Source organism: Pleurodeles waltl, chromosome 5, assembly GCF_031143425.1.
Source record: "Pleurodeles waltl isolate 20211129_DDA chromosome 5, aPleWal1.hap1.20221129, whole genome shotgun sequence".
NCBI lineage: Eukaryota > Metazoa > Chordata > Amphibia > Caudata > Salamandridae > Pleurodeles > Pleurodeles waltl.
The window spans coordinates 1,495,561,950-1,495,634,038 of NC_090444.1; positions in this window are offsets into that span (position 1 = coordinate 1,495,561,950).

Below are 72,089 nucleotides of genomic sequence, written 5' to 3' on the forward strand. Positions count from 1 at the left end.
GGGTTTCTTGAGGAGGGCATTGATCTCGGCATGTTTCCAGCTCTCTGGGAAGGTGCCAGTCTCGAAGGAACTGTTGATGATCTTCTGGATTTAGGGTGCAATGACGGAGCTTGCTTTGTTGAAGATGTGGTGAGGCAAGCTCTTACCTCCACCAAATTTGGACAGCTGGACCTTCGGGCAGTCTGGGTCATGTCAGTCCTCCACCTGTGTTTTCGAGGAAGCACGCTCATAGTTAGGAGAGGAGTCCCAGATTACCGCTTGTCGTCACAGAAGGGTGCCTGCAGAAGCAGGGAAGTGACCCCTCACTCCATGGGAGATTCCTTTGGTTCTTCTGGTGCAGGATGAAGACAGGCAGTCCTCAGAGCATGCACACCTTAGAAACTGTTGCAAATGCTGGCTGGAGCTAAAGATGTAGTTCACAGGAGTCGTCCTGGATACTTTGTTGCTTTTACAGTGGTTCCTGGAGCAGTCTGTGGTTGATCCGACAGTCAGAAGCTGAAGCAGAGGATGCAGAGGATTCCTGGCAGAGTCTTGCAAGCTGAATATGAGGAAACACCCAGAAGAGAGACCCTCAATAGCCCTGAGAGGGGGATTGGCTACCTATACAGGTATGCACCTATCAGGAGGGGTCTCTGATGTCACCTGCTGGCACTGGCCACTCAGAGGTCTCCAGTGTGTCCCCACACCTTGTAATACAAGATGGCTAATGCCAGGGACATACTGGAGGAGCTCTGGGTACCACACCTGGGGTGGTGATGGACAGGGGAGTGGTCACTCCCCTTTCCTTTGTTGAGTTTCGTACCAGAACAGGGACTGGGGGTCTCTGACCGGGTGTAGACTGGCTTATGCAAGGAGGGTACCATCTGTGCCCTTCAACACATTTCCAGAGGCTCTGGGAGGCTACCCCTCCCACGCCTGGAACACCTATTTCCAAAGTGGGAGGGAGTCACACCCTCCTCCCAAAGGAAATGCATTGTTCTGCCTTCCTGGGATTGAGCTGCTCAGTCCCCAAGAGGGTAGAAACCTGTCTGTGAGGTGGCAGCAGCGGGGCCTGCAGTGGAAACCTCAGAGAACTGATTTGGCAGTACTGGGGGTCCATGTTGGAGCCCCCAGGGTGCATGGGATTTCCCCCCATACCAGATTTTAGAAGGGGGGACAATTCCATGATCTTAGATACATCACATGGCCATATTCGGAGTTACCATTGTGAAGCTACATATATGTATTGACATATATGTAGTGCACGGGTGTGATGATATCCCCACACTCACGAATTCTGGGGAATTGACCCTGGACAACGTGGGGGCATCTTTGCTAGTGCAAGGGTGCCCTGACACATAGTAACTTTGCACCTAGCCTTCAGTAAATGAAGGTTAGACATACAGGTTATCTATAAGTTACTTAAGTGTAGTGAAAATGGCTGTGAGATAGTGTGGGCACTATTTCACTCAGGCTGCAGTGGCAGTCCTGAAGAAAGGTTTGTCTGAGCTCTGTATGGGTGGCAAAAGAAATGCTGCAGCCCATAAGGATCTACTGGAACCCCAATGCCCTGGGTACCTATGTACGCTATACTAGGGACTTATAAGGGAGATCCAGTGTGCCAATTGGAATTGGAATATGGTGTCCCTAAACTATAGGGACAAAGTTAGTAAGTAGAGAGAGCATAAGCACTGGAGTTCTGGTTAGCACAACTTCAGTGACACAGTTAAGCATACTGACAACACACTCATAGGCCACAAACTATGATCACTGGGGTCCTGGCTAGCAGGATCCCAGTGAGACAGGCAAAACACACTGAGAAATAGGGCTTTAACTATAAGCACTGGGGTCCTGGCTAGCAGGATCCCAGTGAGACAGTAAAAACACACTGACAAACACTCACAAACATGCCAAAAATGGGGGTAATCATGCTAGAAAGAGGCTACTTTCTCACACTCACCCGGTGGCTTTTCATTGTATCCATCCTCTGCGATACATGGGATGTTCTATTTAGGGCTATTTTGTGCAACAGACAGCAGTTCACAGTGATTTGGCACACCTTATAAGGTGAGTAGAGGAGGGATCCTCTGATCTTATCCAGACAGCAAAATCTGACCTTCAGGAGCCCACAATCCCAGTTCTCTGGCCGCTGTGTTCTTCCATGGGCCTCATTGAAGTGGACATCCCCTGGCGCTGTTGGATTCCTCAGTGGTGCTAACATCCATGGTTGGTTAGGATAAGCTGTGTCTGCTATATGAAAGCAAAAAATAATATTGAGCAATAATATCTCATCCCATTATATATTGCTAAACTATATATAAAGCAAATGATCCTATTGTCATAATGTACTTACCAACAAGCCTGGCCCTCTCATGTCCAGGTTGTGACATTAGCAGGGTATGCTGGTGTTCTGTAGTACAAAGGAATCATGTGTGACCCTGGGAAATGGGCACACATGCTTGAGATATACAAATCAGGTAAGCAGACAACTAACACATTGATTGAATGAAAGTTATTACGATTGCAGAAGACCTGTTACCTGTTGTGTGGTACCACCAAGGTAATATGGGTGTCTTCAATTGCTCCAACCACATACAGTATGCTACCAAAAGCATAAAAAACTCCCTCCTAATTTCATGGAAATTGGATGAGGCTATTATTGCATCTCATCACTGAAGAAAGGACATCTTGAAGCACACCACTGAACGTTGGTTGTGGCTTCCACCAGATACTGTCACAGTGTATTGGAAGGATACTGTGCCCACAAAATGTAGTACTGTCATGATTTTCACTATTGGTGATACTTCTGTGGGATTCCTATTGTGAGGCGGAAGATCTGGCTCCAGCTGATGACATAAATCCAGATTAGTTTGCCTATTTAATATGATTTTCTTTAATAAAGCCCCTTTCTTCCATGTTGACATGGTCTGGAAAAGGTCTGAACACTTGAGGCTGTCACTTTCCACCTCTCCCGGGGTTCATATGTCTGCACTTAAGAAAAATAAATTATCACTTAAAATGGTCAGACAATGCTTTGCTAATCAACACATGTCGCATGTCTTGATAAAATTACACATGTTTTTGTGACTTATATATACACATAATTTTTAGGTTGAGCGTAAGCTTTCGACCTAGTGCATACTTTTGTATTGATGCGCAACTTAAAATAACAATTTTTTACATGTTGAATATTTTTTCAAAAAGAATGTGTAAATAATACATTTAAAAATTATTATTTACACATTATTTTTTTTCCTAAATTCGGTCAATGGAAGTATAAAATACACTGCATCACTATTGATTTTAAAAGCTGTAACGTATTCCATTATAATGTGTCAATTTTATCAAAAAAACGTCTTGTTCATATGTTACATTGGTAAACAAACTAGCCCCCATTTAAAAAAAAAAAAAATGTAAATTAGCACTTGTATAGCGCACTACTTACCCGTTAGGGTCTCAAGGAACTGTACTCATACCGCTATGGAACCCCTCCTGGCTTTTCCCTGTGAGGTGCCCACTCCTGAGCACCCCCAGGGTGAAGCCAGGCATCCAAGCGCTGTTGGGGCCGTTGTGGAGATTAAGCAAGCTATTGCCCAGAGTTGCAGAGTGGGACCCATGAATTAGATTAGGCACGAGGCGAGAATTATCTGGTCAAAGGGAATTGAGCCCAAGACCTGCCGAAGCAGGACTTGAACCCTGGTCTTGAGCCAGATCTCTGCTTCAGGGTCTGCCGCTCTAACCATTGAGCCACACTTCTCCTTTGAGTGATGGTGATGCACTTAACACTTGAAATTACACTGGTTCACAAGCTAAGATGGTGGCTGCCTGGCCTTGTCATCAGGACATTTGCAATCTGACGGCACAAGTTGGCCACAAAGTGGGTGTAAAACTCCATGATGGACACAGCCGTAGGCTAACGTGTGATGGCAGCTCATGAAAGCCAATGGCTATGTCAATCTCTGTTGACTACCGCATATGTCGTGTACATGTTCATGTGTTAGCAAAAAGGCTCACTTACCTCTTGATTCTACAGCCAACAACCCTTTTGCAGCCAACAACCACTTTGCTGCTGTTATCGACCTCTGGGAGTCAGGATGCCAGGCTAAGCAAGTGACAGGGCCACTAACTTCTCTGCTGAGGAGTTGGAACTGCTCACCACAGAGGTCTGTATACAGCCAGATGTATGAGAACTCAGAGAAACAGTTACATGTTTGAATGGGAAATGTTTTTGTAGATAACTTTTTTTAATACACAGACTAATTTGTCCCTTTTAGTTCCTGAGTGATGTATTGTGATTGGAGTGTAGTCAACACAATAATGTGGCAGGGAAATAATTACATATTTTACAAATTGCATGCCTTTTACTCCCTGTGGCCAGTGAACACTGTATCACACGTATAAGTAAAAAACACAGCCATATGTCGAAATGAGAGAAATGTAAAGTGCAAGAAAAAACTTGAGAGTTACGGACTTGTCAGATTTTTTTTAGCAATTTAAATTTATTCCATTTTCTGATAAATTAATATCTGTATGTTTTGCTCATGTAATGGTTCCATACATGAGGAAAATAATATCCTGTGCTGTGAGTACATATGACACAGGCTTTCAATCACCCATACAAGTATGCCTCATTCCTATACATATTTGTTCATACATCACCAAAACCCATGCTCATACTAACACACATGGCAGCCCTTCCATACTGCCCTTAGTCATTGTATGTGGTTCAAACCACAGTATCAGGCTCTAACAACATTAGGCATCAAGTCAATATGGCTGTCTGTGGGTGTCTGTGCTAATAATGTACAAGTTGTTTAGCCTTCAGTGGCTCACAATGATCTGTACTGCTCAGAAGTAGCTGTCACTACAGAAAATGCTTCAGACCACTGGCCTAGATTGTGTTTGTGGCCTGAATTTGTAACATGAGGACATTGAAAGTATTAAGGGTACTCAACAGATCACTGCAAATTAGTATTTTTTAGGAAAATTAAAATGTTGGTAAATAATCTGTACTAACACTTGTAAAAGGTATTACAAAATTGTGTCACATCAATACAGACAAACAATACTTCACAAAACTTATTTTTCTTTACTTTTCTTATCCATATATGTCAACACCCATCAGAAGAAGACGATATGGAAGGCCATCGCCAAGATAATGAGGACCCTCGGGGTCTATAAGCAGTATAGCATTCATTGCTGCAAAAGGTGGAAGGACCTACGATGCCAGATCTGCAAGTCACCGGAAGTCTTGCCCGGCCTGTCCTCCCAACATGGGAAGTGCGTGTGCTACACCCTGGCCCCCCTAATGGCCCGTATTCTTGCGGTCGTCTATCGGACCTTGATGGGCAGTTGAGAACCCAACAGAAGCCTCAAGGGGGTAAGTTCTCTTTTGAGGGCTTATTGTTAGGTAACAATTGTTTGTTAACCCAATGATTTATGGCACCAACACTAAGGTTGACACACATCCAATACACAAGAGGATTTCTGGAAGGTGTCAGTTTTGCACAAGGTGTATGATGATGTATTTTGTGTATTGATTTGTGTTAAAGGTTGCCACTAGATTTCTTATCACAACCCAAGGACTGTTTTGAACAGACACTTGCATGCATAGGAAAATAAGAGGTACCTTGATTTTGTCTATGTTACGAGGGACAATTGTAATAAACAAGCCCCAATTGAGTATTTGGCCAGGTGTGTTGCTTCATCACAAATGTGATGATGTAATGTGGGCCATATCACAGGTGACATGGCATATAATACACTTATGATAAGGTGGATGTTTCTGAATTCACATTGGTGATTTGCTATAACAACCAGACAATATTGAACAACTGGTCCAAAATGACAGGTTGCATTAGTACAATGGCAACATTACCTAGCAAAAACATTTCATAAATAGGGTTTCACAGCAAGATTCCAGTCAGGGCCTATTGACAGTAGCAGATTGGCATGTAGACTTACTGTCAACACCAGAGCAGTACGTGCTCTATTGGAGACAAAAATGCAAAAACCCAGCACTCTCAAAACAAAGTAATTTATGCATTGTGCTGATATGTTGTGGTTTAACCTTTTGCATTGCAGAGTTCAATCCTGAAAACGATTTTTAATATGCTTACAAATACTGTTCCTTTGCAATGTATTGCTGCAGGTTTTCAGAGTGTGTTAGGGTGTGGCCCCTTTCCAGGGCCTTCCAGAGACTTTCCCTGCAACATGCCTGGGCGTGGTTCTGGGCTGGGCCAAGACTCTATAGAAGAGAGCCAGCCCAACTCCCTGTGATCACTATTCAGAGGTCCCAGTGCAGAGCAGCAGCTTCTTCCTGAGCTCCTGTTCCGGCGGATTTTCCAGTCTTCTGCCCTTCATCCTTCATTGGTGATCATTGTTCCAGGCGGTAAGACGGTGGTTGGACTGTCCCGACACCGTTATTGAGAATTTTCATATTCTTGGTTTAATTCTTAAATGAATAACAGATTACTTGCGCGCTACCATTTCTTGACATTTATATGGTAGTTTACAAATAGGCAAGACGCGCGATTGGTTTCATAAAGGTTTGACTTTGTTATTCATTGCGTGCTACCATTTCTTGACATTGGCATGGTGCCTTAAGAATCGGCAAGATGTGCGATTCGTTTTATGGTGTTTAAACATTGTTGTCCATTGCGCGCTACTATTTCTTGACATTTACATGATGTTTTACAAATTGACAAGACGCGCAACTCATTCATGAGGATTTAACTTTGTTGTTCATTGCGCGCTACCATTTCTTGACATTTACATGGTGGGTTAAGAATCGGCAAAAGAAGCGCGATTCGTTTCATTGTACTTTGATCTTGTTATTTATTGTGAGCTGTTATTTCTTGACATTTACATCGTGTTTTACGAATCGGCAAGACGCGCGGTTCGATTAATGATGATTTGACCTTGATATTCATTGCGTGTTACCATTTCTTGGTATTTTACATTGGTATTTTACATGGTGACACTCGAATCGGCAAGACGCACGATTCTCTCCTCAAGTTTATTTCATGTTGTTTATTGTATGCCACTATTCTAAGATATTTATTATGTAATATTCGAGTTGACAAGTTATGTGATTTGTTTCCTGAATCCATATTGTGTTATTCATGGTGCACAATCCTTTTATGGTGTTTACTATATATATATATATATATCTGCAATATGCGCAATTTGTGTTGAAACATTTTAAGAGTACACAGAAGGCCAGAGTTTCTAGATGCAATATTGTATGGTCCTAGCATACATTCTCAAAACAGGATTTATTTGACTGGTTTAAAATTTAGTTAGAATGTTTTTCTGATTCTCATGTAAAGGAACGTACTTGAATAAGAAAGTTTTCATTTAATTCGTCTTGATTCCCCTACAGGTATCCGTCCATCTTGAAACTTAATCATTTTAAACTTAACTCTTAGATTGTTCATGTTTTCAGAGTGACTAGGCTTAGAATCATAGTCTAGTATTGATTACAGGAGATATAATTTTCATATCGTGTGTTCTAACCTTTTTCTTACTACAGGTCTCCTTCCCAGCTGTTCCCTTCCTAATCCCCTCTTCCCCTCTTGAACTCTCTCAGTCTCTGTGATTTATCTAACAGAGTCTTGGAACTGTTCAGTGGTGGACGTGTTGGGAAAGTGCACAGACCCCGAGGATCTGGTGACTCTGACACTTACCTCTTCACAAATGTGCAGATAAGCCACTCTGTTTCACAAAATATGGATTTAGTAGTCAATCTTCATTAATTGATACAGACAGGGATCTGTACACATTGGTGACATAGTTACATGTAACCCAAACAGCATTTTTGTGTCCTTTGTTAGGTACAGATGATGTATCAATGTTGGAGCACAGGAGATTTAGAAAGAGACTTCTGCAACTGGACAATGTACATGTTACAAAGATTTTATACTAGATATTTTTTCATGTGACCTGAGTTCAGTACTTAAATCAACCAATCTGTAGCATTCAGAGGAGTCAAACAATTCCATGAGCAATTTGAAGTGTTTAAGTGAGATGATCTAAAAAAAAAATGGGTCTAATGTTGGTAATTTCCTAAACACTGTGCACATGGGCTCATAATATGTTGCCTACATGCATTGGGTAATGGTAATGTACACCTACATTTTCTGAACTCTAAGCAGGTGAAAAATTGAAATTAGGAAATATATTATTGAATAACCTTGTAACCATTTTGATTTGCACATATGTGATTAAAATGTTTTATGTGTCTTTTCACCATTTGCAGCACAGAAGTCCAGCTCCTAGTGATAGTGGGCCCAACAGGCCCTGTCACATCTGTATCCTTGTATGGCACCCAGATTCCCATCCATACCCTCTCTTGGCCTCCCCCCATTTGGCCAATCCTAACACCTAAAAGGGCTGGTTCCCCCCTTGTGTCACGGACCATGCTAAGATACTTAGATACTATTATTGGACAATATTTCCTTCTATGCTATGCTCTGTGGTTCATACGTCTGTGTGTTTCAAACCTTGTGCCACTGTTGCTATTGCTTACACACTTACATTTCATAAATAAAGAGTTATAGGTAGAATGCACTGTACATGTTTTTTGTTTCAGTAGCACATGTTTACAGAAATGTGCTTGATGACTCATTTAAAAAACACATCTTGCCACATGAGCCATGTGTAAAAAATATGGAATTACGACCGTGGTGGAAACCGCTAACATAGACAGCCACTTTAACACTCCGACCGCCACGGTGGTACAGACAAACACAGCGGCGGTCACTGCCAACAGACAGGCGAAACACGATGTACCGCCCACAGAATTACAACCTACCAATCCGCCACCTTTTCTGGGGCGGATTCACCGCGAACAAAAACACGGCGGAAACAGGACTTCGAAGGGAAAACGCTTACCTCTTCACACCCCACGAGGAACCAGGAGGCCATGGAACCAGAGCTCCACATTTTTCCAGCCATTATCTTCTTGCTCCTCTACCAGGAGCACGAACGCCGGCGGCGAAGACCACGGTGAGTACTGCACCTACGACACAGGGGAGGGGGGAGGGAAAAAACAGTGACACACACACGCAACATTCAACACCCCCACCCTCACCCACGACAACACACTCACTAATACAGCATGAGACATAACAGTTACACCCCCAACGCCCCCGGAAGAATGCAAAGACAAAAGGAAATGAGGTGAACGATTGTAATATATTAAAATTCAGTATTAAAAAAATATACATACACAATTTACAAATATATACACCAATAATATTAGTCCAAGGTATTCCACCATTAAAGTCCGTGGACCACTGGGCCCAAAATGCATGGGCGAGGCCCACACAAGATACCCGAACAAGACGGAGAGAACACTGCAGGGGCATCAGATAGAAATAAAACAGACACCTCAGGGGGGAGGGAAAGGGTGGGCACCTCAGCCGGTTGAGTGCATGACGCCAAATCCACGAGGGGGCCCCATGCCCACTGTTCAATCCTGAAGAGTGCAAATCCACAGTCTCTCAAGTCTCTACAGTGGGTGGTTTGCCCAGTGTTCAATCCTGGGGAGTGCAAAGCCACAGTCTCTTAAGTCTCTACAGTTGGTGGGTTGACCACTGATCAATCCTGGTGAGTGCAAAGCCACAGTCTCTCAAGTCCCTCCAGTGGGTGGTTTGCCCACTGCTATATCCTGGGGAGTGCAAAGTCACAGTCTCTCAAGTCTCTACAGTGGGTGGTTTGCCCACTGTTCAATCCTGGGGAGTGCAAAGCCACAGTCTCTCAAGTCTCTACAGTGGGTGGGTTGACCACTGTTCAATCCTGGTGAGTGCAAAGCCACAGTCTCTCAAGTCCCTCCAGTGGGTGGTTTGCCCACTGCTATATCCTGGGGAGTGCAAAGCCACAGTCTCTCAAGTCTCTACAGTGGGTGGTTTGCCCACTGTTCAATCCTGGGGAGTGTAAAGCCACAGTCTCTCAAGTCTCTACAGTGGGTGGTTTGCCCACTGTTCAATCCTGGGGAGTGCAAAGCCACAGTCTGTCAAGTGGATAACAGTCTCCACTGGTTCTGGAGGTGGCCTTGTGCCCACAGTGATTAATCCTGCCAAGGACTGAGGTAGTGGATGTGTCTCTCCACTGGTTCTGGAGGGGGCCTTGTGCCCAGAGTGATTCATCCTGCTCGTGGTGGCCTCAGTAGCGTCAGAGCTTTTGGCGCTCATCGGCCTGTGGTGCTTGTGGCGGCGGTGTCCTTGGCAGCGGTACTTGTGGCGGTGGTGTCCTTGGCAACGGTGCTTGTGGCGGCGGTGTCCTTGGCAGCGGTGCTTGTGGCGGAGGTGTCTTTGGCAGCGGTGCTTGTGGCTGCAGCGGTGCTTGTGGTGGCGGTGTCTTTGGCAGCGGTGCTTGTGGGGGCGGTGTCCTTGGCAGTGGTGTTTGTGGCTGCGGTGTCCTTGGCAGCAGTGCTTGTGGCGGCGGTGTCCTTGGCAGCGGTGCTTGTCGCTTCGGTGTCTTTGGCAGCGGTTCAGCTTCTGGCGGTCCTCTCTTGGGCAGTGGGCTGCTGTTGGCTGGCTCCTTGGCAGTGGGGCTGCTGCTGGCGGTCCTGTCTGCGGCAGCGTGGCTGCTGCTGGCATTCCTGTCTTGGTCAGGGGGGCTGCTGCTGACGGTCCTGTCTTGGGCAGCGGGGCTGCTGCTGGCAGTCCTGTCTGGGGCAGTGGGGCTGCTGGCGGTTGGCTCCTTGGCAGCGGGGCTGATGGTGGTCTTCTCCGCCGTGCTGATCTTCCTAGACTTGCCGGTTTTCTTGTGCCCCTTCCCCACCTTGGAAGGTGTCGCAGCTGACTCAACACTCCCACCTGTACCCCTGGTAGCGGCTTTGCTGGCTGGTGTCTTCCCCATCTCCCGCCGGGCACTGCCCAACTTTTGATGCTTGACAGGTGGGGGACTGTCTGTGCTGTGGCTCCTTGCCACACTGGCTGCCCTGCTGCCTGGTGCACTCCATAATCCGGTGACTACTGGCACCACTGGTCCCGCCGATGTTGTGGCTGAGGTGCTAGGTTGGGACCTGGAGAGTCGGGCCCTAGGAGACTGACGGGGTGGGGGAGGTGAGGGATAGAGGTCAAGGCCGCCAAGAAAAGTTTCTTAGGAACACTGTGACGGGTAGATGGAGGGGGTTTAGGAGTGGAGGAAGATGTAGTGGTCATAGGAGGTGTACGTTTGCTGAGTTTGGGTGAAGGTGCATGGGCTGGAGGCTGTTGTGAGGTGGATGGCTGTTGTGTGGGTGTGTGGCTGCGTTTGCGTACCTTGGGAGGTGGGCTCACAGACACACTGGGAGAGGACACAGGGGATGTGTGAATGGTAGTGAGGGTGGTGACTGTACATGAGCAGGGTGTGGTGGTGGGTGTGCTGGTGATGGACGTAGTGGCTGAAGATGTAGTGCATGCAGGTGTGAGTGGAGACGAGACTGGGAGGGATGAGGGAGACGAGGAGGTAGGGGACACAGTGGAGGCAGTGGATGTTGGTATGTCTGCATGTGTGTGATGCTTGCGTGAGTGCCTGTGGGATGTGTGGTGCTTATGTTTGCCAGAGCTTCCTTTGTGTGTTGAGGTGTGTGCATGCTGGTCTGATGGTGTGCTTGGGATAGGCTGAGGTACAGGGGTGTGGGTCTTGGTGGAGGAAGTTGGAGGGGGAGGCTAGAGACAGGGACAATGGCTGCCATCAGTGCTGAGGCCAGAGTCTGAAAAGCTCGCTGAAGGTCTGCCTGACCAGAATGAATGCCCTCCAGGAATGCATTGGTTTGATGCAACTGCCTCTCTACACCCTGAATGGCATTCAAAATGGTAGACTGCCTAACAGTGAGGGACCTGAGGAGGTCAATGGCCTTCTCACTGAGGGCAGCAGGGGTGACTGGGGCAGGGCCTGATGTGCCTGGGGCGAAGGTGATGCCCACCCTCCTGGGTGAGCGGGCACAGGGCAAAGGCCGAGGGGCTGCTGGGAGGGCGGTGCTGGAGGGGGTGGTGGCGGCTGTACCTGTAGATGCGGGGGCACAAATGGGCCCGCCACCGCAAGGGAGCTCCCATCAGAGGATGAGCTCCCCTTTCCCTCTGTCCCACTGGTGAAATCGGAGTCCGTAGTCTCGCCCTCCAGGGCCATGTGGGATGCAGCTCCCTCCTGCTCCGGTGCCACTGTTCCTCCGCCTTATGATGGTAAGGCACCCAATTACAGGGAGACCACAAAAAGGGGGGGGGGCAGACAGAAGAAAGACATGTTGAGTGCCTGCATTACCGCTACCATTGGCGGACACAGAAGCCCCCTGCACTACGCTGCGCTCTTGGGGTCCACTATTCAATCCCTGGGACATGGCCTACAAGGCTATGGCCGATATCTGCACACATGCATGTCACAGGAGCCTGACTAGGTGTAGTTGGTACTGTACCCAGGTGGGGTGGGGTGCCACAGGGTCTGCCTGAAAAAGGGGACTAGACTAGCACACTCGCCCTGGCCTAGGGGAACCCACAGCCCACCTCCCCCACCCAGACACCTCCACTGCACGCTGAATCAGCAGTCTGAGAGCGTACTCACCCCCTTGTTGCTGCTGTGATGCACTCAAGCGCCCATCCAACTCCGGATACGCCACCGCCAGGATCCTGAACATCAGGGGGGTCATGGTGCGACGGGCACCCCTCCCACTTTGGGACGCCATCCCCAGCTGGGCTTCCGCTGTCTTCTTGCTCCAGCAGCGAATGTCCTCCCATCTTTTACGGCAGTGGGTGGTCTGTCAGTGGTAGACCCCCAGGGTCCAGACGTCCTTGGCGATGGCACGCCAAACATCCTTCTTCTGGTGGGAGCTGACTTACAGGAATTGTACAGGGGAAAAAGAAAAGTTATTACCAACTGCACAGTCATTGGCCCGCATCCCTACCCTTGCCATGTGGCACATGCACTCACCGTCGTTTCATGCACGCCTCATTCTCCCCCCACTATCTTTCATCCACCCCGCTCCACACAGGCATTGCCCATACAGCATGCTCACAGTGTACTTACCTGTTTGCCTGGAGGGCCATAGAGTAGCGTGTACTGGGGGAGGACCCCATCCACCAGTTTCTCCAACTCCTCCCTGCTGAAGGCAGGGGCCCTTTCCCCAGACGCACAAGCCATTGTCTCTTTCAGACTGAGGTCACAACAGCACTTGCAGTGTAGGTCCTCTCCTGTCGAAGATCAGGTATCGAGTGATTGAACTGATAGAAAATGGCAGTCACGTCCCCGGCGGTGCGTACCGTCACCGCCAGCATACATCGTCATTGGCTCCTCGGACCCAATGTTAACCAATGCAGAATTGCGCCGCTGTCTTCGACCGCCTACTGCAACGGTGTACAATGCTAGCGCAGTTACCTCATATTCTATTGTCCCACTTTACAGGTCAGGCAGCCACCATTTCAGGTGCCCACATGGCTTTATTTTTAACTGCGTTACACATACCTACGCCTTGGCTCAACACGCATACAGGCAAATTTCGGGTTACGAATAGTTTTCTGAGTAAGCTGTGTTTACGTACCTCTGAGTTGGTTGACTCTGTTCTCGCATTTGTCCTCCATAGGCACCGTCCGCTGGGACATGTGAGGAGATGGCGGCATCCTCCGGTGTACAGACCACTGGTGGACCTGTCGACAATGGAGGAAAGACATGTAATCATCACCTACAAGCTTGATCGTGCCACAATCCTGGAACTGTGTGCCCAGTTGGAGCCAGACCTGATGTCAGCTATCCCCCATCCCACAGGGATCCCCCCTCAAGTGCAGGTGCTGTCAGTACTCCATTTCCTTGCAAGTGGGTCATTTCAAACAACAGTGGCCATAGCATCAGGGATTTCCCAGCCTATATTCTCAAACGTGTTGTCCAGAGTGTTGCCTGCCCTGCTGAAACACATGTGGAGCTACATCGTTTTCCCTCAGGTGGAGGATTTGCAAACAGTGAAAGGGGACTTCTGTGCTCTGGGACATATCCCCAACATCATAAGTGCCATTGATGGGACACATGTGGCCTTGGCCCCCCCGCAGGAGTGAACAGGTGTACAGAAACCGGAAGAGTTACCATTCAATGAATGTGCAGATGGTGTGTTTGGCAGACCAGTACATCTCCCATGTTAATGCCAAATTCCCTGGCTCAGTGCATGACGCGTACATCCTGCGGAATAGCAGCATCCCTTATGTGATGGGGCAACTACAGAGGCACTGTGTGTGGCTACTAGGTGAGCACCTGGAACCAAATCAGTGGGAATAGTTGTCTGGGTCAGGGGATATCCCTAAGAGTTAGTGTGTGTCGAACAGTTGTCCCTCGCCATTTGCAGGTGACTCTGGTTACCCCAACCTGTCATGGCTACTGATCCCAGTGGGGAATCCCAGGACAAGGGCAGAGGAACGCTACAATGAGGCCCATGGGTGAACTAGGAGGATTATAGAGCGGACCTTCGGCCTCCTGAAGGCCAGATTCCGGTGCCTCCATATGACTAGTGGTTCCCTATTCTACTCACCAAAGAAGGTGTGCCAGATCATTGTGGCCTGCTGTATGCTTCATAACTTGGCTTTGTGATGACAGGTGCCTTTTCTGCAGGAGGATGGTCCGGATGGAGGTGTTGTGGCAGCTGTGGAGCCTGTGGACAGTGAAGACAAGGAAGCAGAAGAAGAGGACATCGACAACAGGAACTCTGTGATCCTGCAATACTTCCAGTGAGACACAGGTAAGAAGACAAACCTGCCTACCACATGTACTTTAACACTACTGCCTCTCTACTGTCTGTCCTTTTCACCCAGTGTGTTGTCACTGAGTTGTCACTTTCTCTTACGATTTCACAGATGTGGGTCCCACTGTGTGACATCTGCTTTGTTTCCTCATGGACTATTGCTGTGTGACATAGGCATGTTGACATTACCATTGAAAGAGCATTTTGTCACTTTAATTGCTAATACACTAATTCGAAATCACAGACAGACTCCAGATTGTTTTCTGCTTTAAGGGTGTTTATTTAAGTGCTCAATATTGGAGGGGGTTGTTAAATGGTGAGGGGTGACGGTGAAGGAATGTCCATAGCAGAGTCCAAGTTATTAGTCTCACAGGTGCATTGTCCAAAGGGGCATAGGAAGTGGAGCGGGGGCAGTTTGAGGATGTACAGGGTGACAAGGTGGGACAAAAGGATGACAATCAGGGCGGTCTCATTTCTTGGCGGAGGTCTTGGCATCGTTCTCTGTCTTTGTCCTGGCTCACAGGGACCGTTTGCGGGGTGGTTCTCCATCTGCAGGGGGTGTGGTGCTGGTGTGGTGGTCCTGTGGCGGTGCCTCCTGTCCACTAGCGCCAGCGGAGGTGGTGGGCAGTTCATCCTCCAGGCTAGTGTCAGGGGCCCCTTGTTGTGCCACAGTGTCCCTCCTGGTGTTGAGGTCTTCCTTCAGCACCCTTACGATGGTGCCCAGGGTGGAATTGATGGATCTGAGTTCCTCCTTGAAGCACAAATACTGTTCCTCCTGCAGCCGCTGGGTCTCCTGAAACTTGGCCAGAACCATTGCCATTGTCTCCTGGGAATGATGGTATGCTCCCATGATGTTGGAGAGGGCCTCATGGAAAGTGGGTTCCGTGGGCCTGTCCTCCCCCTGTCGCACAGCAGCCCTCCTAGTTCCCCTGTTTCCCTGGGCCTCTGTCCCCTGAACCGTGTGTCCACTGCCATTGCCCCCAGGTCCCTGTTGTTGTTGGGGTGGTGGGTTAGCCTGGGTTCCCTGTAGTGGTGGACACACTGCTGATTGACGTGTACTGGGGACAGAGGAATGGGCCCACTGGGTGAGTGCTGTGCTGGTGTTTCCAGAGGGGGGAAGCTCTGTAGTGGCCTGTGACTGTGTGAGGGGAACCGACTGTCCAGAGGTCCCAGATGGGCCGGGCTGGTCATCTAGATCCAGTTGGACAGAGCTGCTGTCATCACTGAGGGCCTCTTCTGTTGGTAGTGTGGACAAGTCTGGATCCTCTTGTCCGGTGACGTTAGGTAGGGGTCCTGCAGGGGTGTAAAACCATGATTATTGCATCTGTGTGTGCCATGGTGTGCAATGGGTAGGTGATCATGTACCCCACTGCTTGCATTCCTGTGTGGGACCATGTGTGATGATGGTTTAGGGGGGTGTATGGGTATGTGCAGTGGCCATGCTTTGGTGATGGGTGTCCATGCTTTGGTGTTGCATGCAGGGTTGGGTGTTGGGATGGGTGGTTTGTGATATTGGGACATTTGTGAGGAGTTGGAGTGATGGGGGTGAGGGCGAGGGTGGGGGTATGTGAGAGCATGCAGGTAGAGTGGGGGATGTAATAGTTAAGATTTGACTTACCAGAGTCCATTTCTCCATCTACTCCTGCGAGGCCCTCAGGATGCAGAATAGCCAAGACTTACTCCTCCCATATTGTTAGTTGTGGGGGAGGAGGTGGAGGTCCGCCATCAGTCCTCTGTTCTTAGATGTGGTGTCTTGAGACCACGGAATGCACCTTCCTCCGTAGGTCGTTCCACCTCTTCCTGATGTCATCTCTATTTCTTGGGTGTTGTCCCACTGTGTTGACCCTGTCCACTATTCTTTTCCATAGCTCCATCTTCCAACTATGGAGGTGTGCTGCACCTGTGATCCAAATAGCTGTGGCTCTACCTGGATGATTTCCTCCACCATGACCCTGAGCTCCTCCTCAGAGAACCTGGGGTGTCTTTGTGTAGGAAAGTACCATCTTGTCTGCCATGTTACCCCCATATTTCACTGTATATATGTTGTTTTAGTCTATGTGTCACTGGGACCCTGCCAGGCAGGGCCCCAGTGCTCATCAGTATGTGCCCTGTATGTGTTCCCTGTGTGATGCCTAACTGTCTCACTGAAGCTCTGCTAACCAGAACCTCAGTGGTTATGCTCTCTCTGCCTTTCCAAATTTGTAACTAACAGGCTAGTGACTAAATTTACGAATTCACATTGGCATACTGGCACACCCATATAATTTCCTAGTATATGGTACTGAGGTACCCAGGGTATTGGGGTTCCAGGAGATCCCTATGGGCTGCAGCATTTCTTTTGCCACCCATAGGGAGCTCTGAAAATTCTTACACAGGCCTGCCAATGCAGCCTGCGTGAAATAACGTCCACGTTATTTCACAGCCATTTATCACTGCACTTAAGTAACTTATAAGTCACCTGTATGTCTAACCTTCACCTGCTGAAGGTTGGGTGCAAAGTTACTTAGTGTGTGGGCACCCTGGCACTAGCCAAGGTGCCCCCACATCGTTCAGGGCAAATTCCCCGGACTTTGTGAGTGCGGGGACACCATTACACGTGTGCACTGTACATAGGTCACTACCTATGTACAGCGTCACAATGGTAACTCCGAACATGGCCATGCAACATGACTAAGATCATGGAATTGTCCCCCCAATGCCATTCTAGCATTGGGGGGACAATTCCATGATCCCCCGGGTCTCTAGCACAGAACCCGGGTACTGCCAAACTGCCTTTCCGGGGTCTCTACTGCAGCTGCTGCTCCTGCGAACCCCTCAGAAAGGTTTCTGCCCTCCTGGGGTCCAGGCAGCCCTGGCCCAGGAAGGCAGAACAAAGGACTTCCTCTGAGAGAGGGTGTAACACCCTCTCCCTTTGGAAATAGGTGTGAAGGCTGGGGAGGAGCCTAGCCTCTGGAAATGCTTTGATGGGCACAGATGGTACCCATCTCTGCATAAGCCAGTCTAAACCAGTTTAGGGATCCCCCAGCCCTGCTCTGGTGCGAAACTGGACAAAGGAAAGGGGAGTGACCACTCCCCTGACCTGCACCTCCCAGGCGAGGTGCCCAGAGCTCCTCCAGTGTGTCCCGGACCTCTGCCATCTTGGAAACAGAGGTGTCTGTGGCACATTGGACTGCTCTGAGTGGCCAGTGCCAGCAGGTGACATCAGAGGCTCCTTCTGATAGGCTATTACCTCTCTTGGTAGCCACTACTCCCTCCTAGGTAGCCAAACCTCCTTTTCTGGCTATTTAGGGTCTCTGCTTTGGGGATCTCACCAGATAACGAATGCAAGAACTCATCAGAGTTCCTCTGCGTCTCCCTCTTCACCTTCTACCAAAGGATCGACCGCTGACTGCTCAGGACGCCTGCAAAACTGCAACAAAGTAGCAAGACGACTACTAGCAACCTTGTATCACTTCATCCTGCCAGCTTTCTCGACTGTTTCCAGGTGGTGCATGCTCTGGGGGTAGCCTGCCTCCTCTCTGCACCAGGAGCTCTGAAGAAATCTCCTGTGGGTCAACGGAATCTTCCCCCTGCAACAGCAGGCACCAAAAGACTGCATCACTGGTCCACTGGGTCCCCTCTCAGCATGACGAGCGTGGTCCCTGGAACTTAGCAACTCTGTTCAAGTGACTCCCACAGTCCAGTGACTCTTCAGTCCAAGTTTGGTGGAGGTAAGTCTTTGCCTCCCCACGCTAGACTGCAGTGCTGGGTACTGCGTGATTTGCAGATGCTCCGGCTCCTGTGCACTCTTCCAGGATTTCCTTTGTGCACAGCCACAGTCCCCTACACTCTAACCTGCAGTGCACAACCTTCTGAGTTGTCCTCTGGCGTCGTGGGACTCCCTTTTGTGACTTCGCATGGACTCTTCTTCCAAGTGCCTGTTCAGGTAATTCTGCAGGTTCTGCCTGCTTCTGTGAGGGCTCCCTGACTTGCTGGGTGCCCCCTCTGTCTCCTCCTCCAAGTGGCGACATTCTGGTCCCTCTTGGGCCACAGCAGCACCCAAAAACCTCTACTGCGACCCTTTGCAGCAAGCAAGGCTTGTTTCCGGTCTTTCTGCATGGGAACACCACTGCAAGCTTCATCGCGATGTGGGACATCCATCCTCCAAAGGAGAAGTTCCTAGTCCTCTTCTTTCTTGCAGAACTCCAAGATTCTTCCAACAGGTGGCAGCTTCCTTGCACCCTCAGCTGGCATTTCCTGGGCTCCTGCAAAGTCTCGACACTGTCGCGACTATTGGACTTGGTCCCCTTGTCTTACAGGTACTCAGGTCCAGAAATCCACTGTTGTTGCGTGGCTGGTGTTTGTTCTTCCTGCAGAATCCCCCTATCACAACTTCTGTGCTCTCTGGGGGTAGTAGGTGCACTTTACACCCACCTTTCAGGGTCTTGGGGTGGGATATTTTTCTAACCCTCACTGTTTTCTTACAGTCCCAGCGACCCTCTACAAGCTCACATAGGTTTGGGATCCATTCGTGGTTCGCATTCCACTTTTGGAGTATATGGTTTGTGTTGCCCCTATACCTATGTGCTCCTATTACAATCTATTGTAATTTTACACTGCTTGCATTACTTTTCTTGCTATAACCTGCATAATTTTGGTTTGTGTACATATATCTTGTGTATATAACTTATCCTCATACTGAGGGTACTCACTGAGCTACTTTTGGCATATTGTAATAAAAATAAAGTACCTTTATTTTTAGTACTTCTGTGTATTGTGTTTTCTTATGATATTGTGCATATGACACCAGTGGTATAGTAGGAGCTTTATATGTCTCCTAGTTTAGCCTAAGCTGCTTTGCCATAGCTACCTTCTATCAGCCTAAGCTGCTAGAAACACCTCTTCTAAACTAATAAGGGATAACTGGACCTGGCACAAGGTGTAAGTACCTCTGGTACCCACTACAAGCCAGGCCAGCCTCCTACACTTTGCCGTGCAATGGGGTGGTGTGGGTGATGTGTGGGGTGGTGTGTGTTGTGATATGTGGGGTGATATTTGTTGGGATGTTGTGTGAGGTGCGTGGATGTTGTGTGAGTGATGGTGTTGAGGGGCAGTGGATGCTTGTTTGTAGATTGTGGTGTCTCTCTCTGGCCTTCTTTCGGAATTTTTGGTAGTAGGGGTTTGTGGGTGATGTGGCCGGGTGTTTTATATTATATTGGGTGTGTGGGAGTGGTGTGTGTATGTGTATCAGGTGTGTGTATGTTGAATTGTCCAATATGGTTGTGTTTTGTATATGTGTGTGTATTTTGAGCGCGGCGGTGTGTACCGCCAATGAAATACCGAGGTTGAAAGACTGCCGCGTGGATTCGTGGGTCGTGATAGTATGGGCATATTCCTGTTGGCGTGACGGTGGAGGTTTTGTTTTCGGCAGTTTATCACTGACCTTTGGTGTGGCGGACTTGTGTGGGTGTCTCAATTTTGGCGGATTCCTAGCAGTGGATCATAATGACCGTGGCGGAATTCCGCTGCCGTCGCGGTGTGTTGGCGGTCTTCTGCACGGCGGTAAGCGGCTTTTACCGCCAATGTTGTAATGACCCCCATAATTCTTAAAACTAATCGCATTAGAGACCAAGAATAAAAAAAAGGAACTGTATGAAAGACTTTGATTTTTATGAGATCAAGGCTTAAAGGAGGATTACCAGAACTTCTGCTTCTTAGGAACGTTTTTTTTAATTGCTTTTAGTGACAGTGTGAAATGCCTATTTTAGGAGGCTCGCCTGGTTTGTAGTGGGTACCTATGGTACTTACACCTTATACCAGGTCCAGTTATCCGTTATTAGTGAAATGCCGGCAGTGTCTAGAAGCCAGGCTCTCTAGAGGTAGCTGTAGCTGAGCAGCCAAGGCTAATCTAGGAGACATGCAACTCTCATACAATACCACTGTAGTCACACAGTACTCACACATGAAAGAAACACTCAGGCCCATATTTATACTTTTTTTACCACTGCATTTGCATACTTTTTTGGCTCAAAAGTGGCACATACTTACAAAATACAATTCTATTTTGTATGTTTGCTCTGCTTTTGCGTCAAACAATGACGCAAATGTGGCACTAAAAAAGTATAAATATGGGCCTCAGTGTTACAAAAACAAAGGTACACAAATGGTGACACAAATGCCAAAGATACCATAGAGACTATAGTCCCTTAGTAGGTAAGTAATACACAAATTATATACAAATATATACACTAGTGTGCAGAACGGTGCATAAAAACAGAAAGCAGTACAGTTAGTGAAAATCCCAATAGTTAGAAATGGGCCTTGGGGGAACACAAACCATATACTAAAAAAGTGAAATGCAAATATTGGTTACCAATCTAGGCAAGTGTAGTGTGTAGAGGGTCCTGGGAGTACTAGGAAACACCAAATGTTCGTACTAGAACCAACCCCAGTGCCCAGGAAAGCAGATTATGCAAGAACCAGAAGAGACTGCAAGACACCAACAGTGGATTCCTGGACCACAAGTCCTGTGGAAGAAGGAGATCCAGGCCAAGAAGCACAAAAGAGTCCAGGTAGAACAGGAGCCCCTGCTAACCTGGATGAAGGTACAAAAGAAGAACCACCAGTGAAGAAGAACAGTCAGTACTGCACCCAAGAAGACAGAGCCGGGTTACTGGTTGGTGCAGATGTGTCCCACGCCGGACGGAGGATTGCAGTCTGGTTTGCATCACTGGTGTCTGCCAACAAGCCTTGGCAGACGCAAAGCTCGTGGTTATCTGAAAATGGCCTGGGACCAGGAGGGACCTGGGTACCACCTGGGTAGGTGGACTCTACCCAGGAGGGGGAGCCAGAGGGGGCTCTCAGCAACTTAGAAATCCCACAGAAGACCGGGCAGTGTGCACAGGAGTCCCTCAGAATTGGGACAAAGGAGGTACAAGAAGAGGCTCATGCAACACTATGCCAAAGGCTCCCATGCCACCGGGGACCCACTCAGAAAGATGTGCATCGCATGATCGAGTGCTGGGAGTCAGAGCTGTAAGATGCAGGAAGATCTTTGTGGAAGGATGCCAACAAGCCTTGGCAATTGCAGAAACATGTGGTGCACAGGGGTACTGTCTTGCGTGGGGATGCAAGCTCTTACCTCTGCCAAAGTTAGACAGTAGGATGTCAGGACCATCTGGACTACATCAGTCTACCACCTGTGATGCAGGGTGCACACAGCTCAGCAGGAAAGGGGATCCACACAGTCATCGTTGCAGTAGGTGCCTGCTGAAGCAGGGGAGTGACTCCTTCACCCCAAGGGAGATTCCTTTGCTCTTCTGGTGCAGGCTGAAGACGGGCTGTCCTCAGAGGATGCACAACTGGAAAACAATTGCAGTTGCTGGCAGGAGCTGAAGATACAATGTTGCAGAAGGTGTCTTGCTCCTATGTTGCAGTTTGTGGAGTTCCTGGAGGGTCTAGATGCAGTTTCTTGGGCGAGAAGTTGAAGTGGAGGATGTAAAGGATTCCTGCTGGAGTCTTGCCATCTGAATCTGGAGAACCACCCAAAGAAAATAAAGTTGAGCGGCATTACCCTTGAAAAGACTCGCTCCTGCAAATACTTGGGTTTTCCTATTAACGATGAGGCTTACCTCGTGCCGCAAAAGCAGTACATTGCGCAGAAGTGTAAAGCCCTGGTGGTCGCCTTCTGTGCTCTAGCTAAAAGGTTAAAAAAGCCTTCGTACAAACCATTACTGTCTGTCATGTTGGCCAAATTCCTCCCAGCTATTACATATGGAAGCGCAGCCCTATACGGGAAAGACACCTTGCTTCTGGATCAGCAACAAATAAAAACTTACAAGCAAGTGTTTAATCTTCCTCGTACTGCTTCCCCTGCACAGGTCAGGTTAGAATTTGGCCTCAAACAACAGCAGCTGGACAGGAAAGCTCATACAATAAAGACCTGGTATAAAATAAGCAGAAACACTGCTAGCCCTTTAGTTGTGGCTTTATGGAATTCAGTAAGTAATAATCCAAAGTCAGTATACAATATGTATTTGCAAAATTTCCAGCAAGAGACCCAAATGATGCACCTATGGGACTCTAATATCTCATATCCCCTCTTGTGTCATGTGTTAAAAAAGGAAAGAGGTCTGCAATCCTTACTAGATGACAAATCTAAATTTGCACAATGCTCACACGCCTGGTTTCTTATGCACACTTACACTACCCTGGCACCATGGCAATACCTGATTTCAACTTTTGCAGTTCACATCAAACATCGCCTGCTTGTGCTTCGTTTCGGAGCTCTACCATCTAGAGCAGATCAACCATCATGGAAGAATGGAGGTGAGATGTCTTGCAGGCTATGCAATGGTGCCAAGGAGGATATGGTCCACTTGATCTGTATTTACCTGGCCTTAAAAGAAGCACATCGACAACCGCTAAAACCAGTTTTCAAGAGGAATGGGATTAGTTTGTGTCAGCCAGCAGTGATGAAAATGTTTGACTCAACCGATCCGCAGACAGTCTGCAGACTCATCAAATTCTAGACTGAGCACACCGCAAGCGTAAACTTGCTATCTGGGACGCACATTTAATTGATAAGATCAAAGAGTTTTTGCGTTTTACAAGTGTTCAGTTACTTTTAATAATTGTTTTTATTAATGTTTTAGTCCAAATATTTTTGTTTTTATAATACTATTTTATTATTGTTCTTTTTGCTAAAATTTTAATTAATCATGCAAATAAATAAATAAATGGTCATGTGAAGGGATATGGTGGGCCAAAAGTGTAACAGGCAGGACTGTCTGACAGATACTATATAACTGTGTGTATTTTCTCGGCAGGTCAGCACCCATCAAAAGAAGGGTATATGGCATGCCATCGCCAAGGACCTGCAGACCCCAGTGGGTCTACAGCAGGTGGAGCACCCACTGTCGGAAATGGTGGGAGGACCTGAAATGCTGGGCAAGGAACATGGTGGAGGCCCAGATGGGGATGGCCTCCCAACGAGGAAGGGGTGCCTGTCGAACCCTGATCCCCCTGATGGCCTGCATACTGGCGGTGGCCTATCCTGAGCTGGATGGGTGCATGAGGGCATCACACAAGCCACAAGGGGGTGAGTACAATTCCCATTATTACAACTTACGCATGGTAGGGTGGTATCCGGGTAGGGGATGTGTGTCAGTGGGTGCCCCTAGGCCAGGCCTGCCCTTGCAGAGTAGGTGGCAAGGCTCCTCAACTAGCTTGTAAGCATCCACAACTGGTCAGGGCTGCTTGGGTCCCAGGTGTGCTGCATTTGGCGGAGTGTGCCCCTCCCCATGCTTGGTGGCTAGCAATATAACTGGTAGTGCAATGCATAGTGCATAGGGCTGTTTCCTGTGTGTGAGGGTGGTGTGTAGGCCAATGTTGGTGTTGGTGCAGCCATTGACCAAGTGTATAATTTGTCTGTTCACCCCCTTTTTGTTTTGTTACCCTGTACTTATGTGCATTAGCATCATCTGGCGGGGGAGCAGAGGCACTGGCGACGGAGGAGGCTGCATCCCTCAGGAACCAGGATGCAGAGTCCACTGACTGTGAGGGCACCAGTGGGACGGAGGGCAAGAGGAGCACCACGACGGAGACTGGAGGGGACAGGTCAGACATATATACCTCCTCCGATGGAAGCTCCCTGGTGTTGGAGGACACCTCTGTGACCATCCCAACTACACGTACAGCCACCACCCCCATACCAGCACCGCCCTCCCAGGAGCCCCTCAGCGAGTTGCTAGTGCCCGCTCACCCAGAAGGGTGGGCATCTACTTTGCCCCAGGCACCAAAGGCCCTGCCCTAAGGACCTCTGCGGCCCTGAATGAGGAGGCTATTGACCTCCTGAGATCCATCGCTGTAGGGCAGTAAACCATTGTGAATGCCATCCAGGGGCTGGCAGCCCAGATGCAACATACTAATGCATTTCTGGAGGGCCTTCACTCTGGATTGGCGTCCCAACAGAGATCGATCCAGGCTCTAGCCTCGTCTCTAATGGCAGCCATTGTCCCTGTTGCCACCCTCCAACCTCCTCTTCCCAGTACCATTCTCTTCAACCCCAACCTATCCCAAGCACACAGCCAGACGAGCATGCACACAAGACAACACACAAGAGTGGCACAGGCAAACACAACGGCACACACACAAACACCATCCAAACGCAGACATACCGACATCCACAATTTCCACTGTGTCCCCCTTCTCCTCCACCTCCCTCCCAGTTCCATGTACACTCACACCTGCATGCACTACATCCTCATCCACTACCAGCATCACCACCACACCTAGCAGAACACACACCTCACTTGCAGACACCTCTACAACAGCCATGCACACGTCCCCCGTGTGTCCTCTGCCACCCTGTCTGTCCCCCTACCAAAGTACTCAAACGCAAGCACTCAGACACCCATAGCCATTGACCTCACAACAGCATCCAGCCCATGCACCTGCACCCGAAATCAGCAGACAGACACCTCCAACAACCACTCCTTCTTCCTCCACTCCTAAACCTTCTCCCTCTTCCCACCCCAATGTCCATAAAAAGCTTTTCCTTTCCACCATTGACCTCTTCCTTACCCCTCCCCCACGTCCTTCACGTCTGGCCAGGGTGGCAAAAACCCAGGCAAGCACCTCAGGCACCCAGTCCACGGGCCCAGTAGTCACCACACCCACTCGTAGTGGGAAAGGATCCAGGGAACATGTCCTGAGGGTGAAGGAGCCAGCACCAGCTGCTGGCAGGAAGGGCAAGGAGCCAGCACCAGCTGCTGCCAGGAAGGGCAAGGAGCCTGGGTCAGGGGTTCTGACTGAGCCCCCACCACCAACCATGGTGGTGCAGACATCTGAGGCTGCAGGGGATGGGCTGGAGCCTCCCCCCACCAGCAGCAGCAGCACCACCACCACCAGTGGCAGCCGTCCGAGGCTGCAGGGGATGGGCTGGAGTCTCCCCCCAACAGCAGCACCACTACCACGAGTGAGCAGCCTTCACTGCCGGAGGATGGTATGTAGTCCTGCCACCATGGGCTGCTGTGTGGCCTGCCCCCTGCAAATCCAGTGGGTATGACACCCACCTGAGAGACTGTGATCTTGCACTCCACAGGATCAAGAGCACAGGGCATGATGCCTCCTCCAGAACGAGTGGGTAAGACACCCACCAACCCCAACATCCCCAGGATCAAGAGCACAGGGCACAATGTCCCCTCTAGAACCAGTGGGTTAGACACCCACCAACCCCAGCCTCCCCAGTATCAAGAGCACAGGACACGATGCCCCATCCAGAACCAGTGGGTAAGACACCCACCTAAGAGACTGTGGCTTTGCACTCCCCAGGACCAAGCACAGGCCATGTAGTCCCCTCCAGAGCATGTGGGCAAGTCACCCACTTGAGAGACTGTGACCTTGCACTCCCCAAGACCAAGCACAGGGCATGTTGCCCCCTCCAGAACCAGTGGCCTTGTTCCATCTCCCAGCTGAGGTGCCCCCCTGCCCCCGTCCCCCTGAGGTGCCTGCCTATTTTCCAGCTGATACCCCTGCAGTGTTCTCTCTCCGTGTTGATTCAGGTGACAAGTGAGGCCTTGGAATTTGGCCTGTGGCCCTGTGGCCCATGCACACTGAGGACTGGGCAGTGTCCCTTGAACTGTACAAGTGCATATATCTGTTACATTATATACATTTTTTATACTGTGTTGATCTTATTACACTCACTTTAGTAAATCCCTGTTGTCCTTGCATCATTCTTCATCATCATCTGATTGTGTGTATGGTGTTGGGGGTGTGAGGGGTGTTGTGTGTGTGTGTGTCACTCTCTTTTTCCTCCCCCCTCCCTTGTGTGCTAGGCGACTGTACTCACCGTCGTTGTCTTTGCCATTGTTGGTGTTGGTGATGGAGCAGCACATAGAAGGGCATGGGGAAGACATGCAGCTCAGGCTCCATGGCGGCGTGGTTGTTCCCTGTGTCTTCAATGGTGAATCTTTTCACTTCTGTGCAGTGTTTCCACCAGGCTTTTGATGTCGTTGGTACCGCCCCAGAATAAGTGGCAGTTTCCTGTGTCTTAATATGGTGGGCAGAACAGTGACTTCTGCCTGCCTGTAGGTGGCTACCGCCATGGTGGCTGTTGTCTCCGCCCTGGCGGTCGGTGTGAGAAAGTGGCTGTCTATCTGAGTTCTCACTGCCATGGTCATAATTTGGCAGTAATTACCGCCAGCCTGTTGGCGGTATTACTGCCACTTTTACACCGACCGCCATTGTTGCAATGAGGGCCTAAGTGTACCTTTGTGATTTGGGCCGGATATCTTTAAACAAAACAGTGCAACATACTATGGGACAGATTTACAAGCTCCTAGAGCCTCCTTGTGCCACCTTAGTGTCATTTATTTTACACTAAGTCAGCTTAAAGGAGGCCTTTTCTCTGCACCAGATTTACAAAGTGGTGCAATGCTTGCATTGTACCATTGTGTAACCCCTTGCACCACATTATAACTGTGGCAGCCATATTGTATGCAAGGGGGAGTGTTCCCCCATTAAGAGGCCCAGACAAATGGTGCAATGACGTTTACGAGGTTTCACTGTGCCATTTTTTCCATCATATTTAACGCCTGCCCAAGGCAAGTATTAAAGTGATGCTCCCATTGTTTCCAATGAGTCTCCCCACGCATTGCTGGACTAGCACCATCATTTTGGCACTAGGAGACCAATGGGCCACAATAGTGTCAAAATGTTTGACACTATTATGCTAATGTGCGCCACGGTGCTCCATATTGTAAATATGGTGCTACCATGGTGGGGTTAGGGGGTTATGGGGTGCAAGAAAGGTGCTGCATTATAGCTGATGTGCACCTTTCTTGTAATTATGCCCCTATGTGTCTTGGATTAGCTAGTGTTAAAAATGTATCTACATCCATCATTTCCTCTGTTGCACTCTTTGATAGGTTGCAATACAACATTAATCTCACAGAAAACCAGCTTAATGATACTTTGCAGAATGGTGCATACAACTCTTCACTTTCCAGCTCATATAGTTGGATGGTGTGGCCTCTTGACACTAATGGCTGCAATTCATGCTTTTTAAACTCCTCAATGGGTTGTTCACTCACATCATTCTGTTGTAGTAACTACCTACAGTAAAGGTAAGTTATGCTAGAAATTGCTACAACATTCCTTCTTGTCCACTGTTAAACAACACTTGTCACTTCTTTCAGACAACATGGACTTACATGGTTTTTAATTAGGTCCCATATCTCGCCATTCTAACTGTTTTCTCTATGCCATTAATAATGACATTTGGAAAGATTCACAACAAGAAGGTATTGAATGGTAGTGATAAATTGATGAGGAAAATGTAGAAAAGGCATTGACTGTTGTCGATAATGTCATGACTACATTGCCTATTTATTAATTAAAGACTATTGTGTCTAGTGCATTTGATATTATACAAAATGGCATGTCTGCAGTTATACTTGGACAAAGTCAATTAAGATTGATTTTGTAATTGAGTTGGTCATTGCAGGTTTTAAAATCAAACAGGGTGCCTCTTAAATATTTGAATGGAACTAAATTGTTTTTGCTTTTTAACTTGTTACATATTCAACAGGTAATAGCAAAGAAAGATGCAACCTACACTATGCTTAATATAGAACATTTAGAAAAACGTACCACCGCAGTAGCTGAATTGCCTTCAGATTTATGGTTAGTTCATGGTTTTATTTCTTCACCAATCTCAATGTTTAATTTCACGTCATATCTGAAACATTTTCAAGTAGGTAGATATGAGCAGTTGGGTAGAAATTCTTTATATGAAACCTGGTTTCTTCCTTTTGATTACAAATGTGTGAATGGAGACAGAGAGGTTTTTCTTTGGGGAAACAAATGTCCTTGGGCCATTCATTAATTTGTAAAGAGATTACACTGCATGAAGCACGTACTTCATCCATGGCTAACATATCATCTTATTTGAAGGGAGTTGCTCTATCCTTGATTAAGCCAGTTTTTTCATTACTCATTACTTTTCAATGGAAATTACTTGATTCTGAAAGACCAAGTTTGCAGTGGAATGATGCCTGTTTTCCCCTGTATTGTAATTATTTTCAAGGTTCTCACTTGCTGTATGAATAGCTTATATCCGCCTACACACACAGCTTGAGAAATTACCTTGTGGCCAGCAGTCCCTATTTCTAAAATTAACTTTGATAAATTAAGTCAACAGAAAGCCTTATTGATTCATAAAGAGGTGCCACTTATATCTGCCTGAAAAAAATTAGAGGCATATTTATACTCTGCTTGCGCCGAATGTGCGTCAAAAATTTTGAAGCACAATCGGGGCAAACCCTGCCCCATATTTATACTTTGACGGCCGACCCCACGGACGTCAAAATCCCACCATGTGTGTCATTTTTTGTAAGGGGGAACCTGCCTTGCGTTAATTATATGCAAAGTAGGCGTTCCCTTCCAAAAAAAGACTTTAAGGCCTGTGCATCTTATTTATACTCTGGCGTCATTTTGACGCACAGGAGGGGGTGGGCCTTAAAAAACAGCGCACAGCCTGATGGGTGTCGTTTTTTAACGCCTGGGTCAGGGCAGGCGTTAAGGGACCTGTGGGCTCAGAAGGAGCCCAGAGGTGCCCTCCCCTGCCCCCAGGGACACCCCCTGCCACCCTTGCCCACCCCAGGAGGACACCCAAGGATGGAGGGACCCATCCCAGGTAAGTAAAGGTAACTTCTGGTAAGTATTTTTAATTTATTTTTTTAAGTGATTTGGGCCCCCCTAAATGCCACTATGCCCACTGGCCATGCCCAGGGGAAATAAGTCCCCTGGGCATGGCCATTGGGCAAGGGGGCATGACTCCTGTCTTTGCTATGACAGGAGTCATGTCAATGGGGATTGTGCGTAAAAAAAATGGCGCAAATCCGGTGTGAGGCCTCATTTTTGCCTCAGACCTGACTTGCACCATTTTTTTACGCACAACCCCCATTTTCCCATACGCCGGCGCCGCCTGGTAGGAGTAATTTTTTGTACGCGTACCAGTCTGCAGTGCTGGCTAACGTCATTCCATAAATAAGGCGCCTGCATGGCGCATTGTAATGGCGTAAGCCGGCTGTAAAATTTTTGACGCACAACTGCATTGGCGCAGTTGTGGGTCAAAAAGTATAAATATGGGCCTTAGATCTCTAAGTTACCTGCTCTTCTTCAGAAGTGCAAACTCTTTTGCTCACTAATTTGCCAATCCATTTCTGTGAACTTGTGCACTGCAATTTTAATGCTTCAAACACAACTGGAGTGATACACTTTTTTAAAGAGAATGGGTCTGGATTGTTTTCAACATTTCAGATTGTACTTGGACTGCGTCAGTCATTTATATATTCTTTATTCTTAAGTGTTATTGGAGGCATTCCACTTGCGCTATTCATGTTGATCTCTATTTTGGGTCTATTTTTGCTGCTCCACAATGGATCTTTCACAGCAAGGTCAAATGGTGATGGAACTGCCACATGTCATTTTGTGGTGTGAACATATGATCCACTACTTTAGAGTGTCCATATTACTGGAACTAAATGAGAACTGGTCTTTGTTTTTCGGCCGATGTGGTATCAGAGTGAATAGCCTGTGTTTCAATGTCTGTGGTACTCTTTTGAGTGTGCACTAGACTTATGCCTTGCTACATACGTCGTGCAGACTACGGACAAGAATCAGCTAGTGTACGTTACGTAGGTGTACATCCAGTGTTGTCCTATGCTGTTACCATTGTTGCAGGATGCCTACTGTGAGTCTCCTGCTCCACTTTGGATGGACACTTCCACTCCAGGTTCTATGACATCGGGCTCCTCTTTTGGGGCTGCTCTCTAGGCAGTGATGCCTTCTGATTGGGCTGGTACTGACCATTTTCATTCTGTCACTTAGAACTTGTTATTAAAGCCTCTGCGGATCTGTCATCTGCAGATGAGGGTTCTTTCTTGGACCACCAGTAAATGTATGGACATGGTACACATTTCAGGGATACCTCCCTTCACTTCCAGTGCCTCCTAGACTTTATCATTCAGCTCTTTGTTTTTAAATTTGTTTTATTAATTTTTAATAGCTTGCATAGGTTTTAACTGACATTGGCTTTCAGTATCGGATCGGATTATTACAATTCCTTATTATGTATTTTAGCTTTCTAAAATTCCTTTTATTGCTACTATTGCTACTATATTTTTTGAAGTAGTCGCCTTTTCGTCCAAAGGGAGAGTGTTGCATGGCCCAATTGGGTCTCCATTTTAGATTTTCCTTTGTAGCTTGACATTTTCTAATGGTGACTTTTCACAAAGTTTTCTAACATGAAAATGTGCTGCACGCACATTTATTCTTGGTAGGCATTGTTGTCCTGTAGACTGCATGTTCAGTCCATGGACATACAATCAGACCATAAAAATGCTATGCCCATTTTTCTTTTTTTTTGCTCATTAGGAAACAATCAATTTGTACTAGATTAACCAAAGTGTCTGTTCTACACACAAGTGTGATAAGGAGATTGTTTTATTATATAAAGAGCTTCTGAGCTGCACTACTTGAGAGGATCACTTCACGCCAGTTGATCATCGAACCCCTGTGAACTGTGCCTGAGATGCAGCCCTGCTGACTCTGACCACCATCCTGCTGAGAAAAACAACTTGTACATTTAGATCACCTTATATCTAAGACCAAGGTATGGAGGTTAGACTATCCCAACTGATTTGGTTGTAGAGTACTGCCACTATGCTCTCTTTAGTATAGTATTAGATACAGATAGGAGTGAGTCAACTTTAGTAACAATTAAAATGGTTGAATTGTTTATATTGTTTACCATTCTAAGCTCATGCTTTCTTTGCAGGAATACAATCATTTTAATAAATGCATTTTCATATCGTTCTTGTTTGTGAAAGGGTATATCTGTTTCCACAGATTCCTTGGAAATCAGAGTATCATGTTTGAGGTTACCGATAACATCTATGACTCTGGTCAATTTAGTGGTTTGGATGTGGTACTGTGAGGCAGCCAAAACAAACTAACAATTACTGTTTATATATGTAGACTAAGGGTCTTATTTAGATCTTGGCAGAATTGGTCCAGCCATTGTTTTTCAGTCTGATAATCCATCTGCCGATTAGGCAGTCCACCCCCTTTATTTAGATGCTGGTGGGCCCATTGACAAAAGTCCATCATCAGCCAACCTCCATCACCACCAGAATTTTGCACCTGTGTCGATAGTGTCATAGGAAAAAGCTGCTGGCTGCAGGACGACAGACAGTTTTTCCACCAGGCCAATCACGATGTGCCTTCCCCACTGACGTAACTATGGCAGCATTTTTCTTTTCCCTTCCCTTGCCGCCATGGACATGATAGTACAAGCCCTGCCTTTGCTGCTAATACTGGACTATGACGCAAATCAATCCTGTCATAACAGAATCGAAGATAAGTGTCTTTTTTCACCTGTTACCATCATAATTGTCTGTTTACCCTAACTCAGGACTTGTGCATTTTAATAAATGCACACAAGCAACAGTATAATAATTTCCAATGCATATGTGTGTAATGTGGTAGTTTGATAAATTTAAAGACACACATCTGTATATTTTTTAACAGTTACCAATTTTGTCCAAACTTCCTTCATGCTAATGGATATCTACACAAAATATCATATTAATCCAAAATACAAAATGTGCCCTTAGAGGTGTGTAACATCATTATCCCTAAAGTATCAAATCAGATAATATGCATTACACATTATTTGAACAACATCATTCTAATAAAATGCAACAAATGGGTTTTTCAAGTATGTACATGAAGTCACCTCTAACCTTAAAATATTTCCTATATTTATTAGAGACACATTTCTCCCTGTCCAGTGCATTTTTTGCATATCGTTAAATGACATTTAACTCTATGGCCCTCATTATGACCCTGGTGGTGAGTGATAAAGTGGTGGTAATTCCGCCAGCAGGCTGGCGGTAATTACTGCCAAATTATGACCATGGTGGTGATAACTCCCATAGACAGCCAATGTAACACACCATCTGCCAGGGCGGAAACACCACGAACGCAGGCGGTCGCCATCAACAGCCAGACGGGAGACAAAGTACCACCTACCATATGAAGACCCTACAATCCACCACGTTTTCTGGGGCGACACCAATGCCATCCAAAGCCTGGTGGAAACACATTACTAAAGAGAAAAGACTCACCATCGGAGACACAGGGAAGAACAACACCGCCATGGAACCCGAACTGCAAGTTTTTCTAATGATGTTCTACTGTATGCTTCACCTGGAACACCAACGCCGATGAAGACGACGACAGTGAGTATAGCCGCCTAGCACAGAAGGTAGGGATCGAGTAAAACGAAAGTGACACACACATGCACAACACACACCTGACACACACACACCATACACATGTCCAGCTGCACACGAAAAACAAAATTGCACCCGATACATGGCAGAATAATGCAAGGACAACAGGAATGCACCAAGGTGAATGTATTAATATCAACAGGTAATAAATAATTGAATTGTCCGTGAAACAGATATGTACACATGTACACAAAGGGACACTGCCCAGTCCAATGTTCAAAGGGCCCACATGGCCACAGGGCACAGTCCAAGGCCCAACTCGAATCCTGACTTCACCCGGATAAAACTCTGCAGGGACATCAGTTTGCAAGTGGTCAGGCACATCAGGGGGATGGAGAGGTACCTCAGCCAAAGTCGGGAACAAGCCCACTGGTTCTGGAGTGGGCTCCATGCCCATTACTCTATCAGGGGGAGTGCAAGGCCACAGTCTCTCAGCTGGGTGACTTGCCCACTAGTTCTGGAGGGTGCTCCATGCTCGTTACCCTGTCCTGTGAAGTGCAAGGCCACAGTCTCTGGAGTGAGTGACTTTCCCACTGGTTCTGCATGGGGCTCCATGCCCATTACTCTGTCCTGGGGAGTGCAAGGCCACAGTCTCTTTGGTAGATGACTTGCCCACTGAATCTGGAGTGGGGCCCTTGTACATCAGCCATCAGCCCCTGGAGGGTGGCCTACATGGCTTCCGCTGGTGGTGATGGCTGCAGTGTTGTGACAGATAGAGGTGCCACCTGGGTAGCCTCTGCAGGTGGTGATGGCTGCAGTGTGGTGGCTGATGAAGGTGCCTCATGGGCAGCTTCTTCAGGTGGTGATGGCTGCAGTGTGGTGGCAGATGGATGTGCTTCCTAGGCAGCCTTTGCAGGTGGTGATGGCTGCACTTCCTCAGCTGGCGGTGGGGGCCCGTGATGGCTGGTGGTGGTCGAGTTGTCACCCTGACAGCCTTCGCTGGAATAGAGGGCTTCGTCCTCTGCATGACATGGGGTGTGGAATCCTTACCCTTCCTGGCAGGGGTTGATGACTTCTTCCCCTTCATGGCAGATTGTACATTGTCCTTAGCCTTCCAAGCAGGAGTTGAGGGCTTCTTCCCCTTCAAAGCAGGAGGTGCAGGATCCTTTCCCTTCTTGGCTGGAGGTGCAGACTCCTTCCCCTTCTTGGCAGGAGGTGTGGTATCCTTCCCACCATGACTAGGTGGTGCCACCACTGTCCCTGTGGACTGTTTGGCTGAGGTGCTGGGCTGGGTCGTTGGGACCCTGCTCTTATGGGCAGGATGGGGGAAGGAAAAGCTTCTTAGGGACGGTGCGAAGGGAGGAGTGATGGCAGTAGAGGTTGGGTGCGTGGTTGAAGGAGGTGTATGTCTGCTGGATTTGGGTGCAGGTGCATAGGCAGTATGCTGATGTGAGGTGGATGGCTGCTGGGTGTGTGAGTGCTGGTGTTTGTGTCCTTTGGGAGAGGGGACAGACATGGTGGGAGAGGACACGGGGGGTGAGTGCATGGATGTTGTGGAGGTGTCTGCTAGTGAGGTGTGTGTGCTGCTTGGAGTGGTGATGCTGGTGGTGGATGTTGATGTAGTGCATGCAGGTGTGAGTGTTGATGTGACTGGGAGAAAGGTGGAGGAAGAGTAGGGGGAGACAGTGGATGTAGGAGGTGGCCTGACTTTTAGTGGGTACCTGATGGTACTTACACTTTGTGCCAGGTCCAGCTATCCCTTATTAGTAGATTAGTAGTGTTCTAGCAGCTTAGGCTGATAGAGGTAGCTATAGCAGAGCAGCATAGGCTAAAATAGGAGACATGCAAAGCTCCTACTATACCAGTTATATCATATAGGTACTATATCATAAGAAACACAGGGGGTCATTCTAACATTGGCGGGCGGCGGGAACCGCCAAGCGGCCGCAATAACGCGGCCCCCATTCCAACATTCCCGCTGGGCCGGCCGGCGCTAACCATGTTAGCATCCGCCAGCCCAGCGGGAATTAGGCCGCAACACAGGAGCTGGCTCCTAATGGAGCCGGCGGTGTTGCGGCTGTGCGACGGGTGCAGTTGCACCCGTCGCGCTTTTCACTGTCTGCCATGCAGACAGTGAAAAGTAGGCCGGGGCCCTGTTAGAGGGCCCCTGAACTGCCCATGCCAGTGGCATGGGCAGTGCAGGGGCCCCAGGACACCCCTTACCGCCAGCCTCTTCCTGGCGGTGTAAACCGCCAGAAACAGGCTGGCGGTAAGGGGGTCATAATCCCCAGGGCAGCGCTGCTTGCAGCACTGCCCTGGCGGATTATCACCGCCGGGGGAAAATCGGCAGGACACCGCCGGCCCCGGCGGTGCGACCGCGGCTTTACCGCCGCGGTCAGAATAGGAAGTCAAGCACCGCCAGCCTGTTGGCGGTGCTTCCGTCATTCTTGCCCTGGCGGTCCAAGACCGCCAGGGTCAGAATGACCCCCACAATACTCAGAGTTACTTAAAATAAAGGTACTTTATTTTAGTGACAATGTGCCAAAAATATCTCAGAGGATATACTCCCTTAGGAGGTAAGTAAAATACACAAAATATACACACGAACCAAAATCAGGTAAGTAAAACAGTCAGAAAGTAGTGCAAACACAATAGAATACAATAGGATGCAATAGGCCTAGGGGCGACAAAAACCATATACTAAGAAAGTGGAATGCGAACCACAAATGGGCCCCTAGGCTAATGTAGTGTGGAGAGGGTGGCTGGGAGTGTAAGAAAACACTAAGGGTGTCCAAGATACCCCACCCCAAGACCCTGAAAAGTAGGAGTAAAGTGCTACTACTTCCCCAGAAACGCACTAAACTCGTGACAGAGGATTCTGCAAAGACCACAACAGACTGCAAAACACTGAAGACAGATTCCTGGACCTGAGGACCTGCAAAGGAAGGGGACCAATTCCAAGAGTCGTGAAAGTGTCCAGGGGGGGCAGGAGTGCACTAAACCCCGGATGAAGGTGCAAATTAGCTGCCTCTAGATAGAAGAAGCTGAAGATTCTGTAACAACAAAAGGTGCTAGGAACATTTCCTTTGTGCAGAAGATGTCCCACGGAGTGCTGGAGGATGCAGAGTTGGTTCCTTGGAGAAAATCTGCAAACAAGTCTTGCTAGCTGCAAAGGTTGTAGTTGAAGAAAATGGGTGCTGCCTGGGCCCAGGAAGGACCAGGATGTCATCACTTGGGAGAGGAAACAGAGGGGTCCCTAAGCAACACAGAGAGCCTAGGCACAAGAAGACAGCACCCGCAGAAGTCCTTAAACAAGGGTTCAAGAAGACTGAGCATGGCGGTCATCTCAACACTACAAAATAGGGTCCCACGAAGCCAGAGGTCAACTCAGTGAGTTGAGCAATGCAGGATGGAGTGCTGGGGACCTGGGCTAGGCTGTGCATTAAGGATTCCTTGCAAAAGTGCACAGAAGCCCTAGCAGCTGCAGTTCATGCGGTGCACAGGATTACTGTCTGGAGAGTGGAGGCAAGGACTTACCTCCTCCAAATTTGGACAGTTGGACCACTGGACAGTCTGGGTCACTTGGGTCCACCACCTGTGTTCCAGGGGCATGCTTCTCAGGATGAGAGGGGTCCCAGAATACCGGTGACACTGAAGTTTAGTGCCTGCTGGAGCAGGGGGAAGATTCCGTCAACCCACTGGAGATTTCTTTGTGGCTTCCAGTGCAGGATGAAGGCAGGCAGCTCCCAAAGCATGCACCACCTGGAAACAGTCAAGAAAGCATGCAGGATTAGGTGCTACAATGTACACTGGTAGTCTTTTTGCTACTTTGTTGCAGTTCTGCAGGCATTCGGGAGCAGTCAGCGGTCATTCCTTGGCAGAAGTCGAAGAGAGAGGTGCAGAGGAACTCTGGTGAATTCTTGCAAGTTGTTATCTGAGGAAAAGCCCACAGGAGAGACCCTAAATAGCCCTCAGAGGAGGATTGGCCACCTAGCCAGGTAAGCAGCTATCAGGAGGGGTCTCTGACATCACCTGCTGCCACTGGCCACTCAGAGGCCTCCATTGTGTCCTCACACCTCTGGATTCAAGATGGCAGAGGTCTGGGACACTCTGGAGGAGCTCTGGGCACCCCCCCCTGTGGTGGTGATGGACAGGGGAGTGGTCACTCCCCTTTTCTTTTTCCAGTTTGGTGCCAGAGCAGGGACTGGGGGTTCCCTGAACCAGTGTAGACTGGCTAATGCAAGGAGGGCACCAGCTGTGCCCTTCAAAGCATTTCCAGAGGCTGGGGGAGGCTATTCCTCCCAAGCCCTTAACACCTATTTCCAAAGGGAGAGGGTGTAACACCCTCTCTCAGAGGAAATTATTTGTTCTGCCTTCCTGGGACTGGGCTGCCCCGACCCCAGGAGGGCAGAACCCTGTCTGTGAGTTGGCAGCAGCGGTAGCTGCAGAGAAAACCCCAGAGAGCTGGTTTGGCAGTACCCGGGGTCCATAGTGGAGACCCGGGGATGCATGGTATTGGCACCCCAATACCAGATTTGTCATGGGGGGACAATTCCATTATCTTAGACATGTTACATGGCCATATTCAGAGTTACCATTGTGAAGCTACATATAGGTATTGACCTATATGTAGTGCACACGTGTAATGGTGTCCCCGCACTCACAAAGTCCGGGGAAATTGTCCTGAACTATGTGGGGGCACCTTGCCTAGTGCCAGGGTGACCTCACACTTAGTAACTTTGCACCTAACCTTCACTAAATGAAGGTTAGACATATAGGTGACTTATAAGTTACTTAAGTGCAGTGTAAAATGGCTGTGAAATAACGTGTGCATTATGTCACTCAGGCTGCAGTGGCAGATCCTGTGTAAGATTTGTCTCAGCTGCCTACGGGTGGCAAAAGAAATGCTGCAGCCCATAGGGATCTCCTGGGACCCTACCCTACCTAGGTACCATATACTAGGGAATTATAAGGGTGTTCCAGTGTGCCAATTAGAATTGGTGAAAATGGTCACTAGCCTATAGTGCCAATTTTAAAAGCAGAGAGAGCATAAGCACTGACGTTCTGATTAGCAGAGCCTCAGTGACACAGTTAGTCACTACGCAGGTAAACACATTCAGGCCACAAACTATGAGCACTGGGGTCCTGGCTAGCAGGATCCCAGTGAGACCGGCAAAACCAAACTGCCATACATGTAAAAATGCTGGTAACATGCAAGGCAAGATGGTACTTTCCTACAGTGGAGGTAGTGGATGTTGTTGTGTATTCAACCGTCTGTTGTTTCCGTGAGTGCTTGTGGGATGAAGTGTGGTGCTTGTGTGTGCCTGTGCCACTCTTGGGTGTTGTCTTGTGTACATGCTCGTCAGTATGTGTGACTGGGATGGTTTGGGGTTGAGGAGACTGGGACTGGAAAGTGGTAGTTGGAGGGGGATGGTAGAAACAAGGACAATGGCTACCATCAGAGAGGAGGCCAGAGCCTGAATCGATCTCTGTTGGGCTGCCATTCACCATGAATGCACTTCAGGAATGCATTGCATTGCTGCATCTGGGATGCCAGCTCATGGATGGCATTCACAATGGTTAGTTGCCATTCAGACATGGATCTCAGGAGGTCAATAGCCTCCTTACTCAGGGCAGCAGGGCTAACTTGTGCAGGGCCTGAGGTGCCTTGGGCGAAGAAGATGCCCATCCTCCTGAGTGAGCAGGCATGGGCAACTCCCTGAGGAGCTACTGGGAGGGCAATGCTGCTACAAGGGTGATGGCTGTATCTGTAGGTGGGGTGGTCACAGATGTGTCCGCCACCACCAGGGAGCCTCCATCGGAGGAGGTATCTGAGTCTGTGTTGTCATCTCCTGTCTCCACTGTGGTGCTACCCTTGCCCTCCGTCCCTCTGGTTCCCAAAGCGTCGGTGGACTCTGCCTCCTGGGTCCTGTAGGATACAGCTCCCTCTGTGACTGGTGCCCCTGCTCCTCTGCCAGATGATGCAAATGCTCACAAGGATAGGATGACAGAACATAAAAAAGGGGGGAGAAAGACAAAGGAAACAGTGGTTCAATGACTGCACCAACAGGTCAGGTTCCGACAGGCACCCCTTCCTCATTGGGATGCCATCCCCATCTGGGCCTCCGCGGTCTTGGATGCCTAGAGTCTCAGGTCCTCGCACTGTTTCCGACAGTGGGTGCTCCGCCTGCCATAGACCCCCAAAGTACGTGCGTCCTTGGTGATGGCATGCCATAATCCCTTCTTTTGATGGGCGCTGACCTGCAGAGGAAATACAGACAGGTGAATACTATTAAACAAACAGTCCAGTCTCTCACACAAATGGCCCACCATACCCATTTCCATCACCATTGGCACACACTTCACCCAGCACACATCATGTACACCACCACAAGACATTCTCCCCTGCCCCCCGATGACACGATGCTTGCACACACATCCCCATGCATCCTTCCCACATGCATTGTGCCCAATGTGTACTCACCTGTTGGTCTAGAGGCCCATACAACAGTCTGTACAGGGGTAGAATCCCATCCACCAATAGCTCCAACTCCTTCAAAGTGAAGGCAGGGGCCCTTTCCCTGGTCACACAGGCCATGGTGGGTTCCAGATAAAGGTCACAGCAGCACACGCAGTGTAGGTCTTCTCCTGTTGAAGGTCAGGAAAGAAGTGGGGAATCAGATAGAAAATGGCAGTCACGTCCACGACGGTGTACACCATCATGGCCGGCACAGATCCCCATTGGCCACTGTACTCCATAGAGCCCCATATTATCCAATGAGGAATTACACGGAGGTGCAAGACCGCCTCCTGCCAGGACGCCCAACATCGGTGGAATTACCTCCTTTCCACCTGTCCCTACATACAGTACAGGTGATCATCATTTCAGGGGGGGAACAGTCATATCAACATTAACTGCGTCACAGACTAGATTGACACATACCTCACCATTAGCACTGTCCCATTACATAAGTGCATCAAGAATACTGAAGTTGTGGTTCCATTGTTCCAATTGTGATAGCCTACTCACTCTTGCGTCTCTTAGATACCTTCCACTGCGGATGAATAGGAAGTGGAGACATACCTCTGTGTACAGACCCCTTGTGTACTTAGTTACACTGGAGGACAGGCACATTATGCTCACCTATAGCCTGGACAGGGCCACAATAACAGAGCTGTGTGTCTAATTGGAGCCAGACCTGATCTCATCTATCCGTCATCTGACTGGGATCCCCGCTCTTGTGCAAGTGCTATCAGTGCTCCATTTCTTGGCAACTGGTTCTTTCAGTGACAGTGGACTTAGCTGCAGGAATGTCACAGCCAATGTTCTCAATCGTGCTGGCAAGAGTCTTGTCTGTCCTGGTGAGACACATGAGCAGCTACATTTCTTTCCCCCAGGTGGAAGATTTGGCCACTATGAATGCTGGATTCTATGCAATGGGACATATCCCCAATATTATTGGGGTGATTGATAGGACACATTTTGCGTTTGTTCCCCCCGCCAGAATGACCAGGTGTTCAGGAATCATAAGAGTTTCCACTCACTGAATGTGCAGATGGTGTGCCTGGCGGACCAGTACATATACCACGTCAATGTTAAGTATCCTGGTTCAGTACATGATGCCTTTGTTCAGAGGAATAGCAGCATCCCAAATGTAATGTCCCAACTAGTGAGGCACAGGGTGCGGCTTATAGGTGAGCCTTTGTCCCCACCCAGAGTATGTATTGTGTGTGGCTAAATGTTGTCCCTTAATACTTGCACGTGACTCCGCCTACCCAAACCTATCATGGCTGCTGACCCCTGTGAGGAATGCCAGGACAGAGGCTGAGGAATGTTATAATGAGGCACATGAGCGAACCAGATGGACCATTGAAAGGACCTTTGGCCTCCTCAAGGCCAGGTTCAGGTGCCTCCATCTGACAGGTAGTACCCTGTGCTACTCACCTGAGAAGGTCTGCCAGATAGTAGTGGCATGCTGCATGTTGCACAACCTGGCCCTCAGACGCCATGTACCTTTTCTGCAGGAGGAGGAGGCTGGAGATGCCCCGGTGGCAGCAGTAGAACATGAGGACAGTGACGATGAAGAGACTGAGGATGAAGATGAGGACAACAGAACATCAGTTATCCGTCAGTACTTCCAATGACACACAGGTGAGACAGTGCAACTGCACATTCTTATGCCTATTGGTGTATTCTGTGTGGCTGTAGCATGATAGTATTAACTTCCTTTGCATCTCAACTTACTGTCACCTATGGTTTGTCATTTTACAGATGTTGGTGATATAACACATGTGTACTGATGTGCAGGCTACAGCCAGCTAAAGGTCATTAATTTTATGCTGGGAAAATGCAATGGAATGAGGTGATGATGGAGGAAAGTCCATGGTATTGCTCCAGTCTGTTTGTAACACAGGTGCAGTGTTTAAGGGACCATAGGAAGGGGAACAAAGGCAGTTCAAAAGTGGTCAAGGTGACTAAGTGGAACACAAGGAGGACAATCAGGAGAGTCTCATTTCCTGGTGGTGGTCTTGACAAGTGTCTCTGGCTTCTGTTTGGCTCACAGAGCTTTTGCGGCGTGGTTCACCTTCTGCAGGGGGATGGATGCTGGTGGCCTCTGGGTCCTGTGGTGGGACCTCCTGCTCACTAGTTACAGCAGAAGTGGAGGGCTGCTCAATGTACTGGATAGTGATAGGGGCCCGCTGGTGTGCTGTTACCTCCCTCATGATGTTGGCCATATCTTCCAGCACCCCTCTATGGAGATCAGGGTGGTATTAATGGCATGCAAGTCATCCCTGATCCCCTGATACTATCCCTCCTGCAACCGCCTGTTCTCCTGCACACTGTCAAGGATCTGGCCCATCGTGTCCTGGGAATGTTGGTAGGCTCCCAGGATCTCGGAGAGTGCCTCCTGGAGAGTTGGTTCCCTGGTCCTGTCCACCCCCTGGGGCACAGCAGGCCTTCAAGTGTCCCTGTTGGCCTCTGCCCACTGAATGGTGTGCCCACTGGCACTGACCCCAGGTCCATGACTTGGGGGCGAGGTGTGGACTGGGGTCCTTGTAGAGGTGGGCACACTGCTGATTGACGTGTCCTGGGGACAGAGGTGTGGGTACACTGGGTGGGTGCTGTGGTGTTGGATCCTGATGGGGGAGGCTCTGTGGTGGACTGTGAGTGGGCTTGGGTGACCGGCTGTCCAGTGGTCCCTGATGGGCCAGGTAGGTCATCCAGATCCTGAAGTCCAGAGTTACTGTCATCACCGGGGTCATCTTCTGTTGGGGGACTGGACTGCCGTGGCACCCCCTCTCTGCTGACATTGGCTGGGGCACCTGTGGGGATGTAAGTGATGTATTATGCTTCATGTGTGTGACATATTGTACATCCCTGGCTTCCCCTCTATTGTTGGTTTTGCCCTGCCACCTTTTGCTTGTGTATGGTGATGTATTGTGTGATTGTTAGTTTCCCTATGCTGTGCATGCTTTGGTGATGGGTGTCCATGCAGGGCTGGGAGGGCTGTCCGTGCATTGTAATAGCATGTAGGGCTTGGCATTGGGGTTAGTCATATGTATAGGTGCAGTGTGTGAGATGGAGGGGAGTGATGGGAGTGAGGGTGTTAGATTGCATGCAGGTATGGGAGGTGATAAGTGGTTATTGTTGACTTATCAGTGTCCAGTCCTCCAGCAACTCCAGCGAGTCCCTCAGGATGCAGTAATGCCAAGACATGTGCCTCCCATGCTGTGAGTTGTGGGGAAGGAGGTGGGGGTCCACCGCCAGTCCTCTGATTCTCCGCCATAGCTCCATCTTGCTTGCAATAGATATCTGCTGTACCTGTGCTCCAAACAGCTGTGGCTCTACTCTGACTATTTCCTCCACCATGACCCTTAACTCCCTATCTGTGAAACCGGGTGCCTTTGTGGGGACATGGGTGTTGGTTGGTGTGTGTTGGTGAAAGTGTGTTGAGTAATGTGGTGGGGTGTGTGATGTGGGGTGCATGAGGGATGTATGTGTGTAAGTGGTGTTTGTATCTAGTTGTCGCAGTGGTCTTGGTGTCAGTCTTGTGGCAATGATTTGTATTCATAAAGGGTTGTGGGTAATGTCAGTGGGTGTTTTATAGTGGTGTGGGTGTGGTTTGTATATGAGGCTCAGGCGTGTGTCTTTAGTATTGGCCAATGTGGTATTTTTTGTAGGTAGTTGTCCATTCTGAGTGCGGCGGTCTGTACCTCCAGTGTTTTATCGCTGTTAAATGTCTGCTGTGGTGATTCGCAGGCCACAATGTGGTGGGCGTTGTTCTGTTGGCGTTACAGTATGGATGTTTGTACCGCCACTTTATCACTGACCTTAGGGCTGGCGGATTCGTGTTTATGGCTGTATTCTTTCGGTTTGGTGTGTGGGTGTCATAATATGGCGAATGGATATTCAACACCGGGACGGTATGTTGGCGACCGTCACCACAGTGGTAAGCGGGATTTACTGCCAATGTCATAATGAGGTCCTATATGTTTTATGTGTAATGGATATGTGTTTACTTGTAACATGAGTTTTTAAATAAACACACCAGTCTCAACATGTAAAAATAAATCCATCATTTTTTTATTTGGAGTAAGTGTCCATTATCATAATGAATGGTTGCACGAAATTAACTATATCCATACCAAATGTTCATCGCTAATGTATGCGCTATACAAATAAGTCAAAAATAAAAACCTGTTTTGTTCACTGAATTAAATTTAGTTCATGTTACTTTCATGTTTATAAAGAACACTGTCATCAATATATTTTTTTAAATTACTAAATAATGTCAGGACAAAATTTGTGGACATATTGTTTTATTTTGTAATAATATCCTTCTCTCATTAAGAACTCATAAAAAACAAACACAGGATGCACTGCACCAATTTTTGTGTTTATGCCTAAGAACTTGCCTCCTAATGACACTGCCAAGGGGCAACCTCCTCAGGAGGGGTCATCTAGTGAGCACAGAGGAGTCACCTCAATGATCCGTCTTGGGAGGGGTCGATTTGGGATCCGGGACAGGTAAGAAGTGAAATCTGTGATAGGGAAAAGGTTAAAAAGGGTGGCAGGTAGAGGGAGTTGGAGTGGGTGATGTGTGTGTCTGTCTGTTTTGCAGGTGCATGTGGGTCTGGGTCATGTGATGTATGTTTGTGTGTTTCGTGGAAGGGGCGTTGTGTTCGGGTGAGTGTGTATATTTGTGTTTGGTGGGTATTGTTATGGGTGTGCTTTTCTGGGAGTGTGTACATTTGTATGAGTGTGCTGTTAAGGTGGTTGGTGTGGTTGTGGTGTGTGTATCTGTATTTGTGGTGGATGCATGTGTGGCTGGTGTATATTTGGATGTATGCGTTTTTTGTAGGTGTTTTGTATTTTGGTGACAGTGAGCGGGTGGATTTGGTGGATTTTTTATGCATGTAGGTGTGCGTGTGACTGTGATTGGATGAGTGTGCTGTTGTGGTGGATGTTGTTGTTGTGGTGCTTTTGGGTGTGCTGGTGGCTGTGGGTGTGCTTGTCATTGTGGCAACTGCGGGTGTGCTGGTGGTTGTTTCTGTGGTGGTGGTCATGGTGGTGGTGCTTTTGTCTACAGTGATGGGTGTGGTGATGTGTGCTCTGGCTATGGTGGTGGGCATTGTGACTGTAGTGGTGGGTGTGGTACAGTGAGTGCAGTATCAGCAGTGTATATATTTTAGATGGGTGTATGTTTGTGTTTCTTGCTATGTGTATGTTTATGTGTGGGTGTGCTGCTTGTGTCTGTTGGTTGCATGCAAAAAAGTGAGTGTTCTTGGGGTTGGGGTAGGAGTTGGGGTTTAGGATGAGGAAGGAACCGGAGTAGGAGCACAGGGTTGGACTGGTTGGGGGCTGTGGTCAGTGCAGAGGCTATTTTCACAAGCAGTCTCTGCATGCCAGACATTGAACTATGTATGGCATCCAGGAATGCAACCGTCTGTTGCATTTAGGAAGGAAGCACCTGGATGCCATTCAGAATCATTGTCTGGCTTACAGAGATGCTGCTTAAGAGGTAATAGCGTATTCACTCAGCGCAGCTGGGAGGAACAAGGACAGGGGTAGGTGCATATAGCAATGGAGACCCAATCCCTTTTAGGGGGGTGGGTTTGGCCAACTGGGAGGGGAGCAAGAGGGAGGGTGGAAATGAGAATCTGGGTGGTGGACATGGATGAAGATGTGACAGGTCCTGCTGGGTCCCCCATTACTAGGGACTGGTCTCTTGTGGAGGCCTCTGAAAGAGATGTCAAGCTGGTGTTCTCAGTGCCCATTCCCTCACCCTCCATGCCACTGTGTCCATCAGTGTCTGATGCTTCTGTACCTGACACACAGTGGCAACCTGATACCCCACCTTTGTGGCCAGTGGTTCCTTAGCCTGCTAAGATGCTGAAAAGACACATGCAACATTTTTTATTATATCTGTGCAAATAAAAATGAGCACAATGTTCTTTAACAAAACATTTCCTAATGTTAATACTTCACCTGCTTTAAGGCTATAAAACATAGATATAATATACCATTACCCTAAGCATGTAGGGAACATATTATGGACCCATTTGCTCACAGCTTTGTAAATTACCATCATTACTTCCATTTAATTTTAGATCATTTCTATTAAACACTTCACATTTCTCATGGACTTCTTTATTACCTTTGAATGGTACATATTGGTTGTTTTGAGCAGTGAATTCATGTCACAAAAATAAATATCTAACAAGACGCCTTTGTACCATGTGCATTGCCCATCAGCAAAAGTTGCTTTCGCTACATCCTTTGCTACAATATTAATATATCATCTGGACATAACAAAGGACCCACAAATGTTGTTTTGGGAGTGTGTTCCTCTGTCACCAATCTGTACATACTCCTGTCTGTTTCAATTAATTCAAGTTTCAAAATTAAATTATTAAAAAAAATGTCAGACATATAAAGCATTGTTATTTTCATGGAAAAAGTGATTTGTACATTTTTGTCACAAAACATGGAATTTTACAGACATGAGATGTGTGTTGATTATCAAAGATATGTTTTCAGATTTAAATTGATCAAGCCTCAACTGTTTAGATCATTTTGAGATCCTGCCATCATGGAAGTAATGAATGTTATAAAAAAATGCAGATTGAATAGGCATACTATTTTTGATTTATGTCATCAACTGGAGCCAGATCTTCTGCCTCCCAATAGGAATCCTGCATCAATAACACCAATAGTAAAAATTAAGGTAGTACTACATTTTGTGGCCACGGAGATCATCCACTGCACTCTGGCAATATCTGATGGCATGCCACCTCCAACATTCAATGGTGTGCTACAAAAAGTCCTTTGTTCAATGATGAGGCACATCTACAGTTTCATCCAGTTTCCTTGAAATGAGGATTTTGCCACTGTGAAGGGACTTTTTTATGCTTTGGGTTGGCATACCATATGTGGTTGGAGCGATTGATGGCATGCATTTTGCCTTAGTGCCACCACATGACAGAGAACAGGTCGACTGCAATTAGAAGAACTTCCATTCAATCAACATGCAAGTCGTCTGCTTACCTGATGTGTACATCACAAGCATGTGTGCCCGTTTCTCAGGATCAGCACGATTCCTTTGTACTACAGAACAGCAGAATACCCCTGCAATGTCACAACTTGGCCCTGAGAGGGCCTAGCTTGTTGGTAAGTACAATCTGTCATTTTATTTAGTTGGTTAATTTCTAGTTTAGGAATGTACAATGGGAGTAGATATTTTTGCTCAATATATTTTTTATTTCATATAGGAGATTCAGCTTATCCTAATTGACCAATGTTGTTAGCACTGCTGAGGAATCTAACAAGCGAAGGGGAAGTCCACTTCAATGAGGGCCATAGAAGAACATGGAGTTCAGTGGAGTGGGCTTTTGGGCTCCTAAATGCCAGATTTTACTGTCTGGATAAGACTGGAGGATCCCTCCTCTACTCATCAAAGAATATGTGCAAAATCGCAATGGCCTGCTGCATGGTGCATAACATAGCCCTGCAACGGAACATCTAATACATTGCAGGGGATGGATACCATGACTAGCCACCGGGTGAGGATGTTGAAATGAAGAATGAAGATGTGGTGGTGAAGAAAAAGGGATTGATTTATGTCAAGATGTTATTGACTACTTCTTCACATGAGTGCAAGTATATCTTTACATAACATTACATTCAATGTCTAAAGAACTTGTAATATAAAGAGCACATAAGTCTGTGCTGGACATTTTTTAGGAATGGGTAGTTTATGAAATTACAGGGCAGAAGTATTTGTTGATCAGATGTCAGACATATTAACTAATGTGTTCATTTACATTGTCTATCTTAGACTTTTCTAAGTAAATGTGTCTTTACTATTTGTCATTTGTAATATAACTAGTTTTTCAAGTAAATGTATTAATTGTTTCTTGTTATTCTGTTTTAGGATCCTTCACCATGTCATCTTCATTTAGACATTTCAAAGTTGTAACACTTGCTGTTATATGCTACTATTGCAAAGTACAAAGGGAACATGGGTTGATTTGATCCTGTGTAAAACACACACACTTTGGATGTACATATCTTGTATAAAGATAACTGGCACAGTAATTGAATATACATTTTTGAGATTGCATTTAACTTATCAGTCAGTCAAAGAAACCTTATTTTGGCCAAAAAGGGCATAAAAAGTAATTTCACAAAAAACACATAACTTAGTAATATCAAAAAGTTTAAAATAATTAAAAAAACAACATAAAAACCAGTTAAAACATTGTTTTATAAAAAGTCTAATCAATTATTACCAATGACCAATACCAACTCAAAGTACTTTAGAGAAAATAATAAATAGCATAAACCTAAAATATCAAAATTCAATGGGTGCTGGTAAATACAACTCATCTCATCCACAGAACATATCATTTACCAACAGTATTTCTCATTCTCCCAACAGATGCAATAAAATGGTACATGGTAACCCATACTAAATCAGTTTGCAACAACTGCAAATATATATTGCTTTCTTACAACACGTTGTTTTGTGCCCTAGGAGGTGGAATCAAAAAGGCCCTTCTCTGTTCAAGGTATAAACCACAAAATAAAACCATGTACAACTGTGATTAAGTAGTTGAGGAGTCACATGGGCATAACATTGAAGGGGTCATTATGACCCCGGCAGTCGGAACTAATGTGGCCTTCCCTGGCACTGATAGGAGGCCCCCTTCCCCAAACCTCCCCATACACCCCTCACCCCCCCACAGCTATGCCCCAATAAACAAACATACGCAGACACACACCTCATCCACACATACATACACACATGCATTCATTAATTCACGCACACATATCAAAACACACACGCAGACACGTATTCACATTTCCATACATACACGCACTCACACGCATTCATACAAGCACTCACACACATTCATACATGCACGCAAACAACACCAAACACACACTCGCATTCACGCACACACTCACACATACACGCACACACCCCCACACACACACACACAACACCCTCCACCTGCGTCAAAACCCAACTTACCTGGATCCAGGGGGTCTTCTGGCAGGGGGAAGGACGGGACGCTGCTACCGCCAGAAGGGCCCGCTAGCAGAACACTGTCAGGCCGTCTTATTTTTCATAATACAGCTGGCGGCAGTCCACTGTCGTGGCACTGCTGGTGGTAGCAGTGCCACCTTACCGCCAACTGTCAGTATGGCCACAGCCGGATTTCTGCCCTTCTTGTCTTTTGACGGCCGTCGCCGGGGCGGTAGATGGTTTTTACCACCATTGTCATAATCTGGGCCTAAGTCCTCAGATGTATGTGCATTGAACGGATAGTCCACCAGAAAATGGGCTAGTCCCGGACGGAACCTCGTCAGATAAAATCTACTGTACTGGGGTACCACCAATTAGTATGGCTCAATTTTAGGGGTCGTACACAGAGGAAAATATGCTGCAACCATATCTTTACCAAGGTCACTATGCTGTCTTTCTTCTATGATCCAGCTGGCTAATTTATTCCTAACAGGTAAATAACCTGTTTGTTTGTAAGGTTTGATTTCATAAAGAGCTCAGCTCTAGTAATACTGCCCAAAGGTTTCTTCACATACATGAGCCATTTATACTTATGCACCACTTCAAGATTCAAGCAATCTAAAATCATAGATTGAGTTAGCATTGCTTCAGGCCTTGTCCACACAGAGAGCCACAATAGTACAGGGACCGATCTTACCATATCTTCCAAATTTGGGAGACCAAGTTCTTTGTAAACTCTAAGAGCATGTATACTGCTAGGGAGTGGCACTATACTTCTCAATAATTTATTTTCACTAATTTGCAATGAGGATGTACCAGTATACCCCCATACTCTGGCATCATAAGTGGCAATAGAAATGGGCCTAGCTTTCCAAACAGTAGTAATCATATCAAGCAGCAAAGAACCTAGTCTAGAAATAAACTTTTGCAAAGATGCAACTGCCTGCTAATGCTGTGTGATCTAACCATCTTAAGATGGCCACACTTACTGCTACTATCAAAGGGTACCCCCAAATAAGTAAATGTGAAGACACATTTAGGATGTGTATTTCTGATATAAAAAGGGGCTACCCTATTTCTTGGGTGGCCACAACCATAGTATAAGATTTTGTTTTATTAATGGAGAGACCAAGGGCAGACATAAGATCTACAAATCTGCCTATTTACGTCTGGGGACATCTCCCGTTTGCGCCATAAGAATGCTGTTGTCGGCATACAAAAGAAAAGGTTGTTGTCGTACACCTATCTTTGGGGGGGGTCAGCTGCTACCTCTGACAAAGCTTCCTCAAAGTCATTAATATAAAAACTAAAAAGAAAGGGAGCCAAAACACAACTTTGTCTGATTCCCTTGCTAACCTTGCTATCTTAAGAGCATTGCTCATTAGGCCCATATCTGACCCTGGCTTCTACATCATTATGTATTTGTGCCAATAGGTGAAGATTTTAGGGTTTGCCCCTCGCTTGATCAGCATCTTCCATTGTTTACTCCTTATGCCATTTTTAAATGCTGCACTGAAATCCATAAAAGCCAAGTAGAGACAACCCTCCCTGGTGCTGACATATTTCTCTACCAGCAAGTGCAAATTCAAACATTGGTCAATTGTCCCTACAGTCCATCTAAACCCGTAATGAAGATGTGGCAAAATACTGTTGTTAATTGCCCAAGATTCTAGATGATCTAAAAGAATCCTGCCAAAAATGTTGGCGGTGGTATCAATCAGTGATTTAGGACGATAACAAGTTGAATCATTACTGTCGCCTTTTTTAAATATCGGAAGATGGTAGCCTTTGACCAAGTTGAAGGATGGTTAGTACTCACAGCACACCTGATGTTAACCAGGATAAGGGCCCACAACTCTTAGTTATCTTTGAAAAGATCAACTGGAACCTTACCAGGGCCTGCAACTTTGTTTAAAAGTGATTGTTGGTGGCCAGTGCTATATCACTGAGATTAATGGCCAGTTCCTCACTATAAACTAAGCCAGGTTCATCAATGGCAAGTTCAACAGAATCTACCTCATTACCATCATATACCGTTGTAAAATGGTAAATACAGGTATGTTCAGGGATGAAGACCTCTATCCCTTTTATTGGAGGTGGGGGCAAAGAAAGGGGTATTAACCACTTTCCAAACCTGTGAAACATAATTTACCACTGCAGCGTGAGCTTCTTTATAGATGCCTCTAAACTTCCTCACTTCGTCTCGAATCCTAGGTTTCCTCTTTAAGACCCAGATGAGGTCTTCATGGGCTCGTGAACAGACCTTGTCAAACCATTGTACTGCCTTCCATATGTGGGATCGTGCAGCTAATACTAATTGAGCACTGACCAATACACAGATATCTGCAAATGCACCTAACCCCAGAGTTGGCGCAGTGTCAGCGCTCAGACACTTTCCACCACCAATTGTGTCAAGAAGGTATTAGGGTCAACATTCTGCAATATGCATTGCATCTCCCTGTTTCTCATAAAATCGCTAAGGTGTCCCATCTCAACCCCGCCTGTCTTCTCAAAGTCAGCATTAAGACTGAGCACCAGCAGTTTATGATTGCTCAGACCACTGGATCAGAAAAGCAACTACTTTACTGATCCACCTCTTAGACATTGCAACATAATCGATAGCTGATCCACAGCCCCTTCCTGTATAAGTTACTCGCGGGTTAACATGCCTAGGCAGTAGGTTAATCCCCCAAATAAGGTCATAAATCTGCAATAACTTATTTCACTTTAACTTTTCTCCACATGGACCATGCACAAAGTGCGAACAACCAGGGACTTCACTACCAGATAACCCACATACCCTATCATCTTCAGTAGGGCAAGGGGTAAAGGTAACATCATCCCCCACAACTACAGATCACCTTTCCAAGCTGCCACCATTTCATCAAGACTGTGGGCAAGGAGATCTACTATTTGCACGTTACTTTTGGAGATATTATTATATAAAAAAAATCAACAAGCAATATTATGGGACACACTTTCACAGACAATGCTATCAACTAGAATAAGGGAGAGTCAGTCTGGGTTTTGATCACTTTTGCTGACAAAGAAGTACTAATAAGTGTCAGCAATCCCCCACTAATACACCCTGAAGGGTTGAAGTGGACATAAAGCCATTAACATGAAAATTCAAATTTGCCCAGGTTTCCTGGAGGCAAACTACCTGTTGATTTGAAATTAAGGAAATCCAGTTTCTGTCTGCCACTTTTGCTTTAATACACACAATGTTCCAAAAAATAATATTCAAATCAGATAAAGAGCCCCCACTACTCCCTGTGACAGATAAAACATTACTTGCCGTAGCAGAGCAGTCCTTTTAAGCCTGTCCTTCTAATGAGATGAGGGCAGAACATTGCTTCCCAGCCCCCTTGCTCACCATCAAGGCACTATGGTGATCAATAAAGACCCCATCACTAATGCAGTTCTCCAGCCCATCATTGTCAATGTCCCCCCGATTTCTGCTCTTACTTAAGAATATAATCCCAACACCCCTGAGAATCAGTCCACCTCCTCCTAAGGGGCATAGAGATTTTGGGTTGGCACACTAAAATTGACATCACAGGTCAAGCACAGCCTGTCAATGGGTTTTAGTTGATAGAAAAATCCCAGGGCCACAGCTTAATTCTTAGGGTAGAACTCTAGTTGTTTTTCAAGGTTATTTAAAATCCACCCTACCAAAGAAGGGTCAGGAAAACTGACCACCATGCAATCACCAGACACCCGCTTCTGGGTTTATCCTAACCACTTCACCCTCCTTACACCAATTATACCCCCACATAGTGTCTCGGTGGCTATGCCCCAACTCTTTAGAAAATCACTGCAATGCCTTATTTTTTAATTGATGATCCTGTTCCTTGAGTGTCAGGGCTAAAACAGGAACATTCTTTAAAACAGCAACATAAGGTGTACATTCGGGAGGGGGCTGTAACACAGGCAAATTTCTGTTACTGACATTGACACTAGGCTTGGATTTTGGCTCTCTTGTAATGATAACTCCTCCAATCTCCTCCTAAACTTCCCTGTGGGCCGGCATAGCAGTAGAAAGTTGAAGGGCAGCTGTAACCTAATTTGCCTTAAAGCAGATTATCCATACCATATGTACCTATAATAGTTTGCCTTGCAGGCATAAATGACATAGACACTCCCACAGTTCTGATACCGGGATGACCACTCTTGTGTCCACTCTCATACCCCCAGAGTAACTGACGTCTTTGATTTAAAACATGCAAACACTTCCTTAAACCTGGCATCAATGTTATTCAGGAATACCAGCAGTGGTCTCAGGGTCTTTTTCAGTACGGCCACAAAGCCTCCCACTTCCAAAGATTTCAGTTCTCTATTCAAATTTCCATAAGGACTCGGAAATGTACATTAATTCTTATTCTTGGGACAAGCCGTCTGAGGTGTGGGCTTAACTAGCATACCCAATTTATTGCACAACACTTTAAGAGTACACAACCTCCATGAAGCTGGCTTCTTTCTTTTTGTATGCAGGAAGGCACTTTCTTCCGATTGTGTGTTATTACCTGCAAGTGGCAGTAGCTCATTGTCTGTTAATGAAAATGAGATACTCAATTCCCTCTCCCTAACACAACAGTTTAGCATTTGCACATATAAACTGATACAGGATAGAAACAAAATAACACAGGGAAAAAATACAGTCAATCATGATGAATGAAACTATTATTTTGAAGGCAAAAGTGTTTGAAGTCCAATGTACAAAATACAACTGGCATCATAAATGTAAATGTGTCCAGAATATAGTCCACAGAGTGAATGATAGTCACACACTGGAGGAAATGTAGTTCTTCATCTATTGCTGGTAGTGGTAGAGGTCTTGCTGTCCTCTCCTGGTGGTCTTGATTAATGTCTGCTCCTTAGGGGGGGGTCCACAGTTTCAGGGACTGAGGCAGTTGCAGGTGTTTCTGTTTGTGGCAGGGCCTCCTTTTCTGTGGCTGAGATAGGTGTAGTGGGCCCAGATGTTGTATGGCTGTAGAAAGGTTTAGATGTTGCTGGGAAAGCCCTGCACACATGGTGGTAAATGTCAAACAGCACCCCAGTCAGGGAGCTTAACTTTGAATTTAGAATCTGCATCTCTACAGTGTGCTCCATCTCTACAGTGTGCTCCCTCTGCAACTGCTTAATATCCCAGAGCTCTGTACGGACCTGCTCATCACTTCTTGGGACTTATTTAGGGAACCCAAAACTTGGTCAATTGTGGCCTCTGTGACACTGAACCCAGTAGCCTCACTTTGCTGGTCCACAGACCCCTTCCCACATATCCTACCCCCACTACCCTGTGTCCTTGAGCCACTGTGCCCCATCCCACTGGGTCACCGCTAAACTGGAGGTGGTGGTGTTTGCTCAACAGCATCCAGGACTGGGGGCACAAGATTAGGGTGATGTTCCTTAGAATTCAGAAAGTGGAGGTGTCTATTGGCTGAGGTGTTGTTACAGCTGGAGTGAGAGGTGTAGGAAAGGGTTGAGTGAAACTCAATTTAGCTGTCTGCTTGCTCAGCAGACCGGATGGACCGGGCTGCTCCACATCATCTAGACTTTAAAGGTGTGGAGACCTCAGTGAAGGCTTGATCCTGCTCTGGAGAGGTGGTATCCTCAGTGAGAGAAGGTTTTCCACATACTCTGGGTATAGGACCTAATTTGAATTACAAGAACACAAATTGTTAAATTATAGATTAGGCATCAAATGTGTTTTCTACTACAAATGAAGCAACTTAAAATAGGAAAATAGTATTAATAGTATGATTAGGCCAGTCAGTGGTTTATTGGTATTTACCCAAACATTGAAAATTACACACATATAAACTACAAAAAAGGCATGTGAACAAATGCCCTGAAAAGAAAATGATTACTTAGGAAGTGTACATAAAATATACCACACATTCAACCCAACTCAGTAGAGAGGAGAAATTAGAAGTAAACCATTCTAAAAATCAGAGTATTATACAACTTAGTAAGTGGGGCGTGGCCAGCGAAGAAACATGGCAGACGCACTTTGAGCCTGCTCCGCTCTGCCACTCCGTCATCAACAATTATGGATGGTGTGAATCATCCAGCGAGTGAAAACTACAGTCCGGGCCCTGCCATAGAAGGGAACTGAGCTGAAGAAGTTACCCTATGAACAACCGAGGAGGTGATCCTGCCTGCGGCTGCGCAGAGCACACTGGAGTCGGAGCCAGTGCTACTTGTTAGTGCGAATGCCGTGCATTGGGAGGTAAGGCCACTGAGGGAAAGCCCATAGGGGAAAGACAACAGGTGCCAGCCACTGAGGCTTGCTGCCAACCAGGTAGGACAGGAGCTGTTGATGGCTAGGTCTGCCCGGTCGAGGAGAATGCCTGCTGACTGGGAGGTGTGCAGAAGGGGGCCACATCTGCTGGGTACCTGAGACAAGCTGCTGGAGAGAGAGGCAGGACTGCATGTTGTGCATGGTGCCAACCCTTGGCAGACCGGACGGCCCTGCTGCCTGCCTTGATTGAGAGAGATGTCACATGGGGAGGACAGATGGCACTGGTAGTGTGATGTTGGGTCCTCCCTACCAGACTCTGCTGCGTGCATCACCCACTCTGGCTAGTGATTGAGCTGCAAGTGCTCAAAGAGATATGCAAGATTGCTGTGAACCCTCCAACCCCTCAATTTAATCTGTAATCCTCCTAATGAACAATAAAAAGAGGGAGGAGGCCTGATCAGTGAATAGTCATGACCCCCTTGAACTGTGGCACCCTGCGTACACTGATCACCGTGCTATGGAGAGGCACTGGGTGGGAAGCACTGCACATGGCATCTCCTTTGTAAATGTTAAGTTTCTCAGCCTCTGCCTATTATTTCAAATGTTGTTACCCTTCTGTCTTTTGCACCTATTGTCCCACAGGAGCGGGGACCTCCCTGAATGGTCACTCTCTTGCTGTATTGACTTGGCATCTATGATCAGGAGGGAGGGACCTCTTCCCTTCGCTGCCCTCTTGTGCTCTTGTGCTGTTGTTGGCCATTGTTGGACCTGGCCCTTTTACAGGGTCATTCCCCAGACTTTTTGCTTTTTGCCTCCTTATTTTTCTGACCTTTGTTGGCTGACGTTTTGACTCTGAGCACTTTTTCACTGCTAACCAGTGCTAAAGTGCATGTGCTCTCCCATTAAAAATTGGTGTGATTGGCTTATACCTAATTGGCATATTTAATTTACCAATAAGTCCCTTGTAAAGTGGTATCCCTATACCCAGGGCCTGTAAATTAAATGCTACTAGTGGGCCTGAAGCACTGCTTGCGCCACCCACTGACGTAGCCTGTCAAACCTATCTCAGGCATGGTAGCGCAGGGCCTGTGTGTGCAGTTTTCTTCCACAGGGACCTGGCATCTAAATTTACTTGCCAGGTCCATAACTCCCCTTTTACTACATGTAAGTCACCCCTAAGGTAAGCCCTAGCTATTCCTTCGGGCAGGGTGCCATGTATGTAGAAGGCAGGACATGTGCCATGATTGTGTGGCCTATCCTGGTATTGATAAACAGCCTAATTTGGTGTCTCACTGCTGTGAGTGCTGCCCTCTCATAGGATTGCATTGGGAATGCCCTGCCTTATGTGTAAGGGGTATTGTCTGATTTATGAGGGGTATCGTAGGCATGTTTGTTATGGTTGTGATAGTGATGAGAAATGCTGCTTACTGGTGTAGGTGTATTTTTCATTACTATCACAGAAATGCCACTTCTAGAAAGTGTGCATTTATCTGTGCTTATGATTTTGGTGTTTTGAAGCTTGCCTCTAATCCACATCTGGGCAGACTGACAGTTGGGGCTTTGTGCATACTTTTCAGACAGCCTGTACACAGGGAGGGTGGAGGTGTCACAGAGGTGCATCTACATATTATAAAGCCTTCCTGGGCTGAGAGAAGGGAGAGGTGGGCACACCGGCATTTGTAGAGGCTGTGCCCTGGCCTCACACAATAGGGTCGTTTACCCCCTACTGATGTTTGGAGCCTGTCCTGCAGGAGAGAAAGGGCACTCTCAGAACCAGATGTAACTGGTTGGAATCCCCCCCTATTGTAAAACACACTGAAAAATGAGTATAAGTACATGGGAATTTTCCCCACAATTTAGACATCATTTGACATCACTTTGGACATTCTGGGAACTCCAGGAACCTTACCTGGAGCTGGATAGGACACTGTTGAAAGGACTCACCAGGACCACCTTGGACTGCGGCTGCTGTGCTGACCTGTGACCTGCCTGGTCACAAGAATGGGCTGCCACTGTTTGCACCCACCTGTTGTGCTGACCTGCTGCTGGGTTCTCCAGCCCTGCGCTCCCTTTTCACCTGTTGTCTCCAGAGGCAGGGTGCTGTGGCCCCTCACCTCTGAAAACTCTCTTCAGCATGAGGAGTGCTGCCTCAGCTGCATACCGCCTTGGGAGCGCTCTTGTGGTGCCTGTAAGCACTTTTTCAAAAGTAAGCTTTTCTGCCTGAAGAGAATCACCGCCGCAGCCCGGGCTGCAGATTTGGGCCATATCATGTTGAAAAGTGCTCTCTTAAGTGCCCCCAAATCACCGCCGTGACCCGGGTGTCTTATTTACATCCAGCGTGAGGATCACACCGTTTCCAGTGCCCCCAGGGCACAAGAAGAAGTCAAGCGGAGCAAGCGTGCTACTGTCACTGTCCCCGGGACACAGTCCGCTCTTGGGAGCACCCCCGGGGCACCAGCCGCCTCCAATTCTTCCAGAATCACAGCGGCAGCCTAGGAACAGCTTGGGACACTCGCACAGCACATCAGGTGCAGGCAGGTGCCTTCTCAGGCCCCTGGATAGGTCCGATCTTCCAAAAGCCGCATTGCAGGACTCAGGGAAGGCGCGGGGAGCGCCCACCTTCCCCGGTCTCTGCACTAGGAGCAGGACGCTCCTTTTTCTCTTTTTAAACACAAAACAGGCATTGTTTCCTGCAACTGAGGCCCCCGTCCTCTCGCCCCTCATTCTTGTTGGGCCTCGTCTGGCCCCCACCCGGAGGACAGGGTGTAAGGAGGCCAAGGCAGGCCCCCATCAAAATTGCGGGCCCCAGAGAGGCCTGTTTTCTACAAGGAGAGGGTGCCGACCTCCTCTCTCCCCCAGGACCACCGCGTGTCTCCTGTTGTGCGCACAGTAGTGTGGGCCCCCCATACTCTTCCTTTAGGCACAGGGAGTGCCTCTTCTGCAGAAACCAGGTACTTTTTAGGAAATGTGGGCTTCAGGAGCCTAGTATATACCTTGTGGTGTTTATAGATTCACTACCTGCTTTCCTGCCAAAACATGTATGTGCTGATGTTCGTTTTATGGGCACAACATGCTGATATGTATTTTTATGACTTGTGATATGTTCTCTAATGTTCCATTTATGGGTATTTATGAGGCATTCATGACAAGTGCATAGAATTATTTCTGTAATTCCTGATTACTGCTTATGTTTAAGAATCCTGAGTACTTACGTGTTCTAATGTGACAACTGCGTATTCTTCCAGAGTATTAGTAACCTGTGTAACGTTCTGACAACTGCTAAGGTAGCAGGGTATTACTTATGTGTAATGTTGGTCTAATTATGTTTTGTGCAATACAGTTTATTTTTACACAGCTCAGTGTTGTGTTTACTTTGTGGTGTACATTTTGCATCAAGTTTGTTGTGTGTGTTGTGCAAACGCTTTACACATTGCCTCTGGGTTAGGTCTGACTGCTTGTGCCAAGCTACCAAGGGGATGAGCAGGGGTTATTTTGGACGTGTAACTCCCTTGCCCTGACTAGGGTGGGTGGGTTCTGCCTGGCTTAGGTGCATACTGTACTCTAGCCAACCAGAAACTCAATTTCTAACATCCATGCTACACTAGACTGCCCCCGATCACCAGTCGACTTAAGACCCTTGTGCTGCCATAGCCGAATCACAATTGACTGTGCCAGTACTACCCGGGACTGCTCGTGCTGAGGTGCACCAACCTATCAGCAACCATTGAGCAGGTCCCAATGATACTCAGCTGCTGTGCTGCACGGCCGATACAGCCAAAATGGAATACACTAGGACGACTGACCATCATGTGCCCTCCCGACATCATGTATCCCTTCTGCCATCGGCATCAGCACTGGGCGTGCATGGACAATCAATAAGCCCTACCTTATTGAAAGACAAATTAAATGCCATACCAGCTGTAATTGAACAACCTAGATCGTCACTGGAAACTGAAATTGACACAGTAGCATCAGATCTCACCCTGCTGCAAACAGATCACCGAAAACTTGAAAACAGAGTAACGGCAATGAAGCAAATCCTTGACATGGCACAACCAAAAATCCAAACTATGAATTCCACATTTCAGACCCTAGCAGATTACGAACACCTACTGAAATCGCATATTGAAGATGCAGAGGGGAGATCCCGTAGGAACAATGTCCATGTGGTTGGTCTTCCCGGAGGGCAGCCAGGACTGAGACACAATGTCCTATATGGAATCATGGTTGTGGGAGCTGCTCTCAGTGGCAGCCTTGTCACACTTTTTCTCAATTGAAAGAGCACATTGGGTCCCATTGTGTGCACCTCCACCTGGATCAAATCCCTTGACCCATGAATGCTCCATGACTTGCTCTTTAGAGTTAGGGATCTGGTCCTACAGGAGTCACAACTCCTTTCTGAGGTGCAAATAGACAATGCCAAAATAATGTTCTCAATAGACTACTCCCTTGTGGAGCAATGGAAGAGGGATTCCTTCATCACCGTTAAACGCCAACTTCACTGGTGCACCTGTGAGTTGTGGCAAAGGGTACAACACATCTCTTTACATATCCAGAGAACACGGGGAAATGGTTGGACAAGACTGACCTTGATAACCAAAATCCTGCACTCCAAAACAACAATGCGAATGCCATGAACCCCACCCAAAGTCTTGTTGCACATCTAAAGCAGCACCTGATCTAGACCAAATCATTACGGAACATCGCCAAGCATTGAAAGAGGCATTCTGCAATTGCTGATACACCTCACTCCTCCAGCCCAGAGACCGCGAGAATGCACTGGGCCAATGAAGATAGCTCGATTGCTACATGGCCGTCGGGAAGTCATTCGGTCCCCCCACCAGATGTCACTCCACAAACAGCAGATACTTTTATTTAATTCTCCCCCTGTTGCAACCCACTGTCAATGGCTCCGTTTCCGATCTGTCCACCACCACACTCAGTTCTGTCCCAATCAAGTTTGCACTACGCATAGTGTCTGTCACTGAAGGACTAGGCTACCCTGTTTGCTCATCAGTGTGGGTAAATGATCATTCGATGTGGCTCTGCTGATGCAGAAATTGAACAGTGGTGAAGTTCAGACTGACCAGGAATGTTTAGCTGGAGAAGGAGACACCCAACCTTACCAAGAACACCTGGGGTGGTCCCCAACCCAGAACTGCCAACTGTATTAGCTGGAACTAAAGACCCAACTGCCCCTTTCTTCCCTGAGTGTTCCCTGATGCGTTTCAGCAGTGACTGGTTCTTGAGAACTGCCATTTTGATATGTTAATGTTTGCATATATTATTCCTCTTATTATGCGTTTCTTGGCCCTACAACAGAGAAAAACCAAACTCAATAACTTACACATTACTAATGCATCTGTTCACTTTGTTGCCCCTCACCATGCACGTTATATAGAGGACCCCTGACCTAACTTTGAAAAATACCATGATACCCATTAACTTATTGAATTGAATGTGTTTAGAATATGCAGCCCATGTAGACACTATGCAATAATTTCATACCTCCAACAACATGCTTTATACATTGCCCTACTGCAAGAATCTTATTTGACGACTTCGAAATCACCAATCGTAACCAGCGATGTCGTGGCCAGATATACTGCACCAACTACTCTTCCTATGCACATGGGGCCCTGATATGGATCCGTACTTGGATCCCGTTTGGGATGGAGGATATGGTAGTGGGTATGAAGGGCAGACGTGTTTGTAACGGGATGCCTAAACAGCTGCCATATACTAATTGGCACCATATATGCCCACAACACTGATCAGACCACTTTTTTAAATCACATATTAGGAATTCTATCCCGACAGGGGTACCCCATGCTTGCTTGGGGGAATTCAATAGTGTATTCGATGTACCACTTGATCGTTCTTTTTCCCCACTATCCCACACAAAACTGACCTCTAACGCACACACCCTCACTAACTGGCTACACAATTGGAACCTTCTCGACATTTGGCATATCTGCAAAGCATCCTATAAAATGTATTCCTTTTGATCAGCCCCGCATGGACTATAGGTGCGCATAAATAGGCTACTTTGCACTACTAACATTGCACACTCTGTAACGCAAACTGATTATGTGGGTCATACCCAATCAGTTCATAATCCCCAATTCTTGCAGCTAGACTGGGACAGTGACCCTCCACCAGTACCCACATGGAGGCTACAACTGGTGGTACATGAGGACCCAACATTCCAGGAATCTGTTAAGGACATGATAACTAACTACTTCGCCCTTAACTGGGGTCAGTAGGCACACACTCCACAGAGTGGGACACCTTTAAGATGACCTTTCATGGCCACTGTATGGGACTGACTTGGAATACACACAAGAAACCAGATGGGGAGGTAACATCGGTGGAGCAGCGACTGATTCACCTTGAGAGCGAGGTAGTGTAGAATCCAAACAGACATATGGCACTTGCTGCTGCTCAAAAAGAGCAAGCTGAACTTCTAGAAACACTGGCCCTCATTACGAGCCGCCCGCCAAGGTCTGACTGCCGGGCGCCCGCCAATGCGGCCGCACTCCCGTCGCGGCCATCAGGAGATCCCCGCTGGGCCGGCGGGCGGAAACCTGGTTTCTGCCCGCCGACCCAGAGGGGATCTCGGCGCAACATAGGAGCCGGCTCCAAATGGAGCCGGCAGTGTTGTGGCCGTGCGACAGGTGCAGTTGCACCTGTCGCGCTTTTCAAGCTGTACGGGCCGTGGCAGTGGGCCCCTGCACTGCCCATGCCAGCACCATGGGCTATGCAGGGGCCCCCAGGGGCCCTGTGAATTCCCTTACCATCAGCCTTTTCATGGCGGTTCAAACCGCCATGAAAAGGATGGCGGTAGGGGGACTCGTAATCCCCTGGGCAGCGCTGCAAGCAGCGCTGCCCTGGCGGATTAAAACTGCCGGGACCACTGTGGTGGGAAACCGCCGGGACCACTGTGGTGGGAAACCGCCGGGACCACTGTGGTGGGAAACCGCCGGGACCACTGTGGCGGGAAACCGCTGGTCCCGGCAGTGCGACCATGGCGCTTCTGCCACGGTCGTAATTCCCTGTGAAGCAAAGCCAGCCTGTTGGCGGTGCTTCCTCCAGAACAGCCCTGGCGGTCTTTTGACGAACAGGGTTGTAATGACCCCCACTATGCTTTCTAAACTATGCGACACACTAAGCCAGAACATATGCTACGGCTATTAGGGCTGGCTTCCTCCCAGCATGGTTAATAAGACAAGATAGACCCCAGTGACTGATAGAGGTATTGTGAGCGAGAACAGGTATGCTACCCTACACAAAAAGATAAATGCACAACAAATTATGCCACCACTATCTCATCTTATATCGCTCTGATACAACAATCTCCTTAGATGCCATTGACTCCTTTCTAACTGCACTACCCTTCCTCAGGCTACACTGGAACAATGATTGAAACTTAATGAACCCCTCAAATAATGGAGATTCAGAACACCATTAAAACCCTCGCAACAGGTGAAACTCCTGGCCATGATGGGTTACCATTAGAATTCTATAAAGCATATGCCTCATTATTGGCACCCGCCTGATCAGACTCTATGAGGAAGCACTAAATACCGTGCAACTTTCTGCCTCACTGTATAATGCTTTTCTAATTTCCTTACGAAAACCCCACAAAGACCCCACAAACTTTAACTCATATAGACCATTAGTGCTCTTAAAATCGGAATATAAAATATTGGCCAAGGTCTTAGCATACAGCCTGACACCATTGGTCCATACCATGGTCCATGATGATCAAAACAGGTTTGTACCGTCTAGCACTACATCATGCAACTTACAATACTTCTTCCAACTCCTAAAACATGCTCCATTGTGGTGGACCTGGGCAGGCTGGCTGGTACTTGAGCTGGCTAAGGCATTTGATTCACTAGAATGGCCCTTTCTACTCCGAGTTCTGACAAGAATGGGACTAGGCACCCATTTCACGAACATAGTTTGTTTACTATACACTTCACCAATGGTCAGAGTGCATACGGGACCTTTGATATCTACCAACATCAAAATTGAGAGAGGCACAAAACAAGGGTGCCCCCTGTCCACACTCCTTTATGCCCTGTCTGTGGAGCCTCTAGGTATTGTCCTCTGTGCACAGGGACAGGGGTGGGGCATCTCCATGGATGACGGTGTGCAGATGGTGTCCCTTTATGTGGACAAGCTTCTCATCTATCCTCGCAACATCTCTCACTGCCACTCTTACCACCTTTGTTGCATTATCCGGCCTTCAGTTAAATTGTCCCAAGTCCTGTATATTCCCATTCCTGGCAGACACACTTAACACCAGCCCCCTCCCCATTGCTCACTCCCTTCACTGGCAATCAGATACCTTTAGATACCTTGGGATTCAAATTTACAATTCAGATAGTGGTTTAATGGATGGAAATCTAATGCATGCTGTAGCTTGCCTGAAATCCAAGATGACCTTTGGAAGACCCTGCCCCTGTCAATGACAGGCCCGGTGGCCCTCTTAAAGATGGTTGATCTGCTTTGCCTGCTCTATTTTTTTGTGAATCTACCCTTGTATGTTCCGGCCTCCTTCTTTCATTCTTTGAACACACCATCCATGACTTTATATGGAACAACTCTCGCTGCCGGGTAGCACTAACCAGTCTCTACAGAGCCACGGACCAAGGTGGGCTGGCACTCCTGAATTTTGATGTCTACTATCTAGTGGCTCATCTACAGTATATATCTCGCTGGCTGGCCAACCAAAATCTACCTGACAAGGCCACACTATCCCCGCCATGGAAGTTCTCTGACATGCTTTTCTTATTCCATCTGTGTGCTCAACATCCGACACCAAAAGCCCCATTAGTACTTGTAGCGTATCGCTGCTTCCGCAGGAGCCTTCATCTCACTAGAGCAACGATCCCCTACGCATCAGCCATTTCTTTTCTGGGGACTCCACTTGGTCTACAAGCAACCTCAACCCTTGAGTTAAACTCATGGCATGAATCTGGAATCCACACACTAGGAGATCTGTATGTTAACCATACACTCCTCAGCTATCACACATTGAGGGAGGAGAATAGTCTAGCTCATGGAGGTTTCCTCCTACACCACTCCATCATTAGTGCACTGGATCAGACATGGGGGAGATGACTCTGTAGTCTCCCACACATCTCATGCTGCAGTATCTGCATTTGTTCGGCACTGGTTGGCACTTGGTGTGCTAGCTGGCAGATTGCCTAAGGTAACATACTTCCCCACCACTCACATAGCTCTGTGACCGCTGGGAGACTGCTTGGGGCATACCATACACAGTCAAGCAATGGTCCAGCTTGCTGGAAAGTCTAACAAATGTGCTGAATAACGCCAGGCTTTGCCTTATTCAGTATTAAATTACTCAACGTGCCTGTTTAATGCATGCTAAAATCAATCTATACTTTAATCGAATTGATGGAGAAGGCCCACGCTGTCACCTAGTGGATGGGGGCCTGTTACACATGATATAGTCCTGTCTCGAATTACAGAGGTATTAGAATATGGTGAGGGAACGATTACAGCCCTGTGTGGCCTACACAATCCCGTTTATGTGAGAGACTTGCATAGAACCAAAAATAACCACACTATTGCAAGTTTTCTGGACTTAGGTTTTATAGCTAAAAGACTCATTACTCGCAGATAGAGAATACCAGACATGCCTAGATTTGAAACCTTGCTGCAATCAATGAAGATCTGGGCACAGGCAGAGAGCATTGACCTTCACAGGGATGACACCCTCAACCTCCCCAAATACTTCTTAGCCACTAGCAGGGATGCAATGCTAACTGCCTTGCACGCACCTATATCCAACACGTCAACACTTAAGGCTGGACCATCATGGGAAAACGGTGAAGGCACAGAAGAGCACTCATCACCGCTTAACTAGCCTCAAATACAATTCTAACCTTAACAAAACGTAATCCTTGCATTAACTGATAGCCCCACTGACTGGCCGTTAGTTGCCTAATAATGACACAACACAATCCGTGCAGGGTACCTAGTCCTACCTTTACACAGATGTACTAGTATGCTTAATATCTAGATGCAAATAGAGCCCTTCAGATTTTTCATTCTTTTTTTTCTCTTTCTTTAATGTTTCATCCCCAGCGTAGTTACCTCCCTTATTGCAAAAAGATCGAATTGTTCTGTGTTAACACACATACAAGAATCTCTTGAAACCACCATAAATGCGAACATGTTTATTCTTGATCAGTTTAAATGCTGGAACTCTATAACAGCACCAATAACTAGCATTGTCAAATGGCATTTTTAATGCATGGGATAAAGTGTTGTGCTGACACATTACGTGTATATAACCTCCACTACTTATTTTGTAGGTATATGACATCTGTACTGATAAGTATGCTATCTAAACACACCAAATCTCCTTTTCAATAAGCATGCTGTAATATAATGCTTGTTACTGTAATAACACTATGATTTAAGCAATTAATAAAAGAGATTTAAACATAAAAACATTTACAACTTAGTAGGATTAATGACATTGGTCATTGGGTGAACTTTACTAAGTATTTATTATCATTTTAACTTTTAATCTGCAAACAACATAACATGAAATAAATTATTTAAGTCTTTGATTTGTGAAACAAATTACATTAATTCAATGAAATAATAAGAACGTGACTATGTACAAAATTACATTAAATAATCTAATTTGTATTCATTGCATGAAATGGGGTTTGAAAAATGGCTGACATTTTGAAATATATGTGCCCATGTGGAAAAAAGAGAGAATGACCAACATCACATTGCAAACATATTTTCCAGACATAAAAAAGGCATTATAAGAGTTTTAGTTCTTTCAATTTCACATTTCCAACTCTTGAATAATTGTGTGCTGAACATTCCTAGTGAAATATATGCAATGAAGATGAACTGTGACATATGTGCAATAGGTTAAAAGGTGAAAAAAAGACTTACAAACATGATACCCTCATGGTATAATAGATGGGGTACTGAACCTGTTATCTTAAATACAACAAAATACATTTAAAAAGCAAATACAAGAAAATATCAATTAGGAAAAAACACATATTGACCACCCTTATTGCGCAGCAGTGAAAGACGTGATGGCATCATAATGCTACTAACGTGATGATGACAATAGATTTGTGATTTCTAAAATTGTGTTTATACGTTTTAGTAAGTGCAAAACACATTATCAACAGCTGACTTAAGAACAAAAACAACATTTATGTTTAGTGAGACATTCAACAGTGTAGCTTAACAGTCTCCACTCCACCAGGGATGCCAGTCAAGCCTTTGGGATGTAGGATGTGAAAGACCTTCTCATCCCAGGGAAATAGCTGTAAGGGGGCTGGGAGAGCAACCACTAGTCCTCTAGACCTCTAGGTGATGCTTGGAGGCCAGGGACCACAGTCTGCACTGGAGGTCGTTCCACCTCTTCCTAATTTACTCCTGTGTGCAGGTTGTTGGTTACAGCATTCACTCTGTCAATTACTCTGGACCACATTTACCTTTTCTGAGATATGGTTGTATTTTGTACTTGGGCTCCAAACAATTGTGGCTCTACTCTTATAATTTCATCCACCATGCCTGACAATTCACCCTATGTAAAACTGGGATTTCTTCTCCCTGCAATTGAAGGTAATAGAGGACACACAAGTTAAGGAAAAACATAAACAACTGAAAAATTTAGAGAGGGAGAAACAGGGAAATAACCAGACTTCTGTGTGGCAAATTCAGCTAGAAAATGGTGTTGGTCAGTGGAATGACAAAGGATCATGGCCTGAAATGGAGTGTGTTTTATAGTGTGGTATGCAGGTGTTCACAATTAGCCAAAATGCATCAGATGTGTGCTGCTAGCATCAGTCCAATAGCTACAGCCATAGTACAATGCTGAGTGGGTCCCACTAAGAACTTCCACCGTCAGGAACCCACCACTAGTACAATGCTAGCACAACAGTGAAATGTAAAGATGCTCCCAGCAAACCCGCCACCATGACGGAAATGGAGTAATGTTAGCCAGCATAGGAGTCTGCCGTGTCAGCAGTGGGAAACTTCTTACTTGATGGACTACACTTTGTCATTGCAGACGGAGGTTCAGCCACCATATATCTAAATAAAGCGGTCAAAACTCTGTCGGCTGACAGAACACTTGAAACCGCCGCCAAGAAGGGAACACAGAACTCCTGTCAAGATCTAAATTGTGCTATAAGTCTCTATATTTTCAAGTTCTTGATTTTCTATATCCTGACCTAGTACACTCACAAGAACTGTATAACACTAGGGGGCATATTTACAAGTGACCATGTTGAACTGCCCTGTGTCACATGAAAAAGGCAGAAATGCACCATATCTACTAGATACAGGACATTTCTGTCATTTCCTCCTGCTCTGGTGCACATATTGCTGCCTAGTTCCAAGGCAGGTACCCTTGCACCATGGTGCAAGGGTATCTGCATTGTCAGCAGTATTGTTTTTGTCCAGGAAGGGGCAACTTCCTGCACAAGAACTATCCTGACAGGTATTTTCCTCTTTCTATGTGTGCTGCATAGAAAGACAAAACAATGAGGAGAAATAAAGATATTTCTCCTCATTGCACCTTCCCTGGGGAGGCATATAGTTTTTATACATTATGAGATTTATTGATTCTTGTAATTCTGAGAATGTGGCAAAAGGCACGAGTGTTGGGTGGAAAACCCACCACAACGGCCATGGTATACTTCCCTGATGCAGTGTTTGGCAATGCAGCAACTTGATCTGTGTTGCCTTGCACCATACCTACAAGCTCCTGAAAAGGCACAGAAAGTGGCTTTGGGTGGCCTTGTAGATATGGGCCTGCAGTATTTACTGCCAGTGGCTCACAAAAAGTGGGGGACCAGCAGTGCATGACTCTTGAAATAAGCTGCTTTGTTTTTAAAAATGGTACTTAAAAAATATCTGATGATTTAAAAAAGTTAAGGAACTTGTTGTTCCTGAAGAGTTTCATCAGGTTGCCATGGTTTAGTATGCCATAGGGTCCAAATGAGGCATATTGGAGCATCAGCAGAAATGTATTGCCTATTTGGGTGAGCAGTAGCCCTTCAGTGTCATTGATCATCTTGTTGGGTGATTGACAGTGATCGGTCGGCACCATTTTGTCTTTGAGTGCTTTGAACTCCTTTGTGCTCCTATCATCGTGTTTCTTTGTGTGCTGATGTGCAGATGCTGTAAGTGTGCTTGAACGGGGTGAGCTTTCTTGTGCTCAGCTGTGACTTAGTTCTGAGTATTCACCACAAGGAGATTGGCCTCTGTGTGGCTGTGAGTAATTTCCCTATCTGAGGTCGATGTGCTTGTTCAAGTATGATTTTTTATTTAAGATTGGTAATAACTTCCCCCTTGCACTTTTTGTCATCCGGGTAGCAGTTCTAGCTTCATGTTTCTGTTGTTTATGGAGCCTTTTGCGCTCTCTCTTTGACAGGGTGCAAACCATGTGCTGAGTTTGGTGAGGGGGCTCCTCACCCTGAACTGCACCTTCTGTACTTTGTTGTATGTTACCTTGGGGGCTTCTAGTTAGTCCTTGTTTTTAAAGGCCATGCGGGCTTACTGTTGAGGATGCATTAATTCCATGCTGTGCATGTAGAGGGGTGTTTGATTGGCAGATGTCAAATGTGTTTGCATGTATAGGAATTAACGGGAGGTCAGATGGGTTGGGGGATTTGGGCTAGATTTATGCAGGTCCATAGAGAACTTTTGATGCACACTTGCCCCCTTAGTGATTGCTTTTGGTAGATAAGTAGCTTAACAGGTCAGGTGTCATGATTTGGGAGGGTCTCAGACTTGCACTTCCTGAGATATTGAAAGAACAGTGCAGACCAATGATTGGATTCTTTCTTTGTCGCTGGTTACTTGGTGCACCCAGCTTGTGCTTTTCTTTAGTTCCTCAACAAGAATTTTTAGGAACTGTGGTAACCTACATACTTTTTCCAATATGGATGCATGGTGGCATCAGGTGAATACAGCCTCTGGATCCCCCTGGGCTCTAGAGAATAATTTGTTTAAGGCCTCCAATTAAGCATGTTATTCTGAAATGCATGTTGCCATCATGTATAGCAAATCGACCTATAACTTAGCAGAGCAAACATTCATTGCCACCATGGTTACCTGCAATGTATCCAAGGGCCTATTATGATTTGGGTGGTAGAACTGCCACAACTCCAATACAGTGGGGTTAAGGTGGCATCAAGCCGGTGGCCTCACCCCTCCTATATTTTGGTGTTTCCATTTGGCTGATCAGCGGAAACACCATATTACAACATTTCCACCAGTCAGCTCATCCCACACAGCACCCTCAGTAGCAGATAATGTGCATTCCAAGGGTACTGACAAGTGGCCCTGCACTGGGTTTCCACCAGCCTTTTCATGGCGGAGACCCTGCCACTAAAAGGCTTGTGGAAAGCAAAGTTGTGATCAGCATAGGGGTACCGAACTCAACACCGCCATGGCGTACCACGACTTTGACGGCTGCCACCCCATTGGGATCCATGATCCCAGTGGAAGTAGCGGTCTCCCGGTGGTCTGACCACCAGAATCTTAATCCGTTATTCAGACCACCAGGATTGCAGAGGTCCAAGCCACTGTGAGTTTGGTGGTTCTGTGGACTCCCAAACTCGTATTTAGGCCCTAAGAGTGAAGACCACCACTCAGGGTAGCTGTGCATCCCACCCCCTTGAGTTAGTAGATTGCTATGAGCTGCAGAGGCCTTTTTGTTGGTAAGTCCTGCCGCTCCCCCAACTAGGAAGGGCTGAGGGAGGGTTGTGTTGCCCCAGTGGCTATTGTTTTAGTTTTGTATGTTGCTTGTATTTCATTGAAAGATTAGGGGCACAGGTTTGGTGGGTATAAGTGGTTGACTTCTGCCTTAAGGCAGCTAATTGCTCCTTTCAAATTATTTTCTTGCTGGCTTTTGCCTTATGACAGGAGGAGGTTTTGAGGGGAATATGACACTATCAGGTCTTTCACTCATTGGACCTGTGTAGTTGGTGAGATGGACATAGGTTGGGAAAATGCTTAGAATAGCAAATTGAAGATGCAATTACTTCATGCTATGAATAAGAGCTCCATTTCCTTCCTCTTCAGAAACCTTACCAGTGCTAACTTGGTTAATGCATTGCTGCTTGACAAAGTTTCAGTGGGTTTGTGTCAACACCAGAGCAATACGCGCTCTATTGGCGATAAAAATGCAAAAACCCAGCACTCTCAAAACAAAGTAATTTATGCATTGTGCTGATATGTTGTGGTTTAACCTTTTGCACTGCAGAGTTCAATCCTGAAAACGTATTTTTAATATGCTTACAAATACTGTTCCTTTGCAATGTATTGCTGCAGGTTTTCAGAGTGTGTTAGGGTGTGGCCCCTTTCCAGGGCCTTTCAGAGACTTTCCCTGCAACATGCCTGGGCGTGGTTCTGGGCTGGGCCAAGACTCTAAAAAAGAGAGCCAGCCCAACTCCCAGTGCTCACTATTCAGAGGTCCCATTGCAGAGCAGCAGCTTCTTACTGAGCTTCTGTCCCGGTGGCCTATTTGGATCTTCCAGTCTTCTGCCCTAATCCTTCATTGGTGATCATTGTTCCAGGCGGTAAGATGGTGGTTGGACTGTCCCGACACCGTTATTTAGAATTTTCATATTCTTGGTTTAAATTCTTAAATGAGTAACAGATTACTTGCGCTCTACAATTTCTTGCCATTTATATGGTAGTTTACAAATAGGCACGACGCGCGATTTATTTCATAAAGGTTTGACTTTGTTATTCATTGCCCGCTACCATTTCTAGACATTTACATGGTGGCTTAAGAATCGACAAGACGCGCGATTTGTTTTATGCTGTTTAAACATTGTTGTCCATTGTGTGCTACTATTTCTTGACATTTACATGATGTTTTACGAATTGGCAAGACGCACAACTCGTTTCATGAGCATTTTACTTTGTTGTTCATTGCGCGCTACCATTTCTTGACATTTTACATGGTGGCTTAAGAATCTGCAAAAGAAGCGCAATTCGTTTCATTGTACTTAGATCTTGTTATTTATTGTGAGCTGTTATTCCTTGACATTTACATTGTGTTTTATGAATCAGCAAAACGCGTGATTCGATTAATGATGATTTGACTTTGATATTCATTGCGTGCTACCATTTCTTGGTATTTTACATGGTAACGCTCGAATTGGCAAGACGCACGATTCTCTCCTCAAGTTTAATTCATGTTGTTTATTGTATGCTACTATTCTAAGATATTTATTAAGTAATATTCAAGTTGACAAGTTATGTGATTTGTTTCCTGAATCCATATTGTGTTATTCATGGTGCTCAATCCTTTTATGGTGTTTACTATATATATATATATGTATATATATATATATATCTATATATCTATCTGCAATATGCGCAATTTGTGTTGAAACATTTTAAGAGTACACAGAAGGCCAGTTTTTCTAGATGCAATATTGTATGGTCCTCGTATAAATTCTCAAAACAGGATTTATATGACTGGTTTAAAATTTAGTCAGAATGTTTTTTCTGATTCCCATGTAAAGGAAGTACTTGAATAAGAAAGTTTTCATTTAATTAATCTTGATTCCCCTACAGGTATCCGGCCATCTTGAAACTTAGTCATTTTAAACTTAATTCTTAGATTGTTCATGTTTTCAGAGTGACTAGGCTTAGAATCATAGTCTAGTATTGATTTAAGGAGATATAATATTAATAATGTGTGTTCTAACCTTTTTCTTACTACAGGTCTCCTTCCCAGCTGTTCCCTTCCTAATCCCCTCTTCCCCTCTTGGACTCTCTCAGTCTCTGTGATTTATCTATCAGAGTCTTGGAGCTGTTCAGTGGTGGACGTGTTGGGAACGTGCACAGACCCCGAGGATCTGGTGACTCTGACAGTTTGATGTAAAATTTTTTAAAGAAGTCAAACACCATCGGAGGGGGTAGGCTGCTCATGGATCTGTTGATTTTTATTTGGGATGGCCTTAGTGTAATTAGCTGACTTACAGTGTTTGCCCAGGGCATAACTTCTCCTCCTCTTGTTGCCGTTACAGGTGGTGCAGATTTAAGTCTTCACGATCTAATTTTTGGCAATGCCTTTCCTCTATGTTGAGTGGGAAGGAAGGGTAGGGGCTCTCTTCTCAGGGATGTTGGAAAATCTCCTGTCACACAAGCCACACTGATACTAAGATCAGCCGTCGCCTTGCATCTCAGGAGCATCAAATCACCATTTTAGGAAGACCTAATGGTGCCTACTAAGGTCACTCAGCGTAAAACCTGCCTTGCATGCCTGCCCTGCTGTCTGCCATGCCCTTTTTTAT